Consider the following 72,089-nt stretch of genomic DNA (forward strand, 5'->3'; position numbering starts at 1 on the left):
CAATCACCTATAAGGCTTTGCCTGTAGAATAACCTTTAAACTAATTTAGGAATGACACTTTATGCACTGATAAAAAGAGGGTAACAAGAGAAAAGACAAAGTGCGCTCTGATGTATCAAAAATCTAGCTAATTAGAACCAAAATCGTATTGGTGTCTTTTTCAACATTGTATTCAGTCACAGACGGTGTCTACCAGCGAACACAGAGCTCAATTTTGAAGTGCTGCCTCACTTGAATATCACGTCATAGACACATGACCTGACACCCCTACCAGTCGCATTATACTGACATCGGGCTGATATGTCCAAGTTGTGTCCTGAAGGTTGAGCGCCAAGCAAGGAAGCTACTTGTACCATCTTTCACGTTTTTTGTATGTCGCGGTCAGGAAGTGAACCCACAACCTCCCGCGCTCAAAGCGGGCTCTCCCACTTACTAACCAGTTTGAGAGAGCAATTAAAGTTTGGTTATATTGTATATGTAAAACACAGCAGCTGGGAACTCTTAATTGCATCATACATGTTTTCAATCTTCCATGATTATTAATCTAAACTGAGAAAATTGAAATAATTGTTCTTTTTTTTTGTTTTAGGATTCTGACGATGCGTCTAACAGCAAACCAAAACAACAAAATGCAGGTAAAACATGTAAGTATTTGATAATAGGGAAAATAGAAATTACACTGTACATGTTATATAATATTTTCTGAAATCCATTAAAAATCAATGTTACTTTCAACGGATTCGTTGATATTTCAACTAAATAGATTACCATAATCTTAGATCTATACAGTAACTTGACAATTATGTGGATATTTGAAATTTGAATGCAGTACGCGACCCTTCCGATCAACTTGTTGTGAAGTAGATCTACTTAAAACCATTTAGCTAGAGGAACTCGAGTATATAACTAAATGCATCACTGTTTACGACAATGTCAGAATTATAAATCATTCTAATTTTTGTTCGCTTTCCTTCCATGTGATATATCTAATACCCGATATTTATCACTGTAGCCAGGTGCGTTAAAGGCATTTGTGTCAGTTTAACGTTAAACCCAAACATAAAATTGTTGCAGTAAATGCACAAATTAGGGTGTTGACACTAATGCAATTAAACATTTTGCACTTTTCCAAAATTTAGCGCCTAATTTAATGAATAGCAGCAAATCCGAAATAAACAGATAAATGCTTACTTGTTATATACAAGTATCATTCGACTTATCATATAGAAAGGATATGCAATTAAACCTACATAATTACATTTTGTTGTTGTTGTTGGTTTCGACGTCACACCAACACCATTATGGTCATATGCCGGCTTTTCAGCTTTTGATAGTGATGGAAGACCCCTCATGTACCGTACCCCTTGCATTATTTCTCATGCTGGCACCTGGGTAGGACCACCGAAAAAGTCAACGCCCAAAGTTAGGCTTGAATCGACGTATGAGAGGGGCAACTGAAGCCAGCTACCATAACCACTCGGTCGAGGAAGTCCCTTTTTAAAGTTTAGTGAAATAAAAAATTCTCATATTAAGCAAATATTGGTTCGAGTCTATCGTTCGAATTTATGCCTTTCAAATGATATCTATTGATCCTGACGCGCTATAATACATCAGTCACGTTGTCATTTTTACAGGACGTTGCCATTGGAAAACATGCATCGTGACACGTGACGTTAGATCGCTGGCTATGTTAAAGATATTGTCGTTTCGACATCTTTATCTTGAAGCGTATGCACAGTTTATTCACTGAAACAATGTTAAGGAAGAGAGAGATCTGTAAATATAAGATGCAAAACACAAAACGTTGTTAAAATTTGATAATGTCCATACGATTATGTAACAGAAATATATGGTCATGTTGAAATACCACTAATTATCAACATGATAAATGTTGTTGATATCGTGTACATTTAAGTGAGATTTTGGTTGCTATTAAAACAAAACACTTTAGTCTTTTAAAACAGAGCAGACACATAACCATCGCATTTTCCAACTCGGACATGATGTAATAAAAGTACCATCTTTGCTAGTTTAAATATTGCATGGAAAACTAGAAAGTTTTGTAAAGTAACATTCCTAACTCCGAACCTTGCCTAAAACAATTATTTTGCATGTATTTATGTATGTCTATTCTACATATTACGTCTAGAGGTCCAGAACGATTGTATAAGGTCAAAAAACTATGTACATAGCCAGTTCATGTGACATAACTTTCGTCATTTTTTCTGTCTGTATGTAGAGAGAGAGCGAGATAAACAAAAATGCGAAGAGTTCTAGAATAACGTTATTTAGAATATACTAGAAAAATCAATTGATCTCCGACAGATAAGTCAAGTGCAAAGCTCCGTGCAGAAGAGTTTAAGAAACAGCATGATAATACCCTAACACAGTACAATTTCGATAGCTTAAACGCTCAAATGCCGTGTGTTGGAACACTTGTGATCGATGGTGATATAGGGGGTACAGTCTTCAGAGTTGGGACACGTTGTATAATGACAGCATTCCATGTTATTCGCCCAGTTGTATATGGTAAGTATTGGTATTATTATAGATGAATATGTAACATTTTCAAAAATGTAGATGTGATCATCATTTGCTCGCAAACGTATTGAAACTTATGATGACTTTCTGACCAAACATTATTAGGTTTATCTGAATTTGCCAAGAACGTATAAAGAATCATCCAATCAGTATGCGATAATGTAAGAGAATATGTTACTTTATACTTGTACGGAGCCATCTTTGCCGAATGATTGAGGTCGCGGAATTCAAAGCACTCACCCGTTCCACTGCGGGTTTGAAGATTCGCTTTGGATGAAGAATTCAGTCTTGTGAGAAAGCCATCCAGTTGACTTACGGAAAGTAGATATTTCTACCAGACACATTGGTCTTTCTCCGCCATCAAAACACTTGAATGTCGCCCTTTGACCTATGTGTCGGTATGACGATACGTCCAAAAATGCCAGCATGTAGTCATTCTTTATTTCAGTAAGCGTTTAAGAAGTCGAAATGTAGGAAATTGCAATTTTCATATGACATACATAGACGTACACGTCTATATTGTATTCTTAATTTGAAATTTGAATTAATTTTATAGATGAACGTGCAGAGAGCAACTGGACTAAATTAGCTGGAAAATAATTGACATAGGCTTATTATTACAAATAGAAATTTACTAACTCTACGCGTACAAGTATAAATCGCTACCTTCTTAAATGTAAGGTCTGTTTGCTATATTCTGGATTTCATATCTCTACGAACTTAGTCGAACCAGCTACTATTCAGGTGTCTTTATTTTCAGATGAAGCTTCAGGTGGATTGAATTTCCAACATCTTGACAGGAAAGATATTTATGTTAATTTCAATGCAAGCATTGGGAGTTTGCCAAAAATTATATATAAATTGACTTGTGTATTTTACAGTATTGAATTAGATGTAGCTGTTTTAGACCTAAATAGCTTAAGTGGGTTACCTAGAAAAATGCTCCTTTATAAGGGTGATACGAAAATTAAAATAGAAACGGTGTCAGTGATAGGGTATGGTAATCCAAAACAACAACTGAAAAAACATTTTGACCCACCTTGTAAGGTAGTACCTCAACATGGTACCGAAATTCAAGCTGCTCTTGATTATTTTGAAATCCACAGGAGTCATTTCAAGAAAGCTATCTTCTTAAATCCTGACATTGTAGATGATGGTTACCAAGGGTACGATAACCCAAAGAACATAATATATCATGGATATTTGGAGCATGGTGCGTCTGGGGGCCCATTGTTAGTTAGTAATGATTCAAGAACTGTGCTAGTTGTTGGCGTTTTGACCCATGGAATTCCAGAATATTTTTATCATCTTCCGGATGAGGAGAAAAACAAATTTCCAAAGGATTACAGATTTCATTTAGCATGTAACATGAAATATATCTACGAAGCAATTAGGAATGAAAATGAAGACTTAGCAAAAGATCTGTTTGGGGGCCACTAAGTAAGAATTATATCTTGAAACACAGAATATTTTCTACTAAGATAGTATTGTAACGCTGGTTATACAGGGAGTATTTTCTTTTTATGAATTGCCCGAGTTCAGCATTGGAAAACAAACAAAACATGCCGCCAATAAGTTGAAACAGTCATATGAACTAAGTACCATCACAAAAAGATTAGATATATACTAACATAAATGTTTTGAAATAAAAACGTTCCAGTTGATGTCATAGAATCAGTTTCAATTTTTTTGTTTTGCTTCAATCATGGAAAAATATCTGATGCTTGGACCAAAAGGTTTTGATTTGCAATGTCATAGTTAAATGTTTAACTTTAGAAAATTCTTTAAAACTCAGTAGTGTCGTTATTGATTTTGTAACATTGCTGTAGGCCCATTTGCTCCAATATTTAATCAAGCACATGAATCATGATTTTGTCGGTTAAAAAAATGCCCAGTGTTGTTATATTTTCTGGTCCTTTGGTATCTTGGACAACACTCATTAAAACTTTAATAGAATACCGTATACGCCGGTGCTTGTGCACGTGCGGGGTGTTGCACCTTTCATTAACTCTCAAAAACAGACTCTTGGTTGTACCTCATGCTTCTAAAGGATCATGGTACAGATTATTATTGATAAAATTCGACATAGTAGAGAAAAGGTGTACATGTGAAACGGGCTAAACTTGGCCCCAATTGAGCGCTGGGAATTAAATTCAAAGCAGTGCAAAACAAGTTTTCAGATATTGCATCACATCCTTAACTAACCATAATAAACAAACTTTAGTCAAGTAGAGCTTTTTATGCCCCGAAATATATTCATGAATTAACCTCTTTATGCCCTTTTAGCTAAAATAGCAGGAACTGGTCGATCAAAACTAAATGCGTATGTTCGATGGACTTCTAGATAAAAAGATATTTGATTCTCATCCAGTCGATTCATTGGATTACCAATTACCATTCGATTTGCTTATCGTTATATAAGTCATTCGTAAACAGCTACGGCTATCTTCTATTGAATTTGCAAGGTTAGAGGAGCATTTTTAAGGAAAAACACTAAGGCGTAATTTTAATCTTTTATAGGTGTATATATATATATAAACATTTACATAAATGATTTTAGAGATGGTTTTAAATTTACGTTTTTAACCTTATGTATGTACATGTATATAAACATTTTTACATAATCGCTTTTAGAAATACTTTAGTTAGTTAATTCAAGTTTTCAAAACAACTTGTTTTCGGTGATATAAGAACTTTTTTGTGTCGATTCGCCGTAAAATCTAACTCACCCGCTTTTCATTCGAATCCGAAAAGACGTACATGATGATGTTACTGACCCTGAAATGACTTAATGGGATGGTGTTACAAACACTGATAAGACTAACGTGCTGATATTACCGACACTGGTGCGTGATGATGTTAATGACACTGATAAAACGTAAGTGATGATCTTACTTACATTGAAAATACGGACGGGGTGGTATTACTGATAGTGATACTAAGTACAGGATGATGTTATTGACATGATAATACGTATGTGAGGTTTGTTTCTGTTTAGTGTATCGTTGCACCGACACAATTATAAGTCATATGACAACTTTCCAAATTATTGGTGGAGGAAAACCCAAGGTGCCCCTCCTTGCACTATTTCATCACCGTCGGGAACCTTGATAGAACCACCGACCTTCCGTAAGCCAGCTGGATAGCTTCAGACACTGATACTACGTCCGTGATGTCACTGAAACTGACAATACCTACATAATGTTGCTACTGACAACATGTACGTTAAGGTATTACTGACGCTGGTCCCACGTATGTGATGATGTAACTGACACTGGTACTGTGTACATGATTTTACTGTAACTGATAATACCTACATGATGACATTACTGATGCTGATACTACGTCTGTAATGATGTTACTGACGCTGATGATACGTCCTTGATGATGTAACTGACAATAATACTACGTACGTGATGATGTTATTGCTTCTGATACTTCATTCGCAATGATGTTACTGAAACTGACACTACATCCATAATTATATTATGGACATTGATTCAACTAACTTGATGATTTTACTCTCACTGATAATACGTATGTGATGATGCTACTGACATTGATAGTACTTAGATGATGTTACTGACACTGATAATACGTACGTTATGATGTTACTGACATTGATAGAAGTCACTTGAGTATGTTACTGACACTGATAATTCGTGCGTGATGATGTTACTGTAACTGACAATACATGCATGATGATGTTACTAACATTGATAGTACTTCCTTGATGATGTTACTGACACTGATAATACGAGCGTGATTATGTGACTGACATTGATAATACTTGATGATGTTCCTGACACTGATAATGCGTAAGTGATAATGTTACTGACATTGATAGTACTTACTTGATGATGTTACAGACACAGATAATACGTATGTAATTATGTAACCGACATTGTTAGTACTTTCTTGATGATGTTACTGACATCGTAATGTCATAATACGTACATGATTAAGTTACTGACATTGATAGTACTTTCTTGATGATGTTACTGACACTGATAATACGTAAGTAATTATGTAACTGACATTGATAGTACTTTCTTGATGATGTTACTGACACTGATAATACGTAAGTGATTATGTAACTGACATTGATAATACCTTCTTGATGATGTTACTGACACTGATAATACGTATGTGATGATGTTACAGGCACTGATAATGCATACGTGGTTATATTAATGACATTGATAGTACTTACTTGATGATATGGCACTAACTAATAATACGTATGTGATGATGTTACCGGCACTGATAATACATGCGTGATGATGTTACTGACACTTTTGTTGCCAAAACATGTTGTTTTGCTACACTTTATAGTGAAGGGTAAAAGTCATTCGATGAATTAACGAATAACATACATATAATGCTTATGAATGAAATAGGATTTTGTTTTAAACGTTTTTTACACTGATATGTGCTAATTATCATGCCGTTTATAGCTCTATTTCTCTTTATTTGTAGATATACTTTGTAGATGCATGATGTACGATATCATATCACAACCACATATATATATACTGCAAAAAACAACAACAATAACAACAACAAAAATAAATCCCAAAACACAAGAAACAATGTTTAGATTCTCAGTCATTGCTTCATTATTTTCACCTTATCCACCCACTTCTTCTGTTTTACTGACCCCGAATAACTTTTTTATGGCCAGAGTCGTCCTGAACTGTTGCTTTCAACACTATAAAAAATAGTTCTGAAGTGAATATTGTTAAATAGTTAACAACAAGTTGAAACTTCCACTATTTTCTCCTTAACTTTAGGTCACTTCTTAACATTTTGAGGCACCATCTGTAACGAAACAAAGAATATAGAAATTTGACACAATAAAACGTTTTTGCCCTCCCACCTAACACGAGCATGCAGAGGTTTGCCCTTACATCGCCATTTTTTCCGCAATGTCTTGAAAGAACATCTGCTACTAAACCACTATGCCTAGTTTTACCAATCTTTTCCATTAAAGTTGTAGACCCGATTTCATAATAGTTTTACGGAAATGTCCCTTGTGTGACCTTCTACATAATTCCATCAAGCCATAATTGATTTGTTGAAAAACATAACCAACAATTGGCGGGGCTAGATTTCTCTAAACGGCTATATGGAAAATCTAAAAAATGATCACCTTTAAAACTGTATGACTGATTTTGAAATAATATCACACAAACACTTTTGTGTGACTTTTTCCGAAAATTTTTGCTATATCATAAAAGATGACCTCCAGAGGGCTGAGCACTTTCTTCTTATAATGGCGGCCGCCATGGTTAAATTTTCTTGCTTGTTTTTTTTTTCAAAATAATTTTACAAAAATTTTCTTTAGGTGCACCGCTACCCTTTTTTTCAAATTACTGGACTTTTTAAAAAATATGGCAGCCAGGAACCGGACAATGTCTTCTATTTATAGATATTTTTGTTTTATAGACACTTTGTACTCCACTTTTAAACAAGTGACCCGATTACAAAAGATTTTTTTCTTGAATTTCACTTTGGCGACCCCCTTTTATACTCCTTCAATCTATGCTGATTTTATCAAAACAGATTTTTTTTCGTTACCCTGTACCGGAAATGTTCAAACCAACTATTATTGACCCCTGTTTACAAAATACATGAGATTCCAATCATTAATTATTTTTCCCATGTCTGTTTTTACAGTCCAAATGCGTTCAGTTACGTTTTCAATGAAAGTTTTTTTTGGTGTTTTTATGCTCGATATGCCATGTTTGGTTCCATGGGTCACGAACTCGTATTATAAATGAGCATTTTTACGATCATGTTCTTTATAAAAAAACGGCCTTGGACAATTCTGTCATTTTAGAGATATTAATAAAAGCAATGCGAATGAAAGAAAAAAAAAGAAAATTACAAAATTTAATATTGAATACTTCGCAGATTATTGAGTAATTTCCATTAGGGTATTATATCAGTTGTGTTTAAAGCGAACACAGTTTCAACATTTCAAAAACATCAATGTTCTATATACCTGGCTAAAATTACTAAATTGCAGTTAATTCTTTAGTTAGTTTATACAAATGTATTTTAGGCCAATTTTGAAGCATATTCTACAACTATTAACCACTCTTGACACTTCATTCCTGATGGAATCCATTGCCATGAGGGCATGAGAGAAGGGAATCCAGTCTCCCCTTCTTTATGCTGAGCGCTAAGCAAGGGAGATATTGGTATCTGGTATGACGCGGCTGGGGAGCAAAACCACGACCTCCCGAACTCGAGGCGGACACTCCCATTCAACGCTATCGATGCGGTTAGTTTATACTTGCCGCAAACTTATCATCTAGTAAATGTAGTTTTACAGTGATGGTATTTTCAGCTTGAACTAAATATGAAACTAGAAACGTGTCTTTCTATGGCAAAAGATAAAGTTGTAATTTCTATATGTAATCCAAAGATGGTCAGTTTTATTGAATCAACCAATTATATTACGTTCAGATAGTGATATTTGTAAACAATGCATACAAAGGGGTAGTTAATAGAAATGATGTTTAAGACATTGCTGCTGCTTTTTGTACATTTAAGACTTCTCTGTAAATTCATGTCTTCATTGTTTTTAATGTATTGTGGAATAAATAGAAGACGTATAAGATATATTTGTTGTTGTTTACACAAACAGTTTTAAACGTACTAATGTGTCAACATATAAGTTCCCTACTGGTTAATAACTAGTTTTGGGGACTATATGATTGCGCTTTCCGTCCGTCCGTCATTCCGTTATTCTATCCATCCGTCGGTAATTTCATGTCCGGTCTAAACCTCTACCATCCTTGAAGGGGTTTTGATATTACTTAGCACAAATGTACCCCATAATAAAACGATGTATCATGCACATATTTCAGACACCTAGATAAAAGGTCAGGATCACAATTGGCAGTCAAATGTTAACATTGCATGAACAGGGTCTGTTTATTGTCATTCATTTCATTAAGGGGTATTATTATTACTTGGCACAAATGTTCTCCATGATGAGACGATGTATCATGCGCAAAGCCCTAGTAAGAAAAAAAGATCAGTTATGTGAAACTATTATTTGATTACAGAACTGATAACATTAACTCTTTTGATAATTTCAAATTTACATAGATAGTAAGGAGGTTTACTTACCATCAAGTAAAACGTTGCATTTTAAAGAACGACTTATAAGAGAATATACAGATATACAGGGATAAACATTACAGACATCCTTTGTAAGTCAAAAAACGCCAAAATACATGTAAAAATGTATGAGAGAAAGTTAAAGACGTTAATGAAAAAAAATATCCTAAGTCTGAAACAAATCGGAAAACTCACTAAACAAAAGAATATAGAGAGTCAAATAGTATATACTCAACCTTTAAATGCCACAATAGATGCAAAATCTGAAATTTCAATATAAATACATTTTGAGAATTTTTCTATGGAAACATTTTTTTTTAAATGCGTATATCTCCTAAAAACCTTTGCGATTTGATTTTTTTAAATATGCTTCCTGAAAATTTGAAACACTTTTTCTAGGAATTCTACCGTATGCTAGTTAAGGCTAATTCTACTTCTTAAAGAAAGGAAAATGGAAGTAAAACTTGACATAGGAAGTGTAAGGTTGGATTTTTGCAAAGCAATGCGAGATATAATGCAATAAACTATCATTTATTTGATAAAGTATGTTATATTTTAAATGCTGTATAGCAGAAGTCCGTGTTATTAGTCATTTTGGATTTATTTTAAAATGAGTATCAGTATAGCTAGAGAAATAGCATGCAGTCGTGGTACCAGACCAGAAAGTAAATACCACTGTACATGTTACTGAATTAAATGTAATATTTCACGCTGAGAATACCTTTCATGATTTTCTGAATTTGATAACTTATATTTCCATATAATTTCATTAAATTCGGTTCAGTAATAAGGAAGTTGATAAGTTTTAAACTTCAGCTTTACACTTCCCCCAAACCAATGTACATAACGGGCCTTATTTTGTATAATTTAGTCGCGTTCACGGTTCTGTCGTGATTCAAGTACTAAAACCAATATTTTGCGGGACATGACCATACAAATTGACAAGTCTAGATATGCTTAGCGCACATCACATTACCGACTGACAGAATGTCACTCTAGTCTATTTTCCGTAGAATTATGTATTGCTCGTCCGAGGTTAAAAGTTGAATTGTGATTTCATTTAGTAATTTTTTGTCATTCCAAAGAATTTTTGTTTAGGTTTACTTTTCGGCAAGCTATTAGCTGGTTTCGAGTTGTCAGGCTAATTTATCAAAGTTTGAATCTAGGTCATGTTGGGTTAGAAACTAGGTCACCCAGTCAAATCAAAGGATTAACTTGTGAACATTCTAGAGGCCACAGTTGACACTCAATCTTTATGAAACTTGGTCAGAATGTTTGTCTTGATGTCTAGGTCAAGTTTGAAATAGGGTCATGTGGAGTCACAAACTAGGTTCGCAGACCAGATCAAAGTATGGACAGAGAGTTGAGTGATGAAAGTGAGTGTGAGTTGTATAGAAAAAATGAACAGATATATTCGAGACCTAATATCATTGGTACATTTTTGCAGTTAGTTATTTTCTGAAGAAAATTTTAATGCTACCGTCATATGTCACACTTTCCTACCCCATTTTCAATATCTGTACAAAAATGCTATCGTTCCTACTGTGATACCTATAAGAATCTTTCACTGGTTGCGTGTAAAGATGGGAATATCCGTCACGAGGGTAACTGTTTTGGCGGTAACGAGGCTCCTGCCGAGTTACCGCTTAAACATTTACCCCAGTGCCGGATATTCCCATATTTACCCACTGCCAGTGATTGATTCTTTTTCTTGTATGCCTATTCTTCAATTTGTAGAAGATATAAAGAAAAAAAGATTTTTCTTTAAGGCGCTAGTTGTTATACATTTAGTTGCGTATGAATTTACGCATTCAGTCATAAATAATAACACGTGAGTCATCTTTACATCCCTGGGTGTAAGATGAATTTTTTTTCTAGCACCGGAAATGCACGGGAAAATCCTGCCCGGCATGCAAGTATAATGGTACCAAAGCCATGTCCTTGATAGTTCCTAGCTGTAAAATAAAATAATTGATTCTATTAATTTTTGCCAATGGCTGTTTCAAAACTGCCAGCCATGATTTGATTTTCTAAATTATCTAAAAGTTATTTCCCCCATCTCTTTTACCGACAAGCGAATCAAACTACTGTACTAAATCATTTACCTGAGGTGAAATATTTTTATCCAGTTGGATTGAAACCCGATTCAAATCAGTTGTTATGGAGTGGTACGAGGCCAGTAAACACATGTCGTTTGATTTTCAAAAGGAAATATTGAAATATTGTTGGTCAGATATGGATATCCTAAGACGTTGTTGTCAAATTTAGAGTTGACGTCCTCAAAGTTACTCAAGTTGATCCATTTAAGGAGAACATTACCATTGCCTCCAATTGCCAAACAGTCTTTAAAACAAACTTTCTCAAACAAAACACTATATCATTCCTAAACTTAGTTACAGTCCCGAACATGTTTAATATATGAAAACTTTACAATAGGTTAAATACTTGTCTCATGCTCTGGGTATTTGTATGCCTCATGCTAGAAATGGGGGTGAAAAGGTAACTAGACCTTACAGGGTAGATAGTTATTATGAAACAAGAGACAAGAAAGTCGTATTAGAGTTCGATGTGACTTCTGGTATGGTAATCCAAAAAAAAACAAAAAGTGGAAACTCCACAGGTCGCTCAACACAACAAAAACGAAAATGTTGCAGGCTCGGTTTGATTGAGCCTGTTCAAAACCATATTCAAATTCAAAGGTATGTCTATGAACTATCTAATAGGGAGTTATATTAAAACATTTTGAAATACAACAAAAAATAAATAATTAAATAAAAATAACAGAATTATATAGAAGAGCTTTGTTACACCTATGTATGTATTTGAGAGTCCGAGTTTGAAAAGGAATTAAAAGAAAACAATGAAATGAGGACTTTTATAGAACTGCGACCTCCACATTTCTCTATTTTGATATAATAACTCCTTTAGCACCTAGGGAGGCTTTTTGTTCGGGGGTCGAAAAGATTCATTTACACTTTACAAAGAAGCAACTGATGATGTCGAATATTATGACTGGACATCCCTTTATCCATGTATCAATAAGACAGGGCAAATTTCATTGGGTCACCCAAGCATTAACCCGGAAATTTTGCCGAGATTGATAACAAGCTCGTGTTGAATACTGTGGCAGTGATCATAAGAGTTTATCAAAGATTACCAAGAATCTTCTTGACGATACAAATGAGGTGATTTTACCATCACATTCATTTATCTCCACAGCATCTCGCACAAGATTTCAGTGACTTTTTTATTGGAAAGATCGAAAAATTCAGAAACGATATAGCATCGCAAACACAATCTGTATCTGCTTTAGATGACGTAGAAACTGAATACACAGCTGTCAATTATGCTGAGTTTACTCAAACCTCAGAAGACGAAGTGAAATCAATTATCAAAAAGTCAGCGAACAAATCATGTGAACTAGTTCCTATCCCAACATGGTTATTAAAAGAATGTCATGACGACGTAACACCAGTGATAACAAAAAATATGAATGCATCTCTAGATGCTGCGTATGTGCTCAAAGCGTTCAAACATTCATGAATAAGACCTCTTCTAAAAAAGCAAAGCCTAGTTTCTAATGTCCTAAAAACTATAGACCTGTGACAAACTTGCCGTTTCTGTCTAAAATCTTAGGAAAAGTGGTTGATGTTTGAATATAAAAACATCTGAGGAACAATGAACTCCATGAAGTTAATCAATCTGCTTATAAGAAATTCCACTCAACCGAAGCCGCCCTGTTAAAAGTCCAAAATGACATTCTTCAATCGTTGGATAAGAACAATGCGACTATTCTTGTGATGCTTGATCTCTCTGCAGCATTTGACACCATTGACCACGGGACATTGATTCATCGCCTTGAACGTCACTTTGGTATTACAGGCAAGCCACTCGCATGGATGATGTCATACCTTAGTGACCGCTACCAGACCGTATGCATAGATGGCGAGCTATCACAACCAGTGCTAATGAAGTACAGTGTACCCCAAGGGTCTGTCCTGGGGCCAAAGAACTATACATTGTATACAAAAGCAGTCGGAGCTATCTTTAGAAAGCACGGACTGAACAATCATTTCTATGCGGACGATTCGCAGTTATATCAATCCTTCAAATCAATAAACAAAATGTCTATTGAAGAGACCATTTATCGCGTTGTAAGTTGTTTACAGGATATAGTAAGTTGGATGAATACTAACATGTTGAAAGTCAGTGCTGAAAAAAAACAGAATTAACCATATTTTCATCTGAACACAAGACACAATCAGTTTCAAAAATATCTGTGAAAGTGGACGGCTCTGAAATCAAACAGTCAGGCTGTGTCAGGAACCTCGGTGCCTTCCTGGATTCGAACATGAGGATGGAGCAACATGTGAATAGTGTGTGTAGGAATTCCTATGCACAGTTGCGGCAAATCAGTCACATCAGACAATATATAACCACAAACGCAACCAAATCTCAAATCAACTCTCTTGTTACATCACGTTTGGATTATTGCAACTCCCTTCTATATAGAATTCCAAAACATTCAATGAACAAACTGCAATATGTCCAAAACACGGCAGCTAGAACATCCAGATACGACCTTATAACGCCTGTGTTGCGTGAACTCCATTGGCTTCCTGTGCAATGTAGGGTAGAATACAAAATTATAACACTTACATATAAGGCACTCAAAGATCAATCACCAGCTTATGTAGTGAACATGCTAGAAATATATACGCCATCCAGAAATCTGAGATCGCAGAATAATGCATTAAAACTAGCGGTGCCCAAATGTCGAACAATGCGATTTGGTGACAGGAGCTTTCAGACAGCAACTGAGAGGTTATGGAATGCCCTCCCACCTGGCATAAGAGAGACCTTGCAAAGTTTCAAAAAAGCGCTAAAGACGCATTATTTCATACAATTCTTTGGGAACTAATATCTCACTGATTACCTGATTTATAATTTAGGTACTTTGCCGGCCAATCAATTACTTGAATTAAGAACTCTAGTGTGACAGAATAATGTTGGCGGTTCAGGTGGGGATTGACCCAACCATCTGGGACGGTTTGCATGTTGTGATGCATTTCGCAGACATCATACCGGTTAATTCTGTCTGTTCAAAATGTAAGGTATCTTCTGTTCTATTCTGCTCTGGCCTGTGTCTTTGATAGGTCAGTCAATATTTTACGATATTGTATTTTTGTTTCATGTTTTGATCTGCCTACTTTCCAATTTAAAATGCTTTTGGTATCTTATTACCGTAATGTAATTTTAAGTACTTCTATAATAGTTCAATTGCTATTCTTTATTGAACATTATGTAAATGTTTTTATGTAAAGCACTTTTGAACGTATTTTTATATGACAAAAACTGCTTTATAAATGTGGTATATAATAATAATAATAATAATAATAATAAATATGAAGGGTTATTTGCTATTGCCGAAACGTATCAACAAACTAAATGTTTGTTAAAAGAACCAAGAACGAGGTTTTATTGGCACTTGGGTAACAGACGATGTTAAAAAGGCCATTGATAAGGAATGAATACACGTTACATTACATTTATGATGTGTGGCATTTCGAAAACATTTCTCTATTATGATCCTGTTGCTAAAGAAGGTGGTCTTTTCACTGAATATGTAAACACAATTTATTAAATCAAACAGGAAAAAGTGGTTGGCCAAAATGGTGTAAGATAGCAAAAACAAATAAACTTAATTACAATAATATAGAAAAAAAATACGAGAATGCGTGCTTTGGCTAAACTTATGCTCAATTCATTCTGGAGAAAATTTGTTCAGACAGTAAACAAAAATCAAGTAGAGTTCATTGTTGAATCAGCCCTGTACTTTGAAAAAGTAACAAGTGTTAAAGAAGTAACGGCTGTAAACTTTGTCTCTATTGAAATTGTAGTTCGTTGGAAATATAAGGATGACTTTGAAGATCCCACTGGGACAACCAACGTTGTCATAGCAGCATACATCTCAAGCTAGACTCAAATTGTACTCTTACTTATGAACGTTAGGATCCCACGCGTTGTATGCGGACACCGATTCTGTTGTATTTCTGTCAAAAACGGGGGACTAGATGCCCTCGTTAGATGATGATTCGGATGAAATACAACGAAATCATATCAAAACATGTGTGGCTAGTGGACCAAAAAGTTATGCGTATCAATTAGAAATCCACGATGAGGCTGGTAAATAAAATCACTGCAAAATAAAAGGTACGTTCTGAATTTTAAAAACCAAATGTTAATAAATTTTGAAACTATCAAGGACATAACTTTGGCCCACCTAAAAAATTGTAACAGTAACTGATACTCAAAAGATGTGCAGAGACCATGATCAAGCTAGGCTTTTAACAATGGTTCAAACGAAAAAGAAGATTGTGTTTGACAAGAGAGTAAGAAAATGGTATATGTCGTACCCGTATGGATATAGATAATGAATTGATATTGTAATGTATTTTAAAATAGAATGTTATCTGTACATAAATAAAAGATGAACAGAGAAGTATTGTCTGTTACATTTTCATTATTTCTAATATCTAAATAAATCTAAAATGGCGGTCAATCATACTAACGCGACGTAATTTCGTTGATATGAGTCCCATCCCGAAAATTGATTCATCCCAATCAAAGACGACGGCTATATACAGACAAAGAAAGAGACAAGTGATCTAGAGTGTCGCCCTCCACTACTGATAATCGAAATCTTGGAATTGTTGCAAAATGCAAAAGAAATTGTTTTATGAAAATAAAAATCCTAAAATTGAAGTCAGAAATTCAACATTTTTTTTTTCAAAATAGTTTTCGCAAAAACCTTTTCCGGATAAACTTTCACGAAAAAGAAAATGTTTTGCGAAAATATTTTGTTATCGTTTGCAGTACTTGGCACTAACGTGAATGTTCGACCTAATAGGGAAACTATCACTTATTTGAACAAAAATGTATTCTAGAGAAGTTTGTGATAGTTCACGAAAAATTATCAAAATTAATGTACGCGAAAACTATCTCAATTTCCATATAATTTGACCAGTTGTCTCAGACAGAAATATGCCATCATCAAAACAACTGTATTTACAATGTCAAAAAAAACCCAAAAAACAATTAAGTATAGGCATTTAACATCATCGCAACTCCTTTGGACTTTTTCATTTCTTCTGACATTATTACAAAAGTACAGATTTCGCCTTTACACGTTTTTGTACAAATTGGTCGAACATTTGTACATGTAATAATAAAAGGTTGGTTACAAAGAAACGAACTGATTTTACCTATGTTGACAAGACCGTTTAGCATTAAAAAATGAAATATTTAATAATTATAAAACTATAATATTATTTGGATTTTTGGATTACTTTTTTACACTGCTAACATGAAATTATTCGTATTAAGTTGTATTATCAGAAACGCGGTTGATTACATATCTTTGCTGAACTAAAATCTGAAATGCTTCTTTTCTTATTTGTTTTGTATCAAATAAATATATTTATTAAATAATTTTTAGCTCACCAGAGCACAAAGTGCTCAAGGTGAGCTATTGTGACCGTCATTGTCCGTCGTCCGTCGACGTGCGTCGTGCGCCGTCCGTCAACATTTGCCTTGTGAACACTCTAGAGACCACATTTTTGACCCAATCTTTATGAAACTTGGTCAGAATGTTAGTCATGATCATCTCTAGGTCAAGTTTGAAACTGGGTTATGTGGGGTCAAAAACTAGGTCAGTAGGTCAGATCAGAGGAAATGCTTGTGAACATTCTAGAGACCACATTTTTAACCCAATCTTTATTAAACTTGGTCAAAGTGTTTGCTTTGATGATCTCTAGGTTAAATTTGAAACTGGGTTATGTGGGGTCAAAAACTAGGTCAGTAGCTTTGATCAAAGGAAAAGCTTGTGAACACTCTAGAGACCACTTTTTAACCCAATCTTTATGAAACTTGGTCAGAATGTTTGTCTTGATGATCTCTAGGTCAAATTCGAAACTAGGTTATGTGGAGTCAAAAACTAGGTCAGATCAATGGGAAAGCTTGTGAACACTCTAGAGACCACATTTTTGACCCAATCGTTATGAAACATGGTTAGAATATTAGTCTTGATGATCTCTAGGTCAAGTTCGAAACTGGGTAATGTGGGATCAAAAACTAGGTCACCTGGTCAAATCCAAGGAAAAGCTTGTGAACACTTCAGAGGCCAAATTTGTGACTCAATGTTTATGAAACTGGGTCAGAATGTTTGTCCTTATCATTTCTAGGTCAAGTATGAATCTGGGTCATGTGGGGTAAAGAACTAGGTCACTAGGCCAGATCAAAGGAAATTCTTTTCAACACGCTAGAGACCATAATTTAAGTTTGAAACTCATGGGAATTAGTCAGAATGTTTGTTTTGATAATCTATAGGTCAAGTTCGAATCTGGATCATATAGTCAATGGACACATATCACAATGGTCTTGCTATAAAGACTGAAAGAGTGAGTAATTTGTTTGCAGATCAGAGTGAAAGTAAGCAAAACAGGTCAAAAACAAGTTGCTGTGAATATTGAGTAGCGACTGCTCTTTAAGAGGAAATTTGACGCACAGACTTACGTTGCTGGAAATGTTTTTTTTATCAAACCACAAAAAATTGTTGGTTTCAAGGTAAAACATGATATTTATTCATCACAAACAATGTCTCATGAAAATACAACGTACGTTGCAGTTTGTTCTGCAGTCATTGAATGTAAATTTTATACTGAACAAAAGAACCAACTACTGTAAAATCATTTAATTTCGTGGGCATGAAATTTCGTGGTTTGGGTCAAAATGGCAATTTCGTGGGGATATGAATTCGTGGATTTCAACTTTTAAACATAAAATGAATGGGAATTTTACTTGTTCGTTGGGATTAAATTTCGTGGATTGACTCAACCACGAAACCCACGAAAATTAGTCCCCCACGAATACTAATGATTTCACAGTACACGGAACAAAATAGCTAAGCCTCCATTTGACATGTTCGTCAGTATCTTATATGTTAGTAAAATTACTGTTTTACTTGACGTCCATTAAGGTTATTTTTATGATTTGCACATTTGCACATGTTACAAATACCCAGATACAATTTAGATACATCAATTGGCAGAACTAAACAAACCAGAATTCAGAGAGGAGTTAGGGTTACCTAAAAACATTTTGTTTGCATACTAGGGTATAACAGCAGGCCCATTCTTTTTCCTGAACTTTTATTTAGCATTATAACCGTTAGATTATTAATAAAGTATAAATTTATCCGTCGCATGTTGTTAAAACAAGCTAGATTATTCCAGACATTCACATCTTTACTGTCCATATTACCGAAACCTTCGTCATTGACACAACAAGTAATATCTGGATGATAAATGGCTCAACGTATATTCGCTGTATAAACCTACTTCGGAATGATTTCGTGTTCAACAATTGAAATTGTGTATTCAACGGTTTTACCCACGTGAAACTCGTTATGACAGTCATATTGAAAAGGTCCGTCAAAATATGAGTACTTTCCAAACCCGAGCTGATGCATATCATGTGCCAAGCACATTACAATGTTCTCTTTTGTAACAATAATTTCTATCACACTGTAATCTGTGAGCAAGACAATATGTATTTCACCTTTTTCTAGTCTGTTTTGATAGACATAGCTGCAGCAGGAAGAAGTATTTTTCACATGTTTTAAACGGATATGCAAAACTTTTGTGTCCTGACGTCTAGCATAGCAGTTAAAAAGTTTTTTTATTGCTTCTTGTTTCAAACGTTCATATTCTTCAATGTCAATTTTGTTTTTCACAATTACCTCAATTCGTTTCCGATGTTGTACGGCTGAATAGCTTTCAACTGACATAACAAGCGACTGAATACCAAAGTAAACAGCCATGTCATACACCTCTAGAGCTTTTTCTTTGGGCAGCAAGACACCAAATCGTAGGAAATTTAAAATATACTCTATCGCAGTCAATAAAGTATTGGCCATCTTTGTCTTTATTAATCACATGACGCTCACTAAAGATAGCTGCCAACATGCTGTCAGGGTCCTTCGTTAAGGTATTGAATAATGTTGCCAACAATTTCCTACCAATATTCAGCTCAACAACATCTGGAAACAGAATGTAATTTTAAATTTACAGGGAGTTCACGCAAAACAATTTATTCATGATGTAAATAATATGATATATATTGCATTGATATTTATTAGCGGTTACAATAGAGCTGAGAAGTCACCAAAAGTGGCTTCATAAAGAAAAAACAGGACCACAGAAAACTAACCAAATATGTCATGAAGTGAAGTTTATCGGACCTCCAACAACAACAACAACAACAAAAGAATGGAAATCGACGCCCAAATGACCACTGTAGATCTGAAGTCTAAGTATAAAAGGCTTGCTAAATTTGTACAAATGAAACACATGTAAGTACATTTGTACTAAGAATTATTCAAATAAAACAAAATGCGTAATGTAATTCAGCCAAGGTTATTATCAAGAACATATCCAAGATCAAAACGTCAAAATCACCACATATCTCCCGCTGCCATGTACCAAAATATAAAAGGCGGAACCACATGTCGTATAACACGACATAAACGAAAATGTTGCAGGCTCATATTTAGTATCAGTAATTGTAATTCAAGGTAAAATTATAATCATAAGTTACTGTATTGTTCATTGCTCTTTCTTTCAATGTTCTCAGTCTTTGCAGTTTGGATAATTTCCTTCAGCAATTAAAAGAGTGAATTTTCCACAAGTAGATGTTTTAAATAGAAATTAACAAGGAAGATTTATGGTTCATGTACATTTACTTCCAATCGAAATCCCCTTTCATTGTGCGATTTTTTTTCAAAAACAAATCTCTTAAATAGTTTTTGACTTATGCTCCTGACAAAAGATATTAGCAAATAAAATAAAAATTGATAATTCGAAATGTTACAAAGAAAGAGTTATAGTTTTTGTACACTTTACTTTCTTTTATTATGCTCTTTCTTTCGTTAAGTTTTATCAAATTCCCTTTGTTAACTGATTTTGAGTTAAATGCTCCGTGAAAAAGCGATCTGTGTAAATCAAATAAGGAGAGAATAAATAAGATAATAAGCAATGTAGAGTCATGGTTCCATTACACAGTTTTTTCTCTCAACGTCATGAAGCTTTGACAAAATCTCTGGAATTATGCCCCGGGCATAAGTATACCAGACGGACGAACGATCGCACTAAAGTACACACAGAGACAAATAAGAATCGCTATCTTCCTTTTGCAAGGGATAACAAAACATAGAACGTTATAAAAATAATAGTAGACTCGCTACAATTAAGGACGCTCGCTACAGTTTCGTATTTTTTTTTCTCAATAATAGATTTTGATGAAATGTTTTGTATTAAAAGATCATGTTATGACATATTGAAAAATGAAATAAAAATACTAGGTTACCAGCTTTGTTTCAATTTAATTTGCCCCTAGATATGATGCTATTTTTAACATTTTTCAAAATTTCTATAATCCTAAAATATATTTCAGTAAAGTACAATAATCAGCATAAATTTGATAAACCTACAGTTTACGAATACGGATGTACGGTATGGGTACGGTACGGAATTAGAATCAGCTGTGACTCAATGCAGAGTTGGAGCGCCGGTATAAATAACAGACTTCAGTATATGTCGGATTGAAGCAATTTGAACTAAGAGTACTTTAAATGTATATATTTTGTAACCGAGGTGATACTTACCCTAACCTTTCGTCAGTATATTATACATATTATACATTAATTGCATGCGAACATACAATAATTTGCGAAGTTTTACCGTACGCGACATTAGATAATCACTTCCGGGCATGCGCAGAAGACCGCTCAATAATTTGCGATTTTTTACCGTACGCGACATTACATAATCACTTCCGGGCATGCGCAGAAGACCGCTCCAACTCTGCAGTGAGCTACACCGATTAGAAACAAAACCTAATTGGCACGGTGTTGGGGTAAATATCGACCCTTCCGGAAAACTGCAGCGAGCGCCTTTAAGTCTGTAAAAGAAAGGCAATGCAATGTGCAGCATCCTTTACGCCCAGTAGAAATCAAAGCAGATATAATCAACTAGGAAATTAAACTGTTAATTTTAAGGAAGTAAAGTAGTTCACTCATTTCAGAAAAAAAAAAAACATATTGTTATACCTTTTTTTTGCGACATACTGTGACACGAAATGTTTAACACATCACGTAGTATAGCGTCCTTGAAAGAAATTTTGGTAGAAATTTTGGAGTTTGGTTAGGGTTAAACCCTAAACCCTAGGGCCTGGAGTCAAATTAACTTAATGCCTTTGGGTTTTACGTGTTGTCAATGATTTTATTGTTAATCCAATGTTTCTTTACGAAGTTTATGTACGACAATGTACTGAAAAATGTCAACGGGTATGTAGCATGATAGTGATACTGACAACAACGGTTTATATATTTAGTTTTGTTAGTGTTGCAGTTTGTGATGATTAATCCTATTAGTAAGTATTATCAGTAAATGGAGTTGATGATGAAACTGATGTTGCTATTAACAATTATTATCAGTTTTAAGCAAGCACACGATCACAATTATGATAAAAAAAGAAAGTATTCATTTAGCAAACTATTTTCAACATGAAAATATATGGATTGAATGCGTCTAAACGGGTATCAGTCAAATGGGGCTTTTGCAAATCGACCAAGAATCGTCTGCGCAGATTATGGACTTACAAGAAGTGTTAGTGTGGTTGATACTCGTTTAAACGTGCACAAATAGCATTTAGATATTTTTTAATTAATCATATGAGCAAAAACAAATTTCGCATTGTGTTTACGTGGCTGAGCCATTAGCGAGAATATTGTATCTTGTCTTCTCTCATTGAAATATGCTAAACGACAAGTCATTTACCTTTACGTGTAATCAAAACAGATATTAATTACTTGTTTATCACTATAAGTAATAAAACATCATCATAAAGGTTAAAGAGAACAAATGTTAAAATGCTTATTTTTTAGAATCCATTTATGATTTATAATTACGCAAAATAATACCTGTATCAAAAGGAAAACTGACTTAATAAACCACTTTAAACAATTATTTTAACAGTAACATGCGGAAGTTTTAATTTTAAGGAAGAAAAATAGTCTTTAAAACAACTCATTTTGCAGAAATGAGTACATATGATGACACACGCATTGGTATATACCATGTAAACTGCACGTAGGCATTTCATATATAGCAGAATGGAGATTTATCAGTGGACTGAACATTTTTTTCGGTAAGGTTCAGGAGTCCAATTTAATGGTTTCTTTATCATATCAGATATGGAGATCGGTGAAATTATAGAAGGTAAAATGGTAAAAACCCAGTGTTGTTTATGACTTTATCGTTGCTGTTGATGATGATCCATAAACATTAAGTACGTACTGGGTATCCGTAGTACTGCGAGGGGCATTAAGTATATTTTGTAAATTCAGTATATTGTGTCTCTAGTTTTCTAACATGCAAGATACCGAAGCTATTTAAATGTCAACCATACAATATAACCCCGCTGAGTAGATCCACACGTTTAAAGCATTGCTTTCGTTGCGCAAATACTGCAAAGTAAATTTTATACATGCGCACTTCTGGTTTGGCGTTTACTAGAGAGCCTTTTTTTTTAGCACTGAAATAGCAAGGGAAAATAGCAAAATAATATCGCAGGTCAAGAGAATTCAACTTGCGACCAGACACAAGTTACGTTTTTTTATTTGGGTTAGCTGGATGTCATTCATAACGTCATTTGGTTTGTTTCTTCTTGTAAAAACGTTCGGAAGATTTAACAACTTTATCTCTGTGAAAATTGCCTTAATAATGTTCCCTTTTGCAAGAGGAGATTCGTTTCACAAGGTTATAAGAGTTGAAACATTAATAAAAGTTTTAAACCCCATTGGTGTCTGTTTTCAAAACAGATTAACACATTGATCAAAGGATATTTCTAAAATATCGCATATTTACATTTTCATGTTTAAAAATAGGGAATTTAACACCAAAAATGCCGAATACGTTGTATGTCATTTTTCATTCATGAATTAAACAAGCCTTAAAGTCCATCTGATCATCAATTTCCTTTTTAATTTTGGATCATCTTAATATCATGCTTAAAATAGTATCACCTTTCATGTATTTGATATAACCGAACGTTGATATGATGTAAGGACAGTAAACTTGACCAACTTGTTTTTTAAAACTGGAGGGGGGAAACCTGCTTTAAATTTCCGCATTTGTAAATTGAAGAAATTACACAAACTTAAATGCAGTTTGTGATAATAAAGTGCAGCCCTAAGGTAATATAGCGTGACTTCTCATTACCATAGATTGCACTTAATGTGTTTCCTGCCCGCCCGCTTAGCTCAGTAGAGAGAGCGTTGGTCGAATGATCGCGGGGTCGCATGTTCGTTTCCCCGGGGCGGGGTGTATGTTTTCGTGCCCGTTTTGTTAAAAGACTTGTGTCTGAAATCTTTTGTCTCAACCCTCTGATAATTTCGTGGGGAATTTGGCAGTTACTGGGGGGAGGAACAGGTTTGTACTGGTACGAATCCAGGAATACAGGTTGGTTAACTGCCCGCCGTTCATGGCTGAAATACTGTTGAAAACGGCATTAAACCTCAAAAAAAAAAACCAAACAAACAAATGTGTTTCCACGCCCAAAAATGTCTTATACATGTTTTCGGCCTTTTCGCTGAACGATTAGGGATAGGCCCCTAATACCTCACTCTTTTCTGTTTAAGCATGCCCAGAATAAAACCCTCTTTTGCAACAAAGTAGGGGAATAGACACCCGAGAGAGTAAAGGCGGCCTTGTGGTAGCGAAACGGGACACTCTTACGATATCCCCTCATTCGATTTTGACTAATACTCTTACTTTCACTTCATTTGGTTTTCTTTTAACTTCATAATCTAACACGGCCAGTAACAAATATTTGAGTAGGAGTGACCAAACACGGAATACTTCTTTTAAAGTAACAAAGTTGTAATATTTTTATAGCTAAATGATCAGTATGAATTTAATTAAATTTTTTTGAAAAATAAAACTAAATTTCTCTCACATATTTTAATGGGTAAAAGATTCGTGTCAACATAAAATAAAGGGCCTATTCGTGTTTTGTATACTATCTATATCTTCTTAAAGATTTTTTCTTGTGAAATCTGTTCCTTTATCATTTTAATGTTCACACTTGTAGGCTAAGCCCCTTTACGAGACGTCTTTCCTGTTATGTTTAAATGCTTTGCCTTATTCTTGTTTTTAAACGCAGACTTAGAATCAGACAATGATCCCCACGCAACAAACTAGTGAAAATTTTTTACCCTTATATTTTTCCAATGATGGTTTTCTTTGAAGTTTGATTTTCTGCTACTTATTAGATTTGAAAAGGTTTGGTATACGACTAAATTTGTAGAATTTAAGTATACTAGTATGTTTTTTTTTTCCAAGGCAAAAATTTGTTTAATCGAAATAAAGCATCAGTTATTTGTTTTCTAATAAATAACTCATTTTCATTGAATGAACAAGTTCTGATAGGAAAACTAAGACCCGAACAATATAATAAACATTATTTTTTTTTAAATTAGTTTCAAACGTTATAGTAATGTCCTAATTAATCTTTTATTGTGGTTTTAAAAGAATAGAGTACCCCAAATGTTACTAATTATAACTTTTTCGTGTTTATTTATTCGAACCGGGAAAAGTGCCTAAGAGGTGTTGAAGTATTGATAGGGAAAGAAGCATATTATACGAAACCTATATTTATTTACTTGTTATGTGTATGCTGAAATATTATTCTTGTCTGAAATGCTTATACTTTAAAGCTTTAAAACTTTCTTATCTACACTTAATTCAGAACATGATAAAGTGGGGTACATGCGTGTTTGAACTTACGTCATATATCAAATTGTCAGCTTAAGAACATTGAAGTTTAACCATTAAATCTTTAGTTTGTTTGGCCCTCAACAGACGGTAGGTTTAGTTGTATAACACTAATTTTCTCAAAGATGTACAATTTTAAAATTGTACATCTTTCACATTCAGACAGTTTTCCATTCCCATATAAATCCAGAGATTACCAGTAACATAGTTGCACCAGGTACTGAAAAGAATGGTATAATACTAACCATTAAAATAGAAAATAATTTTATTTTATAAAATATATTTATGTCCATGAATTTGATTACGCTATGACCCCAAATTGAGCCACGCATAACAGTCTCTATATTGACCTGGGGCAAAAATTTCTTGCAGAAGGGGAATTTTTTCCCTTTAAACACTTTTCCTGACAGAGAATCAAATCAAAAACAGAAATATGAAATAAAAAAAACCATAGGAACACACCCTTGGTCATGAATTTTCTGCCTTGAAAGTCGGAAAATATTTGAAAAATCTACTTTTAAGGGCAGATAATTCGAGATCAACCCTGGGCACATATGGTTTTTGATATAATTTCTGTTTTAAACTTGATTCCCGGGACAGTACACAAAGTTTAAAAGGGAAAGGTCTGCCCGCAGGATTTGGTTTTTGCCCTATATTATAGGCAATGTGGCATTCCCCTTTTAAAGTAAAACCTAATCAGATTAAAAGGGACAAAAATGAGGAATGGACAAAACGTCAGAAAATGCTTTAAACGGTACGATGGCATATGTCACAATAAGAGCAAATATTTCAGCGAATAAAGGGAGGAAAACAAGGACGTAATGTCTGCGTAGTAAACAGAAGGCTATCTCAACCAATGGGTAGGATAATTTTACGGTGATTACTAGAGATATTTACAAACATGGGCAATAGGAGAAAGAACATTTTTTGTCTGGGGTTTGGTTTAAAGTAATTTGAATTTATATTTATGTTATGTTTATGTCGTTCAGAACATTTAACTTAGCGGAAAAATTTTACATGTTCTAAGCCTTGAGTTATCCACTCTTTATATGCTATAACTGGGGAAAAATTATTGAGTTTAATCAAAAATTTAAATACCTAAGACGGTTTATTACGTTAATTATAATAATTGTTATTATTAAAAACAGTTTTTTCTAATGATAATTCCCACATTTAGCTAAGGACATCCTGCACGAGCTGGGAGTCGAACATTTGCCTATTTAGATTCGACCATTTAAATATCTTTCATGTTTAAAGAACAACCTGCATGGGGACAAAAAAATATATTAAGGAGGTAATATACAAAATGTTTATCCTAGTATGCGTGGAAAAAAATTTGTCCTGCCTTACCTATAATGTTTTAAAATTTGTAATTGGAAAATTTTTTTTATTATGCCTCTCTGAAATATTTCTATCGAAACATTTTCTGACCCCTGTCATTCGGGTATTGTTTTACAGCGTTTAATGTTTTACTCTATTGCGTGTATCTATTTAAATATTAGGTGTAGACAATACTATAAAATACCTTTAACATTACATTGATAAGTGAGATTATTTTATTCTTAAACCTAAGTAAACATGGTAAAGGTCGATATAATTAAAAATATATAATGGATGTTAAACATGAGAAAAGTGATATTTAGTCGGTTTTATAACAATGAAAATGAGATGATTGTATTTTAATAGTGTAAGACAATTTTAATAGTGTAAGACATGAAAATACCATTAAAGAACTATAGTTGAAAGGAAATATAAAACGCCGAAGGATAATGTGAATGGTGAGAGGGGTTTATATACTATATTGAACAAATAATTTAAGATTAATTAATGAATAAATAAATAATAAAAATAAGATAAGTCAATCAATTGTCTTTACCGTTTCAATCTATTTATAATTCATACATCACCAAGGGAGTGTCCGCTGAAGTGTAAGGTTAAGATCGTTTTATCATGTCTTTTTTAATAAATGGGTTTACATATAAAGTAATCATTGGATAAATGCCAAGTCATAACTGGCCTGGACCAGTCTTATATCAATAATTTCTTGTATATTTCAGTTTCTAAATATCAATTTGTTTGCTTTAAGGTTGCAGTATTATTAGAGTATTTAGAGTATTAGGCAGTTAGCCTAACAAGTGTTGTCAGTACTAACCTGTTCTATGCAAATAACCTCCAACTTCCTCACATAAATTACAGGTGGAGTACACATAATTTCTTTAAAACTTAAATTTAAATTTATCTAATCGTCAAGGAGAACATGCCTCTCTAAGGGATTGAACTCACTACTCCGCGATCCGTAGATCTGGACTTTTTTATTGAGCTAACTGGAGGGAATTTTAAATACTAGGCAACCATAGAACAAGTGGCACATCATGTAGACATGTGTATAGATTGAGGACTAAAAAGTCTTAATAAGGCATATTTAAAAGCGTCAGATCATGTTTATAAGTTATCAAATTACGCAATTTTAAAAGTAATAGGCTTAAGCCTATTTCATATAATACTTATTCCATTTCGACAATGCCCGCGTTATGTAACACAAGTTATGACTGCATGCTGAACCTTTTTATATGATGGTCCTTTCAATTTCAGATGACAGTCCACGGCACGTTCGGCAGTTTGATATATAGTGTTGTATATATCGGATGTACACTATTATTTCTGTTGCCGGAGTTAGTTATTTGCTTAGAGTACTTGGAAGATGGAGAGAAACAAGTTTCAGATTTGGCATTAAATCTTAATGAACTTCCATATCGCAGATTTGAAGTGCTTAAACCATCGATGGACTGCAAATTTAGTAACTTGACCAGGTGCCATGTTAATCCGGACAAATTTTATGATTATCAGGAACGGTGCTTTAAATATTTGTGTCAACATAACGAGCAATACCGGTGCTTGAATGGCCCCAAGAATAGAACTATACATATATGTTTGCCTCTTGAGGAATGCCAGAAACGTAAGTTGAAAACTTTAGCTAAGTATCCGCGTTATATACTGGACATTAACAAATAATGAATTAATCAATTTAACTATGGAGTTATATAATTAGTGAAGATACAGCAATTTTACAACAGTGCCTTCTGTTGTATTGAAATCAAATAAATGGACTTAGAAAATAAATCTATAATCTGATATATTTAATATAATTAATTAGAACAAACTAAAGTATCGGGTACTTGATCTTTTATAATATATCCCGATTTGGTATGCTACTAATAATGTTACATACTTCTATTTAGTTAACAGCCACTAGAAGCGATTTCAGCAGTTTCAAGAGAGTAAATAATGCGATGAAATAACCAAAGCAGGTTGGGTTGACCAAGTACTAGTGTTATATACAGGCAGTGGGTTAGAGTTGAGGGGTGGTAAAATGACCAAATTGGGGAACAATAAGATGAATTTAGCTGGGACCTGTTTTCAATGGTTACTTGTTAAGACAGAACATCTCAGGTCATCCACTTTCCAATAATTCTGACACATCCTTATGGAGAAGTAAAGTTATCGGAAGGGCACAGATTAGAACTTGTAAAACCTGTATGTAATCAAGGAACACCTGGTAGGTCTACTGTAATGTTGTTATGAAGGGCGTTTAATTAAAAAATGGCAATTTTATCTACTAATGTCTTGTTTCTTATATTTTAAGGATCTCGAGATATAGCCACTTATGAAACAGCTGGGTCTGGGCATGTGAATGTATACAGAATTGACTGCCCAGCTGGTTACTTTCAGTCCAGTTTGAGGAATTGTTTTGACAAATGTGATAAGGACGAGTCCTTAGTAATAGTGATAAACGCTACAGGTCAGAAGCCTGCAATAGGATATTGTAACTCACAAAAAGGGTACTGTAACAGAAAAAATGTCTTCATGTTTGAGGTAGGTTCGACTGAAGACGAATGTATACACGCAAAATTGGATATGAAAATACAGTGCGACGCTGAAGAGGAATTATTGCCAAGTAAGCACACCATGTCAATTTATGTACAGTAAAAAAAAACTGTACAATATAAGTAAAGAATGACCATCATTGTTTCAATATCAAAATTAAAACTGAATAGTAAATCTTGAAGGGCAGTTTTTCGGTAATGATAATGAATTGATCATCTTATCATTGCATTGTCTTAATAAGATATTTTTGTTTAAGATTGCTCGTGTGTGTATAAATGCCAACGTGGTGAAAAGAGAGACTGGAGTGAAGCATTTATTTGTAGATCTACAGGAACAAGGTAGATACATTCGACGATAATTTTAGGGTGTATATTTACAAATTAGGTGAATTCAAAACTTTACATTTATCCTACCTCCATGCACAATAAGGGGTTAAATTGAGAGGTGTAATATGTTTTGCTTTATTATGTCATTCAATCTATCCTTATTGGGATTCTTTTTATTACCTAGCTTATGACGTTGTCAAGTCGTAAAAACTATAAACGTTTAGATATAATCGAAAACATTTTTACAACAAGGACACTAGAACAAAGCATTGAAGAAAATTGTTGAAAACGAAATAGAGCTATTGTAATGCCACTGTTTCCGTCGTCGAGTTTCCCACCAGTAATTCTCTAACGGATTTCAAATTTGGGTCATCTGGGACACTGAGTCTATTATAGAAAAACCTAGTTAACACTAAAGAGGGCACGACTTGTACCTTATCTTCATTACACTTTTTCAGAATGTTAGCTTCTATGAGATCTACATTAGATTTAAAACTGCTTTACTTGATGTCTTAAACTAGGTCACTAGGTTAAATAATAGAAATCCTTGTTAGCACTCTAGACAACACGCTTTCTACTTTATCATCAGAAAATTTTGGCAATATGTTTGTCTCAATGAAATCTATTAATGTTTTAAACTGGGTTATGTAAATTAAATTCAAGGTCAAGTTAGCAACACACTGGAAGCTTTGTCAGAATGTGAGTGGCTTGAAACTGGATTAACTAAGGTCAAGAACTAATTAACTAGGCCAAATCATAGTGAAATCTGCTAAAACTCAAAAGGCAACATTTTCTACCTAACCTTTATAAGACTTTGAAGAATAATTGTCTTTTTCAAATCTAGCAAAAAGACCTGTCGCTTGGGAAAAACTGTGTCAAAATGTCAGTTTATTGATTTTTTTGGTAATGATCTACCTGCTTTACATAACGCATGGTTAGAGTGACTCTTTGTTTAAATGAAATATAGGCCCCACAGGAATAGGTAAGAACTAGGTCAGGTAAGCGATACATGACCTTTAGGGCCCTCTTGTATTTTTGGTTACCTTATTTATGCTAAATAGGCAGTTGTTGTACCATGTGGTTGTTATTATTGTAGCTAATGCTAAATGAATGTTTTGCTGTGCTGTTTGCTTATAAAAAATAAATCAGTGAAGCAACTTAAATAAGGAACAGACCTTGTTTTGTGCAGTGCAGTCTGTAGAACAGTCACCACACCCAATGCAAATCGATCTGCCAAGTTATCCATTAACCAAAAGTATGAAGTTGGTGAATCTCAATCAGTACATTTTCTTCGTCATAACTTTAGACTAAAGACAGTAAGCTTATATTCTTTCATTCCTTCCCTAGATAAATGTAAACTAGTTTATCTATCGTTTATGAAGTGCATAAATAGGCGGACTAACGGTTTAGTCAGATTGAGGTAATAATGATCAGATTGGCCTATACATAGTTATCATAGGGATGTGAATCGGAGACGATTTTATTTAACATCCTTGATCAATGGTATCTTTATGAATTATGAAGTATTTAAGTATGAAGGTATGCCTATTCACACTTTCATTAAACTTATCTCCTAAAATAACAAACTGTAAATTGTGTTGGAGGTTAATGCAAAAATATATTGCGGACCGATGTCTGTCTGTATAATACGTGTTAAATTGTAGGGTAAAATTTCAGCTTCACTTTAATTCATGGAATATATATACATATTAATTCGTAGAATTGTTAGTAATATGGTTTTCCAGATGTGATATATTTATAGCCTACACCTAATTTATATATCCATTTGCACTGTCTTAACTTCCATCACATATTATTTTTAATGACCCAGTTTAGATTTACTTAATATATGCTGCTGTTGATATGATGATTTTAGATAATAATTATCAATAGTTGATCAAGATAGAATAATGGTATTGAAAAAAGTGTGTTGACCTCAAGTCGTTTGACGTTTAATAGCAATAGCTTAAGTTTTACATGTGGCTAGAAACTGATTTAATCAAAGTCGATTGATATTTAACTAGTGAAGTTCATAACGGTTACATGTACAAGCTGTGGGTTCTAACAAATAACGTGGAAATTTAGCTGACAATTTGCTTTCTGAAAGAGATTTCTCAAACTTTGATAACGTTAGGTGTTACTTGACAACTTAACTTTTGAAAACTTGGTCCGTTGAAAAAAGAAGGCCAATTATAATGTTTTAGCTTAATTGTATTGACGACATGACCTACAGAAGTGCAATGTTCAAACATAGTCAAATGAAATAAATTAAAACTTTTATAATATATTTCAAATATTTTTTCACAAACTGTGTTGTTCATGTTTATTTAAGCTGTAAAAATGTAATCGGTCATCTCTTTTGAAACAAGGACTACAGAGTTCCGCAACATTAAATAATACCTACATTTTGTATTTGTTCTTTTGTTTAAATAGCGTCAGAAACCACGTAAGTACTGAAGATGTTACTGAAGTGCCTACAACTGCCAGCCAACAAACTAGCTACCAGACTAGTCAAAAAGTAATCACTGGTATGCACATCCTTGACGATGAACTTTCCGTGAAAGATGACATGAAACAAAATACAGGTACAATGAAATTTTCTATGTAAATATTAAAACCTTTTTCAATTTCAAGATATCCAGTTTTCAATAGAACGTAATCGACCAAATTCTGACAGTACATAAAAACACATGAAGGTTTTACTGGTTACACATGTGGCAATCACAGTTTCGATATTCTCGTCGTACTCCGTCACCTGAAAACTGTTTTGATTCGCAAAAAGGATATCGATACGAAAAGTGCATGAAAAGAGTGGTGCAAAAAAATTCCACGATCCCAGTCAACGGAATGCTACACGTTTTCATTTTCTATGGAGTAAGCAAAGTCATTACGCAGTAAATCAATATCTTGGGCTTGTTTTCACATGACAAATATATGTCTCTGACCGCTTACCAAAGGACGTACACTTGCCATAAATTAAGGACCATAACTCTTGTGAAAATCATTGAACTATAGTATTTCAACAAAATAAAAAATAGGCCTGGTACTGATCGCTACTGTATTGTTTGCTGAAATTCCAGTTAGTTATATAGTAAAAGTTGCACAGACATAATTGAATATGACAAATCAATAGTCATTATACGGCTGAAAATCAAAGAACCGGGAGATACAACCGATAATATGCACAATTATGCTTGGCACTGATCAGTCCTGTAATGTTTAGTAGAAATTCACATAATAAGATCGAGAAGTAACACATCATAAAATTTGACGAATCAAGTACAATTACTCAGTTGAAAATTATGAAGACAATAGGCAGAACTAGGGTTGACAATAATCATTTTTGTGAAGTTTTATGTAATTGCATCGTGGTGGTATCGGTATAAATGCGCAGACAAGTTAAAATACGGTCATATCTTCAATGAAATCCACTGAACTAGAACATGTCGTCAATAAGCACAAACGCGGCTGCGCACTGATCCCTCCTGTAAGGTTTAGTGGATATTGAAGTGGACAAAACATAACATTTGACGAATCAAGGGCTTTAACTCTTAACTATTCAATGACAGTAAATCGCCGATCTGGAAAATGAAGATTATATACGCAACTGGGCCTTACAGCAATATCTGTGATGAAGTTAGGTGTAAATTCACCCCGTGATTGTGTCGACAAATTTTGTGACTGGCAAACTCACAGACAGACGGACAGCCCAATATTAATATGTTTCCCCCACTACATGATTAAGACATAAATTAATATTAAACAAATATTAGCCATGTGCATTATTTCCAAACAAATAAATTAATTGCGCGTCTTTATGCACTTATTTATGGACGCAGAACGCATGTTTCTTTAAAGAATTCAAAAAACGATATTTTAATGTTTGGTTCGTTTAAGATGAATGCTTTAAAATTTGGTAGTATAAACTATGAATGAGATAATATGTGTGGGGTGATAGACTACACTTAAACATGGATTTACTGGAGTGTTAAGTTGTAAACAGATAGAAGTCACGTTCACTATGGTTGTAAGTTTGTAAATTATTGCGTGATCTGATTTGTACCTTCATATCTATTTTAGCTGTCTGATACAAATACTGAAATAAGTTATTAAGATAAAGGCTTTATTTGTTTATACTCGCACTTTAAACATAATCCACACCGCTCGTACGTTTAAAACTCCATTAATAATAGATACAAGGCTTGCGTTTTGTTAACGCTAGTCAGCAGCCCGTTTATTATGCTCATGTTCAATATTACTGAGACAAACAGATCTGTGAAGTACATACACTGGACCAGGAATACCTTCGAGAATCTAAATGTATATATTGCAATGACTGGTTCTCAGCCTGCCAATGCTATTACCGCTCGATTGCTATGTTATTGTTCGCTATTTTTAAAACAAAATTTCAATCGAGATACCGACATGTCTGGAGATGCCCGTTATAAACGCTAGAAGCCAGATCACACAAAAGTTTTGTCCTAGATGATATAACTCAAGAAAGAAAAAGAACGAACAAGTTATCAGACGTGGTTACTTGTCCGTGAGCCAAATATTACTATGAAATTGGTACAATGAATCAAACGAATAAATTACAACTTTATGAATCAAACGAATAAATTACAGCTTTGTGCATTTCAGAACTATAGCAGGTAAATCTTTTTTATCACTAAGCAAGAATTAAAGTCTGTTTCTATTCCAGAAGTTCTAGTATAACATAACTCTGACTTGGCTCTAAAACGTTGTCTTTAGCTGTATGTTAAGCATGTCTAAGGTGTATTGTGCTATTTAAACGATTGTGTCGGTAGTATTGTATTCTAATACGGAGACTGTGTTTATTATATGGGATCATGTTTGTAAATATTGGTGTTGGCAGGCGCACTGTCTTCCAGTAATACAAATACGGTCCAGCCTTTATCATGTTTACTATGGTTATCTACAGGTGAGATGACAAAGGATATGGAACATACCTTAACAATTATGTTCTACAAATTCAAGTTATTCAATGTTACGGTTTGACATGTTTTATGCCGTGAAGAAGTAATGATTTATATCCGTGTAATTTTTATAATAGCGTACAAATTACAAATAAAAGGAGAGTTCTCAAATGAAGAGAATTTTTACAGTATTTAGAATCTTTTAGGACAGTCTAGATATGAAACTCACTTTAGCTTTACAATTCAAAATGATCGAATATGAAAACGTGGTTTCACAGTATACTTCCGGTTAAATGTAGTCTGTATGGACTGCTGCCAGTTTATATCTCTGATTAAGATAATATCATATCTATCATTACTTAATGTTGGTATTTTTTGTTTGGTTTGTGTTTGGTTTGTTGGTAGATTTTTTTTTAAAAAACTCCCAAAGAAGGTAACGGTTTCTTGATAACCATCATGCATGTAGAGTCTGTTCATCATTAATTTCAAATACATTCTTTTATTTTAAATCTGCAAAACTGTCATTCATTTCAAAATAATTTTAGTAAGGGTAGGGATTTTTGAAGCGGCTTAAGTTTGTTGAGCACAATACCTTCTTAAATACACACAAGCATCGTGCGTCACGTCAAAAAATCACGATAAGCAACATTATAATTTGATAAAAGTAACAAAACATGTTATTGTACACACTATCAAATAACAATTGAAATAAAATTATTCACGTTGGCAAGAGTAGATGATCCTTTATACGTTTCTATTCGCTTTTTATTCTTAATGGCTTAAGTTCAGACTAATTTAAATGTGTACATAAACCTCAAAATCTATAATCGTAATATTATTGAAAATTGTTTGTTTGTTGCAACGAACGGCTTTATTTTATAACCTTATTTCAAAATCTAATTCTTCTTAACTTTCCATTTCATTGTTACTCACTACCTATCCCAACGATACGCTCCTATTCATATACTGACTGTACACTGTACATGTACATGTAGATATAAGATTATTTGAATACAAGAGACTCCAATTTTATCTAATCATACATTGTGTAAGAACTTGTTTATATTGATTTATAGATTTATTGTATGCTCATATGTAGCACACATATCTTAAGTAAGGAAGTGATTTAATTTGCTTTGTAATGAATGCAACATATTATTTGTTCTCAGTACCTTCTTTGTAGTTTCTTTAGGAAATAGTTCAAGTTTTAGTAATTATATTGATATTATGAAATTTCAGATGATCTTCAAAGTAGCAAAACAATCGTGACAGTAGGTGCCGAGCTAATTGGTGTAATTGCAGGTAAATACATTGTGAACTAACTGGATTCTTACCGGGTCCAATTTGGTAGACAAAATATACTTAAACTTCAATTCTCAAAAGGCGAAGTCGAGGACAAAATTGAACATAGTTTTAATGAGTTTTAAATGTGGTGCCCTGACGTGATTTTTTACTTGTGACACGGTTTGATGTTGATGTACTCATTATTAAAATTTGATATATTGCCTAAAACTTTAAGTGAGGTTGTGATGCATTTGTTAAAATATGTATGAGCTTAAGTCGGCGTTAAAATCTAGAAATGAAAGATAAATGCTGTACATGTAAGAAGATGCAAAATATATCATCATGTCGTAAGCCGATTATCAGGTTTTGGTGATGGCTATGGCCATGAAATACCTTAAGCAAAAACATAAAAGGGGCCGGGTGTGTGTGATAATGTTATGATAATCGTTCGGGTATGCAAACGATTTTCGATATTTGAGGAGATAAATAACTTCTTTTTGTTTGCACCAGATAAGATGCCCGCTCATACTGCTTTAGCTGTTTTACATATAAATTGAAATTCATTTAGTATAAAAATACACTTCTGATTAGAGACAGTGTTGGAAAGACTTCATTTTTTTTGAAAAATATAGCTCGATCGGTGTATAAATTGCTTAGCTTAGAGTTTATAGAATTCCAAACCTATAAGGTTTTAAATTGTATATCTATGTAATATGTAAAATACTTTATAATAGCTAATAAATTATCTTTTTTTTTATTGCAGGCATGTGTGCATTTGCAAGTATTGTCGTTGGCTTAGTTATGTACTACAAGTACAGGCATCAAGGACGAGGTATGACATTTAATGGAATCATTCTAATTCAAGAATACTCCCCTTTGCTGCGGGAGGTAGAATCATTCTATGGTATCGTTTTCTCTGAATAAGCATTAGTTAAATTAAATGTGTTTCATATTTAAATTCGTATACATCTTGTTATAATATGTATCTAAATAATAATTTTGTTTCTTGGAATTGTTTTATTGCAAGCGAAATTTATGCTTTGTTTTTACTTGTATGAACACAAAAATATGAGGGTCGTTATTGATGATTTACAATTTGCAGTAGTATAAGCTTGAGTGCTATTTAAAGGAATTAATAAAACATCTGCGGAAAGATATTTTGGGAGCACAGAACACAAGCATGAGCAAAATATAACAGACTCTCTTTTACTGAGTCTATTATGTGAAGGACTGAAATGTGCATCAAGCCTCCCCACTCTCCTACAAAGCACAAGATTAAGCGGAGTTCTGTCATAGTAAAAATGAATATATGTCTGCTTCAAAGGACATTAAACTAACGGTTGTGAAATTCATAACTATGATAAATTAAGTTCATGTGGGACTTTTTTTTCCGATCACCAACTGCATGTCTTTTTTTCCAAATTGCTGTCGTCTCGTTTAACATTTAACTTGATATTTTCTAGCAGCTGTTAGTTTTGATTTCATCTAAACAGTCAATTTATTACAAAAGACACGTTGCTTTATTATATAATGTTGTAAAGTAAGTATTGAAACATAGAAAACAAAGTCTATTTTGACCAAACGAATAAGTACATGTATCATTTTGTAAAAGTAAATCATTAATGATCGGCCTTCAAAAGTTACTGAGTATGTAACTTTCGAAAACGAGGTGACCTTGACTTATGGACTAATAATCCCAAAAGCGGAAGATAGGGTCGTCTACTGACAACATGCAATTATTCAATAATATTTAAAGGTTAAAGGTTAAAACAACAGATGTCATTTCCTTTGACATCTACCTTAAACCTACCGTTAAAAAGTTTGACGGCGCGGCTGTATGCACTTCCATTCGGAAACCTTTTTCAGGTTTCAGTTCACCTGGTGTTGACCTTCACATAACAATCCTTGAACATTCCTGATGATTCATAGTCCAAAGGTAATCATCCTGTAAGAGATGAAGGCCGTAGGTTTCAGCGATTCCTCATCAAATACAAAGTTAGAGATAACTGTTGTCATTATCTTGATTAAACAACTTCCAGATAAAATCATGGTCGATCCATTGATAATCAGTTTCCCTATGAGTTATGGCGGGTTTATATGCAGGATACCTGCCTCGTAATCAGTTTTTGTCTTAACATAACTACGAACTTTCCACTTGATCTACTGTTCGTCAAAATAAATGCACCCATTATTTGACTAATGGCAATTGTTTGTGAAATTATATGATTTTAGGCCGGAAGGTTTTATAGATTGACCGGAAATTTTGTCCAGCCTCTTGTCAACTTTGAGATTTGATCTTTGTCTTGTATAACAGTAAATGATAAAGGTCAACTACACGTCTACCGGTTATTGATTTTGGTAACTAATTACCTTATCCAAAAAAATAGAAAGTGTGGAAACTCCAAGCATTATTTCATGCCCTATGATTTATCCGCTTTTAAATTCAGACCATGTATACTTGTAGTTATAACCTGGCCTTGGACTCAAGCGTTTTTTTTCCTGTTTACATAAAATGTTTGTTTTTTTTTCAAAATCAGCATGTCGTTAGTATCACTGATACTGTGTAAGTACTTAGCCTTTTAATCTCTGATAGTATAGACTTGCCGACCAGAACCTAGTGAAAACACATCGACAGATTAGAACTCAGACTTTGTATGCATTTGTATTACGTAATCTATGAAATAAAACTTCTTATCTCTGAAAGTCTATGTCTTAAAGGACCAACAGTAAATCACTTTAAATCGTTTTAATGGGAAGTCAACTCCCGGTGATAGTTTAATATTTCGTTTTCATGTACAGGCACAACAACAAGACACGTTAGACGATCCAAAGTTGATATAGAAGAATCGTCAATTTAAATGCAAAAAACAATCGATACTCAGTTTTGAACTCATTGAAAACCCTTTTGCTGAAAAGCTTCAAGCTGTTTTCGGAGGTAATAACTAACGTGCATATCCCTGAGCAATGGAACATATCCAAGTAAGTGCCGTATTCTTACGTGAACTGTAATGCGTATGACTAACCAAGTAGGATATATGCACTATAAGGGTATTCTCCCTTGTCAGTATACTCCTGTATGTATGTCAGAATTTTACTTGTTGTGAAAATCTACAATTTACCTATTTATTTGTGTTTTTATACTCCCAATATAAAATCGATTGATACGGTTACTTTCTGAATGTGTCAAATTACAAGTATGTTATTTCATAATCAATTATGACATAAATCAATAGACTAACACATTTACATCCAAACTGAATAAATGCATACTGAGAGTTTGAGGTGAATAGTGTCGTAGTAGGTCCATAAGGCATATTTGTTCATTCTGGAACCCAATTTTAAATCAAATACACACTAAAAGAAATCACTAAAGGTGGTGTCTTTGTTTACATCTGTCTTGATTAAACTGGCTAACTACCTGCAAAAATTGTACAGTCAAAATAATGCATGTGTATTTACTCTTTATAATTGATCAAGCATTTTTCTTGATAGAATGTACTTTTTTAGTTTCTATTGTTCTGACAATTCGTTCATTAGTGAGTATGTAGTGTATTTTGTCCAGATATTACTGATTACTTGTGTTTAACTGGATTATTGACATTTATCATCACTTAAGAGCAAGAATGTATTTGCTCATGCTTACATTTTTCAAGATTCACTTCAGTGAAGGCTCCGACAGATCAAATATGACTAATCTTCAATTATTTGTACTTGAAGTGTCTGGATGAGGGTGGAATAAGCTCAGACGACCAAACAGCAGTTAAGGCGATTTTTGAGAAATAACACGATAGAAAGACATCAACAGGAGGAGGAGAAACAGTCTTTAAAAGACCCGGGCCCAGAATTATTATTTTTATTACATGTTTGACGTCATGGGAGTGTAAAAGAATTATATTATTTTGGTATGTGACCGGTGTAATAACATTTGAACGCTGCTGTCGTTCTAAGTGCAGAAGACGTCGGTCTAATAGACTTGGTCTAAGTATGATAGATAATGAAAGAAGATTTTTCGATGGTTTGGCAGACAAAGGCCAACATGTGCTAAAATATTACATATGTGTCTTTTCACATGTGGAAATTTAAAATAATATTAAGTTACTTCAGGATCTTGCCATTGTTGTGGTAATTGTGTTATTTATTACGGAACTGACGTTACCCTACAAGCTTGCCTTTATGTTATTATGTTGTTGATTTTATCTGTTCATTATAGTATCAACTTATTTATATGAAATTGTTCTGTTAATGGATAATACTTGCATGTATATCATATAGAATCTCATTCCAAGATATTATGGAAAAATGAAACCATATGTATTAAAAGTTCATTATCATTACAAATGTGGTTCCTTGAAACTGGAGGTGCAATTAACGTTGAAGTTACAAAATTACTTGATAATCTAAAACATAATTATTTTAAAAACATTGTAATTGCCGTTTATTTGGTACTCAGACTTCAAACAACCGCAGATAAACGAAATAAAACACGTTGTATTTTTAGAGAGATTGCAGGTGTTTTTGTCCTACTCCTTTTGTTTATTTGTTCCTTAAAGCGACTGGAATTAAAAGTCAGATGTCTTGGCTAAGGTCATCGTTACCTAATTTTTTGATAAACATTTACTTATAATACCATCTATTATACCAAACTTAGGTCCTGTCGTTGCCGTTAGGTCTAAAGTGATGGTCTAGATACCTTCTTGTAAGTACTGTACGAATTTTGTAGGCCAGCGATTTAATTCCCCAAGGACGAAAACGATAGACGCCAGTAAGGTAAAAAGGGAAAATATTTTTTTGTTTCTAGTCTTGGTTTGTCAACAAGTAATGCGAAATAAGTGAGGGCCCCGTGTTCTATGACTTCTGCATACACGCTACCCAATGCATTTTAGGACCGCTATCCTTCGGTACTTGCTACTTTGCTTTGAAATCGGAGACAAATATCTAGAACCTATCGAAGGTGTTTTGTTCATGGAACATTAGGAAGGCAAATAACATGTTTTCGAGTTTTATGTCATTCAAATCATGCAAAGATGTTTTTTCAGATTCAATCTTTAGGATTTAGATATTGACCTTAGGAAACTGTTTTCAATTTCGTTTTTACAATGTTTCAGTCTGTGCAACTGGATATCATATTCAGCTGAATACTAGTTGAGGTTCTGTACTGTTTTACAATGTAATCATGATATCTTTATGCATTCCTTTCTAACAAATGAATGTTGTTGCCGATATCAGCTATAATTATAAAATTGTGTAATTGACAACTTGTGTACTTAGAGACAAAGTTTGGCCTAACATTAATGGTCTGTTACATTTTGTAGAACTGTTTTATGCGAAGGTATATTAAACGATGAAAAACGTCTTGATTTCATTACTAGTATACCGTACAATTTGAATAAGGGAAGGACAAAAAATGGTCACTTACGCAAATGATCTCCTAATGCAACATTATAGTTCTTTAACAACGAAAATGGGAACTGAAAAAGTGGTCTCTGAATACATATGGTCTCTTAGTAGGGGCTTCATTTTATTTCATTGACGTTTCCGCCCCACGGCCTTCATCAAAGTGATAAAAAGTATCTTATATTTATTTAATGCTATTTTCATGCTTTATTGCATTTTTACTTATATTTCAAAGTGTATAGTTAATATAGTCTGCACTGGTAATGTCATATCGTTATTTTCATTTGCTTTAAAGACATACTATTTGTCGGAAATAAGTTAAGTATTGCTCCGTGATAAAGAAATTATTTTTTTACTGGATGAATTATGTAAAAGATTTCGACCCAGTGTTTACAATTTGTAACCGGACTCAAAGCGACTTTTTCGTCATACGTTGTACGCATATGCATTTTGAAGCTAAAACAGGTACATTTATATTAAAACACAGATGCCATAGACCGCATATGATTACTGGAAAGAACCATAACTTATTTTTCACCTTTCATCTTTAGTAATACAAACACATTATCATTCGATAAATAACCTTTATTTGAAAGATCATTTTGAAGGACAATTTAAATAAATTATTTTCGTATATTAGGTAAAAAATTACAATATTATGGATACTTTTGAAACATAAATTACTGGTGACCGACATTTAATTGGGTCTTAATTATTACATTGCCTGTAATTATTGTTTACTTTACCAGTTCTTGACACACTGGTATTGTATCTTATTATCATGCTCTTTATCAAATCTTAACACATAAACGGAGTCCGTTATTACAATATCCTAACACAGTAACATGGTCCGTTATCATGTTTCCCACCTGTAGTGGGGGAGATATGCAGATTAAGTTCTGTGCGTCTGTCCGAGCTCACGAAAGAACATTTATTGAACACTGAGAACAATAGAAAACAGCAAATTCTATTCATTCCGTAGTGCTTATTGGGGACTTTTTGTCGCTTGTTGGGTACTTTATATCAAAAGAAATACCCAATAAAAGTCCATCCATAGGAACGTCCTTCTGTCTGTCTGCACTTCTGTCCGTCAGTCTATTTGTCTTTTTTCTTCAGGCCACCTCTTCGACACCACTGAATTAATTAGCGCCAAACTTCAAAAATATTATCATTGTCTATAGCCTAATGACACATATCGTCGGCATTTTCTGGTTTGCTGATTTTCATCTGAGTTATGTCTCTTGAGTCGTTGTTGTTATGATTTTTTGGCCACTTTTCTTATATTGCTTAGCGGATTTCCACCAAATCTTACAGGAGTTATCAGTGTCAAGCCTGGTTATCATCAACATGTTACAGTTCAGTGTTTTTATCGAAGTAATGGGCCTTTATATGTGGTATTTTACCTAGTCCAGGCATATAATAGTCCGATACAGACAGGAGGATTTACACCAAACTTATAATAATTAAATTTATCAATGCCAACTCCAGTAAACATATCAGAGTCGTGTTCCTGTTCGGAGTTTTTCAGCAGATTTATTGACCTTGATTTATTTAATTGCTATATGATTTAGCACCTTCGCAAATTTCCAACAAATTTAACAATTATGGTTAAATAATTTTCCCTTGAGTCATGGCCTTTAATATGTGGCGTTTAACAATTACTGCATAGTATGTGATGGGAGATATACGTTTTTCATTATCATTCTCTTTTCAATTTCTTAACACAGTAACTTGTCTGTTACTATCATTCTCTTTACAAATTTCTTAACCAATTAGCATTGTCTGTTAATATCATTCTCTTTAATTCTTGTCACATCAACATTGTCCGTGATTATTTCTGTATCTCTAAAGTTTCTTAACACATCAACATTGTCCGTGATTATATCAGTATCTTTAAAGTATATTAACATTGTCAATAATTATGATTCTCTTTAAAATGACTTAACAAAGTGACATTGTTTGTTAAAATCACGCTTTTTGCAATTTCATTACACATTGACAATGTTCATTATTATCTTTCTCTTTACTCGACACCAATTTCTTAAAACACAAAAAAAGAATGTTAATTATTTATGAAAGTCGTGTTCTATCAAGATAGCGTTATTTTGCCATCTTTGGAAACGGACATCTATTTTACATCTTAAAACTAGGCAAGTCAATTTCTTAAATCGCGAAGTATGGGTTCCAAATCATATGTACGAAGTCCCACTTGCCTATAGTTCGTGGTGAATCCATAACAGATGACTGTAGAAACGCTCTATAAATTCACTAAAATGACTTATAGTTGATACTGAATACTCATCAATCAAAAACTGACATATAAACTAACTTGTTATACAATTTTGTCATATTGATTTAAGTGTTGCAGAATGATTTATGACTTAAGGTATTAGATCACTAATAGTTATGTTTACAAAATGGCCTTTGCTTGGTATATTCTGAAAGGTAACCGTGTTTTGCACTATTTTGCAATTTTTAAACAACTTTTACCGTGCCGTTTTTTTATAAATTTTGTATAACTTATGGTATCTCCTCAAGCTCAAGTAGAGACAAATTTCAAAGTGATAGCCACTATCCAAAACGTTTGCAGAGAACTCATTTTACCATTAATTTTATTAAAAGAAACATCAAACAATTGGTAATCAATTATAAAACACAAAATAAAAGTGTCAATATCATTTTTTTCTATGGTACTTCAAGTAAAAAGATTTAATGAGACAAAATGCATACTTAAACATTGAAAAAATCAGGCCGAATGCTGTGTTTCTGTTTTGAATTTTGCTTACTCCATTTAAAGATAACCTTAGGGCAGACGTAAAACCTACCTGAATTTCTTCAACAATATATAATCTAAGAGTGAAAGCAAAATAGAGAACTTTCACCACGTGTAACTCAAGATTTTTAAAGATGTGTAACTCTACCACTTCCGTTTAAGTAGTAAATTCACTCTGAACACCAAGAAATCGCTTATAAGATTAATCTTTTTCCATTTCTGTACAAGAAATCAATAATAAGTCTTAAAGGAAGTAAAAACTTACTAGAAAAAAAGGTAAATAAGGAAAACAAATTTGGTCCCAGTAGGGCTTGAACCTACGACCCCCCCCCCCCCCCCCCCCCCCACCCTCCACCTCCAAAGAATTGCAGTAAAAGTATGTTAAGTATGTTTATGGTAGGAATTGAATACTCTTCAAAAAGGAGGTTCTCTATTAGTGATCTAATACCTTAACAAAAATCAGATAAAACATTTATTACAAATCATTGAACATATATACATTGTTTGTAAATTGTTCAAATATATGTTAAACATCTCCCGTATTAGTAGACTTTAAACTTTAAAAGAAAAAGATAAATTATAGATAATTAAACAGAAGGTGAAAGAAAATACATATGCATATTTTCATATTATAGATATCTCAGATTAATATGGGTAGATCATGTTCAATCGGATTCTTACTACGAAATTCACTGTGCTTAGCCACGGTAAATCACACAGTCCAGCTAAAATAACGTCCAATCCGTATCACACAAAAATCAAGGATTTGGAATAGTTGAATGTGACCATCAAGTCGAATTGCAATGCCAGTCTCTTCATGACTGACTGTTTCACAAGTTGTTACATAATGCATTGAAGTAGAACGGTTCGGTATACCAATCCATTCGCTAGTATTTTCATTACAGTTATTATGTCAGACACACCTGGAGGTAATGCTCAGCTAAACGTGGTATGCTTAAGAAAATATACAGTGTGAATACCAATTAACTACTGAATAATTTCGTGTTCAACAATCAACATTTTATATTCAAACCTATCTACCGATGCATCGAGCAGAAACAATTATATGAAACCGGCCCGTCAAAGTATGTGTACTTCCTAAACCCTAGCTGATACATATCATGAGCTAAACACATGATCAGATCTTGAAAAGCCCTCATATCAATGTTTGGTGACAAACAGATGTGTATTTCACCTTTCTCAAGTTTGTTTTCATACTTATAGTCGTAACATTTTCCTGGACATCGATTTTTTGGACGGATATGCAACACTTAAGTGTCTTGAGGTCTTGCATTGCATGTATAAAGCTTTTTGATTGCTTCTTGTTTGGTACGTTCATATTCCTCACTGTCTATGTTGCTTTTTACTTCCTCAATTCGTTTCCAATGTTGTACAGCAGAATAGCTTTCAAGAGAGGTACAAACGTGTGAATACTAAAGTAAACAGCCATGTTATACATCTTCAGAGCGTTTTCTTTAGGTGGCAAAACCCCAAATCTTAGATAATTCAAAATATATTCAAATAGATGTCCATCGCAGTCGATGAAATATCGGCCATCTTTATTAATTACGTAACGCCAACTAAACATGGCCGCCAACATGCTGTTTGGGTCCTTCGTTAAGGTGCTGAGTAAGGTTGTCATCACTGTCCCACCAACATTCAGTTCAACGACATCTGGAAACTGAAGAATCATTTAAATAATTACGCAGTGTCTTTATAATAAATAGAAAAGTATAAATGACTGTTGCCTGTAAAGCATTGTGACCCTTTCATTTGATACTATTTTAGTTTCGATTATAACCCCGTGGTGTTTGATTTCAGGAGTTGCGTGTCTTTGTGTCATCGCGTGCCTGTGCAAACGTAAGGCAAATAAAGAGTACTGACAAGACGTTTTAACTATCATCGACAAGAAGGATATGGTTACCTGGTCCTGGACCAGTTGTCAATGAATAGTTTGCGTGTTGGCTCAAAGTGCTCATTTCTTCGTTTTAAATACATTGTTTCAACGTGACTTGTTTTTAAATATGAAACGTAGATGCTTTATTAGCCAAATGTGGCTGATCGGTGTCAAATTGTGCCGAACATCTCTTTTTACAGGTACTTTTCTACATTCGGAACGAAAATAGAAATCCAGTTTTCAACCAAACGTTACGCATTTTTCGCCCTTAATTCAAACGATTGTTTAGGTTGGCTTCTAGTCTTATTAATTTGGCTTATCAGGATGACTTATTTCATGATATGCTATTTCATAGTTATCATCCCTCTAAGCCTTACCCTTATCCGCATTTTACTGTTTGGAAAACGAAGACGTTAAAAAATCCACAAAAAGTCATAAAGTACTTGTAAAACTTACATGCTCCAATAAATTAAACATTAATATTCATGTAGAAACTTCAAATGTGTTGAATATAACTCATAATTTAAAAGAAAAAAGACTTAAATCTTCGGAAATATGTGTAAACAGATGCGAGGAGAAATCTACCCTGACATCGGTTTCAACAGGGGACTGCCGACGACACTAAATTGCAGAAACAAAAAACAAAACATACATTAAAAAAATGCCATCGAGGCAATGTTAGGCGTAAATGTCAGACATAAATTAATTTTCAGAGATGTAACCGTTACAAATACATCATACATGTACCAGAAAACGTTCCCAACGGATTTTATTGGGTATTTCCTAACGTGATGGGAAAGCGACAGCCAAAGTTATCACGCGCTCCAAAAACGTCCTATTATCTGGACTAGTTGGCTGCATACCTAATGCATGTAGCAAAAACGCTAAATATAATAGTCTTACACTTATTTACACAATAAAACAATTTACTTCCTCGTTCGTTTTCAAAATAGAGATAATGCATACAAGCAGATATGTTATTTTTTTACTTGAACCCAATTACCATTTCAATATATATATATATATATATATATATATATATATATATATATATATATATATATATATATATATATTAACTTACTGCTACAGAATCCATTTACATTTGTAAAATCCGAAACACAATCTGACAATGAAATAAATGTTACAAAACGTGTAGCGATAAGCTCAAAGTTGTTTATAAACAAACGGTTGGTTTTACTTCACTTCATGAGCGACAAGAAAAACTTAAGAATAATCGAATGACCCGGCGTACGGCAGTCACGTGCAAGTGAAATTAACACAGTTCGTTATGATTTTCTATTGTGACCTATTCTAAATAGATTAGGGGTGTTTTCTTGTGGTATGTTACTTCATTTACCGGTATTAACCACAAATTTCCAAATGCTTATCCCAAAATAGACCACAAAAATAAATTATTTACCTCTTAGCCTATCGCGCATAACGGCGTGCGACGGAATGACCCGGGCAGCAGTGCCGAGACGCCTAGCGAGAATGCCTAGCCGGACAGCGTACGCCCAAACTGTGAAACGCATTGGCCCAATTCATCTTAGTTCGCTTGTATACAGCTAGATATTTTCTTTCATGACGATAAAAAATAGGTAACATATAGCTGATTCAGAAGAGCCTCGGGTGTATAAGCTTGGTATAATTCTTTCAAACAATTCCTCAGTAACATGTTTGTGTTACTGACGACGGTATTCCTTTTAACTGTGCATTTAAACGGAATCTTTATTAGTAATTTAGAACCTATATTACACATTTATAGAATGGTTTTCCAGACAGTAGTCAAAGTCAGAAAGAAAGTTTTGCCTTTTGACCGGCAAGCCATACAGTAGGTGTTTTACATCAGAAAATAATTTTCACATTTTGTTTCATTGTCTTCCCAGTAAAAATGTGTTGAATACAGATCGGTCATGTAGCATAAACTATTGACTTCGAATGGTTTTGAAATGTTACTGATACTGTTTCTTACTTCTGGATATTAGTAACATTTTCAAAAAGTTACCTTTTAAAACAAAATGCCATTTGTAAAGAAATAAAACAAACAATTATAAAAATTGTTGAAAACGATCTTAGACCTAAATATGTGAAATTTCAATTGCAAATGCATAAAAAAGAAGATATGGAACAGTGTTTTTTGAAAATGGTGAGTTGTTAATGGCGTTGAACTTAGCCCCTTTAAACAATCCTTTTATAAAATTCAAGGCATATATCAGTGAATTGACAACCGTTTTGTAGAAAAACAGAATTATATTAAAGTTTATATGCTGTACAAAACTCTTTCTTTCTATGATTTGGCGATGTTCAAATTTCTTATAACATATATCTCTAAACAATAAATAAATTTGAATCACAAACCACAATTATTGTCATTTTCGGCAAAAATTCTTACAGCAGAGGATATTTAAGCACAATACTCCATATGTAAATAGCAGGGTAGTATGTTTTCCTTCTCACCAGGGGCCGTATTCATAAAGCATCTTAAGTATAAGTTTTGACTTAAGTTTAAGATTTTACTTAAGTTTGTGGTGATTTCAACTTAAGTATAAGTAAAAACTTAAGTTCTAGTCATAAAACAGCTAAAACTTAAGATACGTAAGAAATGACTTAAGTCAGAAAATAAAATAGCATGGTGAGTACGATTAAACTGTGTTGTTTTCAGATAGAAGCACTTTGAACATAATTGTGCATGTTGTATCTGTCTGAAATTAATGTTGTTTTTTTAATGTTTCCGTCCACAATAAAAAAAAAAGAATTACTTATAAAGTTGTTTTATGAATAATAAATATACTTAAGTAAAATAAATTTCTAACCTAAGTAATACTTAAGTAAATAATCAATTTCTTATACTTATACTTAAGATGCTTTATGAATACGGCCCCAGGTCTATAGTTAGGTAGTGAGTCAATAGTCCGTAAAATTCTAGCGGCTCTGGATGTTTCTTTGACAAAAGGTATACATCAGACAGGTGCTATATTGTGTGGAATATAATAAAACACTTCAAAGGTGCTCGCGATAGTTTTTTCGGACGGGTCGATATTTACCCCAACACCGTGTCAATTTGGTTGTGTTTCTAATCGATGTTGCTCATTGAAAAGTTGGAGTCGTCTTCTGCGCATGCCCGGAAGTGATTATCTAATGTAGCATACTGCAAAAATGCGCAAATTATTGCATGTTCGCATGCAATTAGTGTATAATATGTATGATATACTGACTAGTGGTTCAGGTTAGTATCGCCCTGGTTACAAAATATATTCATTTAAAGTACTTTTAGTTCAAATTGCTTCAGTCCGGCATATACTGGAGTCTGTAATTTATACCGGCGCTCCAACTCTGCATTGAGTCACAAATGTTTCTAATCCCGTACCGTACATCCGTATTCGTAAACTATAGGTTTTGTTCGGAGAAAGGCTGAAACGATCGTTGCCTGACATCAAACTACTTCAGAAACACGTTAAAATCCGCTTATTAAGAAATCTGCCGTTGATAATTTGATATATCTCGTACCAACTTTCGTTGTAAAAGTGCCCGTTACATCACACCTCGTTGTAATTCGATTTAAGCGAAATCTAATATGGTGACCAATCAATTTTCATTTTGTTTTAGATTAGGTAGACATAACCAAAGGCATGTGCAGAGTTTGATTAAATACTGTTATGTGAAACTCGATAAAATAGCAGAAGTGCCAACTTAAAATTAACAAAAATATGCAAAAATAGCCCTTGGGCCTGCTGAACAAGTATTCTTTCCTTTACAAAACCATTTTCTTTTGATTTCTCTGAGCATGTGTATTGTTTGCTGTTATAAAAATGCTAAGATATCAAATTTATGCTGGTTATTGTACTTGAAACAAAGCTGGTGACCTAGTATTTTTATTTCATTTTTCAATACATCATAACATGATCTTTTAATACAGAACATTTCATCAAAATCTATTATTGAGAAAAAAATAACGAAACTGTAGCGAGCGTCCTTAATGGGATCCTCGTGCAAATATCAAAACCATCTAGATTGGATCACTTATGGGCCGTATTACGAAATATTACCCTGTGTTTTGGGGATTAAACTATGGTTAAGATGATTCTTCATGATCCCGGGTTAATAATTTTGGATTATATATCAAGCGAAGGAAGTGTGATATTATGTAGTCGGGTAGTATTATTTTTATAACAATGTGTTGAGTTAGTTCTTCTATCGTCCGGTTATATTAGGTGGAAATAGTTAGGGATGTTTGTAATGGGCATACTTCCACTTTCTCTAGATGTAATATTTAATTTAAAATGCCCCCTCATCCGTCCCTCGCCTACCACTTCAAGGAAGAGGGAATATATTGTTTTGCTCATGTCAGTGAGCCAATTGGCTTCCAATGGACAACTGTAGAACTGAAATCGGTTTCCGATCAGGCATCGTATTATAATTATATATAGTAAGAAGATGCTGCATTTCTTTGTAGGTGCGGTGGCAGGGATTGCGACAGAAAATAATATTATTTTTGATAACAACTGTGTGGAATGCCTGGACTTGAATTCGCGAAACATTGTTAAAGTTCAATGTTACAGCTAGCATTTTTGTGTTTTACATTACATGCTTTTACATACCTTTTATTTACACTGTCTTGTGACTTTGGAACATGGTGGGGGTAAGAGTGTGTGTGTGTGTGTTCGGGTTTAACGTCTTTCTCAACAATTTTTCAGTCATATAAACGACGGGGGGGAAGGGGGAGGGGTGGGGGTAAGAGTGAGATTAGGTGCACCATAAACCGGTTTAAACTCCCAAGTGGTGGTTTTGCCACTAACTGTTCCAAGGCGGTACCCCACTGTATTCCTGTATTTGTGTGTTTTGTCCTTGTGTATTTATTTTGTGTGTGTATGTGTGTAGTGTGCGAGTGTTGTTCGTATGTGCCTTTGGGGAAGCTGGGTTTTTCCTTGTTTTTTAAGACCCGGAATAAAGAAAGCTTATTATGTTGTAGCCACTTCTCTTATATAATATAGTTGATTTCAATCAAACCTTAAACAGGAGTGATCAGTTTTATTATGCATAGCATTTGTATGTTCTGGTTCAATGATTTTATAGGAGTTATGGCGCTTTACTTTTCACATTGTATGATATTTTGGCAACTTTTCTTACACTAGTGGGCAGATTTCTGACAAACCTTAAAAAAGTTATTAATGTCAGTCCTAGTACATATCATCGGACATTTCAGGTTCAGTGATTTAGAGAGTTATGGCCCTTAATTTGTCATATTTTACAGTGTTTACACTACTTGCTGCATACTACGAGGCTGAATTTCGCCAAACCTCACGAGTTATTAGTGTGAGTCGTAGCTGTGCATATTATCATCTAGTTCTGCTGAAATGAATTTCTGTGGCGTCCTGAACCTTGATTAGTCCAATTATTTGCTCTGCGCTATTTCTCCTGTTACACTTGTTAAAATTCCACCAAACTTTACATGACTTACCACTGCCAAGTCTTATTGTGTACATTGTTGGAATGTTATAGCTCAGTGATTTTCCTTTGAGTTTTGGCCCTTAATTTGCGGCAACATCTGCGCGGTAAGTGGTGGTATACATACCTTTATTTTTGTAAAAAAAAATCTAGATATTCTTACACTTCTATTAACGTATATTTTCAATTTAAAACCATTTATACGTGTTAATAATAGTCGGTTTTCAAAGCTTGTAAGAGTTTATGCTATTTGTCTTAGCATCGCTAACTCAAAATAAGTCTTGTCGTTGTTGTTAATATATTTTCTGGACCTTTGAGATCATGAAGTACATTCACTTCTACTTAAATGAATCTAATTTAAGCCAGTGCTGGGGAGGGGGTGGGGGTGGGTGGAGGGGCGTGGGTGGTTTTGCAAATATCATTAACACAGTAAATCCGACTTTTGTTATTATCTTGCTGGGTGCGTTCTATATAAATTTTCCGACAGATCTTTTCACTGATTTTATTTTCTTATCTGACATTTTATCAAACTATTGTTCCAATATTAAACTGCAAATGTAAAAATGGAATGTTTATGGTAATTTAGATGTTAAATGCACGTTGTAGAACTGATGTTTTTTTACAGTTAACATCAAATTATATGTACACACACAATGTCTACTTAAAGTTCTTGTTTAAATGGGGCAAACATTATTTTCATTTTTAGATTGCTCTTGCGTTTATAAGTGCCAGCCTGGTGAGGAGAGGAATTGGAGTGGAGCTTTTACATGTAGATCTACTAGTGAAAGGTAAGATTAGAGTGATATCTATTCAAAATACATGAGCTATGTCTTATTACGTAAGCATTACTGTAACAGTTCCCACTCATCGATAATGTGGGTACTTCATTTATCGTACATTTAGTAGAGACAGTACCTACATTTTACAAAAATAAATATGCATTTATAAAGTTTTGAAATGCATGTATTTGTGTATATTCTCTGTATATTTCTCAAAAATAAACATATCTATAAAATTGTAACCCAAAGTGTCTAGTTAAGAACATTTTATACTTTTATTTGAAAGAAAGTTTTGTGATTAAAGAAATGGATTGGAACATCAAAGTGCAAAATGTACTTGATATTTTTTCTGTATAGGTGTATTTCATTTTATTTTAAACCGTGATCTACACCGCTAAACAATGCTCCAATATACTGTTCGCTAAAATGATAGAACAATGGAACAGTCCGATAAAATATATTCTATATTTTCCCGTTTAACAGCTTCCAAATTTGTCAAAATTTCAACAGTGATTTTTTACCAGTTCTGGTAGGATTTAAGTCGTAAGGAAATTACAGTTAGAAAGAAAAAAAAACATCCCTGATACGCACAATGGCATTAGCATTCGTTTTCCAATCAGTATTATGTCTAAGATCGACTGCTATTTATATATTGATAGGTAAAAGTCCGTTATCGGTGCACGTATTACCAAAATCAATTTTAGCGAAAATCTTAGTACGGTCTCTACTAGAAGCTCCCGATTAAGCAAAATTTACTGACAAAAGTTAAACGAATTGAACCTAGAAAGGGTAATAACGATCTGCTAAACACAGATGAACGTTACTTTAGCAAACATTCGGGCGTATTAGATAATCATTTCTTGCATACCAGACGGGGATTTCCGGTATTTTTATCGGTGCTAGAAAAAGCCATCTTACACCCCGGTGGGGTGACTTTGGTGCTGTAAATGACGTATTACGAACTACATGTACGTAGAAGATTTATGTAGCAATTTAAATTTTATTTCATAATACGGAATAAAAATCCATTACCTTGACAGGTCCTCCTTGTTCCTGATAGTACATTTCTCTTTATCTTATCAAAAATTAATAACGTTACGCTGCAACTGATAAAACAAAACCAGAACTAAGCTTTGTTATGGGCAGCGGTTACCGCCAAAATAAGTAAATATACAATCCATTCATGAACAAGTCAGTCAGTGCAATACATTTCAATGTCGTGTAGTTTAAAACTCCATCCCGTCCAATTTATTTACATTCAACGCATTGTAGTTTGAAACCATTTAATACAAAACTTTATTCCATCCATTTAAACATGATGCGATGCATTGAAAAACTTGTTGCGATGCACCGTAATATGAAATCATCCAACAAAACATGATACCATGCAGCTCAATGTGAACCCGTTTAACACAACATGAGTTCGTGCAGTGTAAGATGAAATGATTTATTACAACTTGACGCTGTTTAATGCATATTGACACCGCTTTGTGTAATTAAGAGCGGTGTATAAAAACTTGATGCCATTTAGTCCAATGTGAAGATGTTTAACGCAACATGAGTTCGTGCAGTGTAAAGTGAAACGATTCATTAAAGTTTGACGCCGTCTAATACATACTGAAACCATGCTGTGTGATTTGGAGCGGCGTATCAAACTTTGATGCCATGCAGCCAAATGTGAAACCGTTTAATGAAACACCAGTACATGCATTATAAAAGGTTGATAAGACTATCAGTTCATAGGTTTGATCTTTCATAAATATTGATTTTGGATCAGTTTTACATTACGTGCCTTCTGTTGCCTTTACGTGTGTTGGGGTTTCACCTGGCAGGTATAACTTTTATTTACACTGTCTTGTGACTTTGGAACATGGGGCTAAGAGTGAGGTAAGGTGCACCATAAACCGGTTTAAACTCCCCAGTGGTGGTTTTGCCACTGACCGTTCCAATCTTTCTTCTCAGTTAAAGCTTTGTCAGACGTATGCTTCGTGAAACAGACTCAGTAAAAGAAAAAATAATGAGAAAATTGAGTTAATTTTTCATCCTATGAAATTTATGTTTACATGTTTATGCTTTTAGACAGTATGTCAAACTTACATGTACTTCACAATTTTTTTTTTTTTTTTTTCGGGGTCGGGGAGGGGGAGGGGGTGAGTTGTTTGATTGGTTTTTGGTTTAACGCCGTTTTTCAACAGTATTTCAGTTATGTAATGGCAGGCAGTTAACCTAACCGGTGTTCTTGGATTCTTTACCAGTACACACCTGTTCTCAGCAGGTAACTGCCAACCTCCCTACATGAATCTGATTACGAATGATGTCAGACACATGTCTTGTATCAAATCGTCACGGAGAGCATAGCCAAGCCCGGGCATCGGACTCGCGTCCCCAAGATCCGTACATCTGCGCTCACCCTAATTGAGCTAAGCGAGCAGGTTAGAGTGGGACAGTTTCCTTGATTTCATATGTAGTCTAGTATTAACTTTATATCTACAAGTAGATCTATCTGCTACGATCGCTCGGATCACAAATCCTCTAACAGGTCGTATGAAATCCAGGAAACTGACTTTCCAACTTAAACGAAATATTGTTTAAAAACGGAAAAAGATCTTCCGGCCCCCATCCAACCAAAAAACATGTTAGAATATTAACACAAAGTTGGTTTTAGGACAACTTTCAAGATGGTTTTTTTGTAAAACTGATCCAGAATCTATATTTATAACAGGTCAAACTCGTGTTTCGTTAAACGGTTTCACAATTGGCTGCATGGCATCAAAGTTTGATACGCCGCTCCAAATCACACAACATGGTTTCAGTACGCATTAGACGGCGCCAAACTTTAATGAATCGTTTCACTTTACACTGCACGAACTCATGTTGCGTTAAACGTCTTCACATTGGACTGCATGGCATCAAGTTTTAATACACCGCTCTTAAGTACACAAAGTGGTGTCAATATACATTAAACAGCGTCAAGTTGTAATAAATCATTTCATCTTAGACTGCACGTACTCATGTTGTGTTAAACGGGTTCACTTTGAGCTGCATGGTTTCATGTTTTGGTGGATGATTTCATATTACGGTACATCGCAACAAGCTTTTCAATGCATCGTTCCATGTTTAAATAGATGGAATGAAGTTTTGTATTAAATGGTTTCAAAATACAATGCGTTGAATGTAATATATTGGACGGGATGGAGTTTGAGACTAGACGGCATTGAAATGCACTGTACTGACTGACTTGTTTATGAATGGATTGTACATTTACTGATTTTGGCGGTAACCGCCGCCCATACTTTGTCATTTGTCTTTGAAATGTCATGACGCCTTTCCTGTTTACGGACGTCGGTTTCCCGCGCTTTGTTTAAATACGCTACTTTAAGAAATAGTTAAAAAAAGAAAGTCGTTCGAATGCTTTTATTTTTACAATAATATCTTGAATATGGTATGCAAGAAAAAGATTCAGTCACTAGCTGTAGATACGGACGGGAATAGCTGGCTCTCAGAAAACTGTTTACTCGGAAACTCGGCGGAGCCTCGTTACTGCCTAAACAGTTACCCTCGAGCAAGTTATTCCCATCTGCATCTACAACTAGTGAAAAACTCTTATAACTTTTTAAAGGTGACTGAAAGTTATAGTTACTGTTTTGAGTAACTCCAGAAGGCATGCTGATACAACACATTTTTAAAAACTTACTTACTGAAATACCGAATCATAAATTAAGTTGGAACGTTTTGCCAAGGTATCAAAAATGGCTAAACTTTCAAATGGAAAATACCTCAACAAAAACGTATTTTAGCGATAAATTCAAAACTAAATGAGATATCCTGAAACCTAAAACATACTATTATCACCCACGGAGTTCTGTAGAGTGATGTGTAATATCAACAGCGTTTTTTGTGTATTAAAAGAGAAAGTTAAGATAAAGCTTGTACACATTTTTGGAAAAATATTTTTGAAATTGTAAAATGATTACATTCCTTACGGCTACAAAATAAACCCGCCCGCTTAGCTCAATAGGGAGAGCATTGGTCTACGGATCGCGGGGCCGTGCGTTTGATCCTCGGGCGGGGCGTATGTTCTCCGTGACGATTTGATAAAACATATTGTGTCTGAAATCATTCGTCCTCCACCTCTGATTCATGTGTGGAAGTTGACATTTACTTGCGGAGAACAGGTTTGTACTGATACAGAATCCAGGAACACTGGTTAGGTTAACTGCCCGCCGTTACATGACTGAAATACTGTTGGAAAACTGCGTTAAATCCAAAACAAACAAAGCTACAAAATAATATTAATCACTTAATGCTTAATCGGATAATAATGTCTCACCTGTATGATACTGTTTGACCAAAGCTTACAGCTAAGTGAGTCCCTTATTGCATTGTATAGAGATCAGGTGTCTGACTTAAAGTTATTGTATGTCCATATATGTGTAAAGACAAAGGGTTATATCCTTTTAGCCAAACAAACAAGCTCACTGAATTGAAACAAATAGAATGTTACCAAGCGTTTTATACAGTGTTACGTCAGAATTTTTCATGGTGATCGTTTGACTTCTAAATTCAACATTAATAATAAATTTATGATCGCAGATTAGTGAACACTTAAAAGGTTACCAGTTTTGCGTGTTGACAATTATTGTGGAGTTTTAGCTGATGTTTCGCTTTATGAAATCAGATCTGTTTGGCTCTGTAAACCATGGTTTCGACTAAACAGCGCTTCGTGTTATTAGATATCATTCACTTATATTTTTATCAGGAAAACAAGGTTACTGACAGGGAAAATTGTATTTAGGACGAACACATGAACTTAAGAAGTGCAATAAGATTAGTCCACCCGTCAACAAATCAATAACTTGAGAGCGTTTAGATATGTCTTAAATGTTTGACTCAATCTGTGTAGTTCATTTAATACTGTGCATCTGTGAGAACACTGCTCGGTATGTTTTTGAAAAAAAAGACAGTCCATAAAAAACATGATATTTTTTATTGAATACACTAGTCTTGTGGCAATAATAATTTACTTTGGTTATTCTCATCTTCGTCTGACTACCAAAAACTGTCTTGCCCCGCAAAAGGCCTTTTGTTCATATCGTTACGAAGAGTACGAATATGTTTTGGCCTGAACGACAGAACAAAAATTCGATTAAACTGGATGATAGGATTCGTGAGTTTCAACATCATGCGTTCGTCTGGTTAATGGCAGAGTTACCAACACTAATATGAAATAAAATAAGCAGATACTTAGAAACTGATGATAAACAGATATTACCCGTGTTTATTGTGCTTGAGAAAAACACATTTAGTTATGTGTCTTTATTCAATATTTTAGAGACGTTGAGAAAATCCGCGAATCTATATAATGATTTCGAAATTTAGATATTTTTGGTTGTATGACATATTAATCTTATCTAGAAGGCTTTCCAGAATAAAAAAGGAAATTCCATTTGTCCTTTTTTTGGGGTGATATTGAAAAATGATTATACAGATATATAACACATACAGTAGAGCCATAGATAGGGTAACATCGCCCCACGTCCCTTTTAGCAAAATCAAAATGAATTTTCAATTTTTCAAATACAGTAGAGCCATAGATAGGGTAACATCCCCCCACGTCCCTTTTCACAAAATCACTTTTCATTATTCAAATACAATAGAGCCATAGATAGGGTAACATCCCCCCACATCTCTTTTAACAAAATCGATTTTCAATTTTTCAAATACAGTAGAGCCATAGATAGGGTAACATCCCCCCACGTCCCTTTTCATAAAATCACTTTTCATTATTCAAATACAGTAGAGCCATAGATAGGGTAACATCCCCCCACAAAATCACGTTTCATGTTTCTTTAAATATTAAACTACCTCGTGCTAGGCATAACAAACTAACAACTCGGGTTTTTAATGTCACATACATTTTATTTGTAAAAAGGGGAACATTCCCCCACATCCTTTTCACCAAAAATCACTTTTCAGTTTTCTTTTAATAGTATACAATGTTAGGATATGCATATAAAATTAATAAAACGAGTTTCAAATAACATAAACAGTAGAGCCATAGATAGGGTAACATCCCCCCACTTCCCATTTAACAAAATCACTTTTCATTTTTCACATACCATAGAGCCATAGATAGGGTAACATCCCCCTACGTCCCTTTTAACAAAATCACTTTTCATTTTTCACATACAGCAGAGCTATAGATAGGGTGATCTCTAGGTGACCCGCTTTCAAAGTTGTCTTAATGGTTCTGTTTCATTGAACATATAGGTCACTGTGGTTTAAAATAGGCTTTCAGCTCTCAGCCTTTAATAATTTTCTCCTCTTAAGTTGAAATAGCTATAGCTTTGATATTTGGCAGTCAGTAGGCTGGGCCCATTATACATAAAGTCGGGGTCACCAAAGTGTTATACTTAGGTTGTTTTTAAGGTTAAAGTTTTTCTGTCATATCTTTGTTACTATTGTGAATATCTTACTGTAAGTTCACATAAACATTGTCCAGCATACAAACAAAGTATGTGTAGATCAAGAGGCTGGATCCATTATACCCAAGGTCAAGTTCACCAAGTTGTAATACTTGAAATTATTTGCATGTTAAATTTTTTCGAAAGCTTTGTTTATAGACATATCTAAGCTTGGTACTTTAAAAGATAATGACTTGAAATTAAAAAATATTCCTTTATAATCATCATCTGCATGTGTGGTTACAATTCCCATTACTCAAATTGTATAATTGACAAATTATACCCCTTTCATTACTTTTTTTTGGAAGTCTTCACTTTCTGGATATAACTTTGGTACAATATAAGATAATGATTTGATATACATGTACTATATATATATATATATATATATATATATATACATACACGTTAAGACATAATTCATTTCACTGTCAAATTGCCGATTATTGGAGAGCGCTGTCTTACAAACAGCTCTTGTGTGTTTGTGATGCTCAGTGCTCAAAAAGTATATTGCCTAGAGTAATGAATCCTTTGTATAAAATGTTCGTTGAGGCTATACCCATTTAAGACTGAAAACATTGCAATTGTTATCCCTTATTTGTGACAAATGTACCAGTGGTGGCACACCCTGTGCCCTACAGACACATTCTAGTTTACAGATAATTTTTGAAAAACTTGTATTCTTCTTCTTGTCTGTTGTGTTTTTCATTGTTTCTTTATATTCTGTCATCCAAACAAACAGAAAAAGCAGGTAAAAGTAGTAAAGGCAATGGCAAATTGATCATAGGCTGTGACCTTATTTGTACACAAGGCAAAAACATTGGCACCTGGATCATAGGCTATTGAATTCTATGTGGTAGAGTGATCAGAATTTTTAACCAGGTTTTCAACGAAAACCTGAGTTATTAGATTGGGGTATGTCGTTGGTCGGGCTGGCGGGTGGGGGGGGCGGATGGCGGCGTCAAACTGGTGTTTCCGGTCAATAACTTTTGTTTCGGTAAAGATATTTGAATAAAACTTGGTATGTATTTAGCTTATATCAAGACAAAGGCTGGGATTGATTTTGGGGTTTCTGGGGTCAAGGTCAAGGTCACTGTTACTTAAAATATAAAAAGGGTTTCCGGTCAATAACTTAACTTAGGAATGAGCTATCATGATGAAACTTGGTGTATAGAAAACTTATATAAAGTTGTAGCTTGGGATTGATTTTGGGGTTTCTGGGATCAAGGTCAAGGTCATTGTTACTAAAAATAGGGTAAGGGTTAGGGTTAGGGTTTTGCTTTAAAGTGGTGCACTGTGATTCATTATACTTTTTATACGCCCGAAGGGACGTATTATGTTATGACGCTGGTGTCCGTCTGTCTGTTTGTTAGCAATTTTGTGTCCGCTCTGTAACTCTTGAACCCCTTGAAGGATTTCAAGGAAACTTGACACAAATGTCCACCACACCCAGACGACATGCAGAGCGCATGTTCCGGATGTCTCGTTTCAAGGTCAAGGTCACACTTAGGAGTCAAAGGTCATATCAGTTTGTTTCGTGTCCGCTCTGTAACTCTTGAACTGCTGGAAGGATTTCAAAGAAACTTGGCAGAAATGTTCACCACATTGCAACGATGTGCAGAGCGCATGTTCCTGATGACTAGCTTCAAGGTCAAGGTCACACTTAAGGGTCAAAGGTCATATATGACTTTGCTTTGTGTATATTGCTCTGCATTGCAGTGCTCTTGTTTTTATTTGGCAGATCTCTTTTTTTTTTGTACTTACAATAATTTTTTTTTGAATTACTTCCCTTTTATGTTACTATAAATAGCTTATTTTGAAACTTTTTTATTATTGGCCATAGGGAAAAACCGAGACCACTTTTCTGTGGTACAACATGGATGGTACCTCCAATTTTAAGGTGTATTTTTACATACCTGTACCTGATAAGGATTTTTTTGTAGACTTCGAATTTTTTTTTTGTCGACTTAGATTTGTTTTTTGAATTTTTCCTTTTGTTGTTCCAGTCCTTTGGGGCTTCAACAGTCAAATTCTTAAAATTTTGCTCCCATCCTATGATGTAAGCCTTCGGGCGTATATTGCCCTGCTTGGCAGCGCTCTTGTTTATTCTTAGGAAAAGTGTTGAAAACCTGGTTTCGTGGCATTGCGGCGTTTCTTGTATTTGATTTTATTGAAATGCAGGTCTTTTTTTTTTAGCTCACCCGAATACGAAGTTCTCAAAGGTGAGCTTTTGTGATCGCCTTGTGTCCGTCGTCAGTCATCCATCGTCAACAATTTGACTGTTAACACTCTAGAGGTCACAATTTTGGCCCAAACTTAATGAAACTTGGTCAGAATGTTACCGTCAATAAAATCTTGGACGAGTTGGATATTGGGTCATCTGGGGTTAAAAACTAGGTCACTACGTCAGATCAAAGGAAAAGCTTGTTAACACTAGAGGTCACAATTTTGACCCAATCTTAATGAAACTTGGTCAGAATGTTACCCTCAATAAAATTGGACGGGTTTAATATTGGGTCAACCGGGGTCAAAAACTAGGTCACCAGGTCAAATCAAAGGAAAAGCTTGTTAACACTGTAGAGGCCAGATTTATGACTGTATGTTCATGAAACTTGGTCAGGATGTTAATCTTGATGATCTATAGGTCAAGAACAAATCTTGGTCAGATAGGGTCAAAAACTAGGTCACTAGGTCAAATCAAATGAAAAGCTTGTTAACACTCTAAGAGGCCACATTTATGACTGTATCTTCATGAAACTTAGTCAGAATGTTAATCTTAATGATCTCAAGGTCCAGTTCGAATCTGGGTTATATAGAATCAAAAACTAGGTCCCCAGGTCAAATCAAAGGAAAAGCTAGTTTACACTGTAGAAGCCACATTTATGACCGTATCTTAAAGAAACTTGGTCTGTTTGTTAATCTTGATTATCTATAGGTCAAGTTCAAATCTGGGTCAGGTGGGGTCAAAAACTAGGTCACTATGTCAAATCAAAGGAAAAGCTAGTTAACACTCTAGAAGCCACATTTATGACTGTATCTTCATGAAACTTAGTCAGAATGTTAATCTTGATGATCTGTAGGTCAAGTTCGAATCTGGGTCATGTAGGGTCAAAAACTAGGTCAAATCAAAGAAAAGCTATCTAACACTTTAGAGGCCACATTTATGACCATATCTTAATGAAACTTGGTCAGAATGTTAATCTTGATGATCTTTAGGTCAATAGGTCAGGTGAGCGATACAGCGCCTTCATGACCCTTTTGTTTTTTGTTTCAGGAAAGCCAGATGTTATTGGATTAAGTCAGAAATTAATAGCTGGAGAAGAATTTGCTAAAAGTCGAAATGAACTGCTTTCACAGGTTACAGTTGATGGCTTTTCAGAGCTTATGAAATCAGTTGGTGCATTGATTTATAAAGATGATGTTATTGGAACAGTCTTCAGAGCAGGAGATTGCTACGTTTTCACAGCAAGACATGTGGTTCGAAAAATAATTGGTAGGTACTTAAAAGCAAGTTAAACTAACGTAGTCATATGAGTATAGGTCAGAGGCAGTGACAAAATATCTACAGATTTCTGGAAAAATGCTTATACCTGTGTATTGGTCGCATAAAAAAAGGAATCTCAAAAAACATGTAAATTTGTAAGGAAATGCAATTTTCCTGGCATCGGTCAACTATTGTTGTGGCACCTGTAATCTTAACAAAGATGTGAGGATGGCATGAAAAACCCAAATTTTACCCAGATCTACCCAAATCTTGATAGGAATGATCAAATCTTCGTAGATTATGAATTTTTATAACATATTTCAACACAAATATATCATTTTGATGGATTATAACGATAATCAACCAGAAAAATCTACCCAAATTTACCCAATTAAGAAATTCATAGATCTCCAAATGGGGAAATTTGTAAATATCACAGTCAATTATTTTTACGTACAGCACCCATGTAAGAATACTTGACCATGATATTTACAAATATTGAGCGATTTCATTGCAACGCTGATTTTTCGGGTTATCATTATTATAAATTTGATTTGGTACAAACTTGCACAGAATGTTTATCTTGATGATCTTTAGGCCATGTTCAAACTGGGTCTTGCAGGGTCAAAAACTAGGTCACCAGGTCAAATCAAAGGAAAAGCTTGCTAACACTCAAGAGGCCAGATTTATGACCCTATCTTCATGAAACTTGGTCTGAATGTTTATCTCGATTATTTCTAGGCCAAGTTCAAATCTGGGTCATATAGGATCAAAACTAGGTCACCAGGACAAATCAAAGGAAAAGCTTGTTAACACTCTTGAGGCCACATTTATAACCCTATCTTCATGACACTTGGTCAGAATGTTTATCTCGATGATTTCTAGGCCAAGCTTTAAACTGGGTCATGTGGGGTCAAAAACTAGGTCACCAGCTCAAATTAAAGGAAAAGCTTGTTGAAACTGTAGAGGCCACATGTATGTCCCTATCCTCATGAAACTTGGTCAGAATGTTCATCTTGATGATTCCATTGTCAACTTGTTAAGGTGAGCGATATAGGGTCATCATGACCTTCTTGTTTTAAAGTTACTGATATAGATTTTGGTACTGTTGCAGAGTTTAAATACACAGATATACTTCTTTATTATGTTAATTTTGTTTTTGTGAATCAAAAGGATCTATCAGTTGTTTATCAGTTTGTAATCCATATTTTTTTGAGGACAAAATCATCTACATATGCTCATAAGGGAGAAGTCAGACCTATGGCTTGTGTAGTAGTAAGTTCAATGACTGGGCAAGGCATAAATTCTTTGTGATGATTTTATAAAAGACATTGTGTCTAAAGTTATTCATCCTTCACCTCTGATTCATATGGAAGTTACTTGTGGAAGACAGGTTAGTACTGGAACAAAATCCAGGGACACTTGTTAGGTTAACTACCTGCTGTTACATCACAGAAATACTGTTAAAAAATGGTGCTTAATCAAAAACAAACAAAACAAAGTACTGCACAGAATGACAGATCAAGTTTTGCATTTTCATCCCAAGTAAATTAAAATTATCGTTGGAGAGACATTGATTTTGTCATCTTCATACATCTGGTATAGAAATGTATGCAGACATCTTGTAGGTAGCACTCAGAGCTATGATAGTAGAGCTGAGGGGTTCGATACCTTGGCATGGACCATGCCTTCTCTGATAATTTGCACTCTAGTAAATATTTGTTTCTGATTTCAGATGTAAATCTCAATGGTCAGTATGATTTCTCACGTCTGGAGACTGAAGATGTCTCGGTAAACTTCAATGCATCAGTTGCAAAACCAGCTTGCTTTGCTTACAGAGTATGTCTTGAATTTTATAGTAATGATCCTTATTTGGACTTTGCTGTTCTCAGAATAACAAACCCAGTGCAGCTACCTAAGAAGATGTTCCTAGATAAGTACAATTTTGAAAGATTACAGGCAATAATGCTGTCAGGCATTGGATATGGACACCCTGAACAAGACAGTAAATGCAAAAAACATTTAGATCCTAATTGTCAAATAATTTTTGCAATAGATGATAGAATCACAGAGTGTAGAGCATGGCTTGAGCAGAATATCATTTATTACCAAAATCATGTTCGTCAAAATGGTGCAAATCCTGCACTTGTTGATAACAGCTACATAGATATTGATACCCTACACAACATTTTCTTGGATATTACCATGGAGCATGGGGGCTCTGGGTCTCCGTTTCTTGATAACAATGGAAGGGTTGTAGGCATCCTAACTCACGGCCATCCTGAATTTTGTTTCAAATTGCCAAAGTTGATTCAACTTAATTTCCCAAAAGGAAAAAGATTTGAATCAGTGTTAAGACTAGATTATATCTATAATCACATTTTTGAAAGAGATCCAGAGCTTGCAGGTAAACTTTTTGGATAGATTATTGCCCAGATTTGTTGCAGTCCTAGGACTTAAATAAAAGGTGACATAATGCTCTGACTTTGCATCTAGAATTGTATATTTTTATGCCCCCCTTCAAAGAAGGAAGGGTATATTGTTTTGCAGATGTCAGTCGGTCTGTATGTAGACCAATCCGTTTCAGGATGATCACTCAAGAATGCTTGGGCCTAGGATCATGAAAGTTGGTAGGGAGGTTGGTCATAACCAGCAGATGACCCGTATTGATTTTGAGATCAGTAGGTCAAAGGTCATGGTCACAGTGACCCAGAACAGTAAAACGGTTTCCGGATGGTAACTCAAGAACGCTTGGGCCTAGGATCATTAAAGTTGATAGGGAGGTTGGTCATGCCAGCAGATGACCCATATTGATTTTGAGGTCAGTAGGTCAAAGGTCAAGCTCACAATGACCGGGTACAGTTAAACGGTTTCCGGATGATAACTGAAGAAAGCTTGGGCCTAGGATCATGAAAGTTGATAGGGAGGCTGGTCATGACCAGCAGATGACCCCTATTGATTTTGAGGTCAAAGGTCAAGGTCACAGTGACCCGGAATAATTATACGGTTTCCGGACGATAACTTGAGAACGCTTGGGCCTAGAATCACGAATCTAGATAGGTCGGTTGATCATGATCAGCAGATGACCCCTATTGATTTTGAGATCAGTAGTCCAAAGGTCAAAGTCAAAGTGACCCGGAACAGTTAAACGGTTTCAGAATGATAACTCTAGGATCATGAAAGTTGATAGGGTGGTTGGACATGAACAGCAGATGACCACTACTGATTTTGAGGTCAGTGGGCCAAAAGTCAAGATCACATTGACTCGGAACAGTTAAACCATTTCCGGATGATAACAGAACGCTTGGGCCTAGGATCACGAAACTTATTAGGGAGGTTGATCATGACCAGCAGATGACCCTATTGATTTTGAGGTCAATAGGTCAAAGGTCAAGGTCACATTAACCAAGAACAGTAGAACTTTGAATAAATAATTTCTGTTCCTTGTGCTATTACTGAATGCATCAAGGGGCATTTCGTGTTCTATGAGCTCTTGTTAGCATGAAATTTCTGATCTGTACTTCTGATTGGTATAGGCAGATGATCTGGCATCCACAGTTGGTGTCTTTTACACCCTGGATGTCACAATTTTAGCCTAGTTTTAAAAATGAAACTTGGTCAGAATGTTTTTCGACCAGTTCAAAACTTGGTCATCTGAAGTAAAAAACTAGATAACTATGTTAAGTCGTAGAAAATCTTTTAGACATTCTAGAGGCCATATTTTCTATCTGGTCTGTATGAAACTCGGAACGTTTGTCATGATGAAATCTGGGCAAGTTTCATTATGGGTTATCTAGAGTCAAAACCTAGGTCACTACAGAAAAACTCTAGAGAACAACATTGCTAACCCTGCAGAGACCTAACTTTCCACATGAACACTATATGAAACATGTTCAGAATGTGTCTTTTTGAACTCTAGGCTATTTTGATAAGCAGGTCATCTGGATTTGCAAACTAGGTAAAAGGTATGTCACTAGGTCCAGTCTTAGAAAAATCTTTTTCACTCTAGTGGCCATACATTCTACCAGATCTGTATGAAACCTGCGTTATTAAATCAAAGACATTGTCTTAAATGGGTTGTCTGGGATAAAAACAGTAGGTCATTAGATCAGATCATAAAAAAACTTTGTTAACAGTCTCAGTCATATTTTCTGCTTGATCTAAATGAAACATGGACAAAATATTTGTCTTTCTGAATATAGGGCAAGTTATCTGGCAATCTTCATGGAACTTTTCTTTTCCATGTAGTTACCGGTAGGTACTAAACACAGTCGAGGCCTCCGTGGCTGAGTGGTTACGGTCGTTGACTGAATCACTTGCCCCCCATGATGTAGGTTCAAGCCTCACTCTGGGCATTGAGTTCTTCATGTGAGGAAGCCATCCAGCTGGCTTACAGAAGATCGGTGCCCGCTCATGATGAAATAATGCATGGAGGGGCACCTGGGGGTCTTCCTCCACCATCAAAGCTGGAAAATCGCCATATGACCTATAATTTTGTTGATGCAATGTTAACCCAACAAAAACAAACTAAACACAATTGTTACCTTCTGTGATACAATTTGTCACGACATATATTCAAGGTCAAACAGTCTAAGGTTAGGTAAGCGATTGAGCCATCTTCTGGAGCTTCACATACATATACTTGGTTAAAACTTATTTCATTCATTTTCTTATGGTAGCATGAATACAGTATACCATAAGTAAGAATTGGACAGGAAGCTTTATTGCCCTCTCCATGTAATGTATACTTGTCAATGAGAATCATTTATAAGAGATAAATGTTTGGACCTGCACAGACTTCTTTGCTAAGTAAATGGCCTAGGGACCTTGGTTTTAATGATTTGAAAATTTTGACAAGTTGCTTTATGTGTTATAAATTGTAAGCTATGTAGCTGAAGTGTCTTAAATAAGATGTTTGGCAGAATAAATTGTTGTACATTAAAATGTGATTGAAGCTGGGTCTGACCCACTACCTCTGATCGTTTAATAGATCAGTAAATTTTGACATTAAATTCATTAAATTTTCTTCACCAATTCATTTTCATGCCATTTGTCAGAACCTATATAAAAAGGTATACATATTCTGGATTGGCTGTTTTAGGTTTTAGCTATTCTGTTATTAATAATTTACTAGTTTTATCAAATTTAATTTCAAACAAGTTTTAAATAAGTTTTAAATATTGATTTAAATGAAAAATAGACCACAAAAATTGTTAAACATTATGTCATTCACAAACTTTAAATATAGTATGATGGCAAAGAAATCAGTAATTTTTATGTGAAGATAATTTGCTGATCTCTAGTGTTTTAAAAATCTTTAATAGTAGAGTAAGGATTAAAAAAATCTTATGTATTAGTTGTTGCTGATATAATTTGTTATTGATTTATGGTTCATGAATGATTACGAAATAATGATGGTGCATGTACATATGTATATAATCAGAGGGACATGTAATATAATCAATCGAAGGGGCATGACTGTATATAATCATCTCAAGGGACATGTATATAATCAATTAAACAGGTATGCCTCAAGATATATGTCACAATATCAAATTTGTTTTTAAAGCTGGTATATATATAAATTTAAAAAAAAACCATAAATTAATGTAATTTAAGTTCATTCAGTCAAACTTTGTTTGCATGAACTCTAACTAATGATAATTCTGACAACACTCTTGATTCCATCTCATCTGGTTCCTGCAAAATCCCTATAAAGTGTATATTGTTTGACCCCAGAAAATTCGAACACCGATAATTCAAACTCTTGAACTAGATCAGTATAGTGTATTTCACACATTTTCCCTCAAACAGACAAGAACTGTTTGCATCAGTTGACTTGTGTCATAAAAATAACTTTTATTAATTACATTAATTGACAGGCGTTTATAGGTGCATATTTTATTGCAAACATATTGCACACAAATATACTTCGTAAAAAATAAATAAGTTGTTATTTTTAGCTCACCTGTCACATAGTGACAAGGTGAGCTTTTGTGATCACCCTTCGTCCGTCGTGTGTCCGTGCGTGCGTGCGTCCGTCAACAATTTCTTGTCTGCACAATAGTGGTTTCATTTATGATTTTATTTTAACCAAAGTTGCACACAACTTGTATCACCATAAGATCACGGTTCCTTTCTTGAACTGGCCAGATCCCATTATGGGTTCCAGAGTTATGGCCCCTGAAAGGGCCAAAATTAGCTATTTTGACCTTGTCTGCACAATAGCAGCTTTATTTATGATTTGATTTTTACCAAACTGGCACACAACTTGTATCACCATAAGATCTTAGTTCCTTTCTTGAACTGGCCAGATTCCATTATGGGTTCCAGAGTTATGGCCCCTGAAAGGGCCAAAATTAGCTATTTTGACCTTGTCTGCACAATAGCAGCTTCATTTATGATTTTATTTTAACCAAACTGGCACACAACTTGTATCACCATAAGATCTCGATTCCTTTCTTGAACTGGCGAGATTCCATTATGGGTTGCAGAGTGATGGCCCCTGAAAGGGCCAGAATTAGCTATTTTGACCTTGTCTGCACAATAGCAGCTTCATTTATGATTTGAATTTAATCAAACTTGCACAAAACTTGTGTCACCATAAGATCTCGATTCCTTTCTTGAACCGGCCAGATCCCATAATGGGTTCCAGAGTTATGGCCCCTAAAAGGGCCGAAATTAGCTATTATGACCTTGTCTGCACAATAGCAGCTTCATTTATGATTTGATTTTAACCAAACTATCACACAACTTGTATCACCACAAGATCTTGGTTCCTTTCTTCAACTGGCCAGATTCCATCATGGATTCCAGAGTTATGGCCCCTTGAAGGTCCAAAATTGGCTATTTTGGCTTTTGCAGCCATATAGAGACTTCATTTATGGTTTTATTTGATACAAACTTCATACCTTCAACAACAAGAAATCTTGGATTCCATGACAAATCAGATCCAATCATAGGTTCCAAAGTTATTTTATATCTGATTACCTCCCCTGATTGTAATCAAAATGGATTTATGAAATTTCAAATAAGTCCTGTAAGTACTTACTGATATAATTTATATCAGTAAATACTTACAGGACTTATTTGAAATTTCATTATTGTTATTAGTTGGACTGAGACAATCAGGGTAGATAACTATGGACTGATTTTATGTCAAATTACCTCCCTTTATTTCAAATTAAAATTGTTATATCTCCATAACTAATGAAGATACTGATCTGAAATTTCATTTATGTCAACAGATTTATTTGGCAGATCCTTCTTTTGTCCACTTACAGTATTTATTTTTTTTTAATTACTTCCCTTTTACGTTACTATAAAAAGCTTATTTTTAGTAACTTTTTTTATTATTGGCCGTAGGGAAAACACGAGACCAGTTTTCTGTGGTACAACATGGATGGTACCTCCAATGATTTTTAACATATCTATACCTTGTAAGATTTTTTTTTCTTTTTGGTTAAATTTCTTCCCTTTGTTGTTCCTGTCCTTTGGATTTTTTCTGAGGACCTTCTTGTCCTCAAGTGCAATGATAACAGGTGAGCGATATAGGGCCATCATGGCCCTCTTGTTTTAATAAACACATGTACCACTATGGTTGCCAGAAAGTTTTAAAGATTGTAGGTCTCGTTACAGCATAATAACATTTAGATGTAAAGACTAGTCTGAGTAAAATTATGCAAAGTATTTTGTTTGTATTGATCAATGATACATGCTGTATACAAATATTCTTTGTAAGAAATGAAGAAGTTGTTATCTTTATATAAATATTATACTTGAAACACATGTACCATTTACAATTTTGATTTGAGGAACCAGGTGCACATTTTTGTGTAATGAGCCAAAACCTCAATGACTCATACTACCGATAACTCTTCCATACTTCATGTTTTTATTTCGATGTAAATGAGATGTTAAACCAAAATTTGTAGTCCTGTTTGGCGCCATATAACCTATACTGTGTTGGTGCGCCGTAAAACCCAAATAAAAAGAAAACTACCGATAACTCGGAACAAATTTTGTTTTTCCCCAGCGAGTATTTGTGAAAAAAGTTTGACTGTAATTCATATGTATTTTTTTATTGTTATTTTTTACAGATAAATTTCTCATATTTTTTATCAAGTCGTATTGTACACAGTGGGACTGTCACAATAGATAGCTTCCCTACCTATTTTACAGACTTCGGGAGAGCATTATAGATAAAATGTGAAAATATCTCAATGAATCTTTGTGCGTTTTACTCTTTATTTAGATAATCATTTACCATTCTTAACAAATTTTATTAAACTAAGAAAAGATAGATCTTGAGGCCTGTCCCTTTAATGTAGTGTAGATCTGCTGAAGACTGTTATTGCTGTGTTTTTGTGTATTGTTTTTATATTGACTTTAAATTTTTACTGTGTTTTAATTTGTATGTTTTATATAGACTTTTGATTATTTAAACATGTTTCTACTAAAAATAGTTTTTGAGGAATTCTGTTATAACATTCTCATTTCTTTAATGCATTTTGAAAAGTGGATTTTGGTTAAAATCAAAATTAACTAGTTACATGCATAAATATGGAAAAATCGAATAAAATTGGGTTTGAGAAAATATTTAAATTCAGTTGATATTTTATATAGAACAAGATTAGCAGAATGTTCAAGATTCATTTAATATACTGGGCAGTGTAAATAAGGGGAAAGTAGGAATAGAACAACTTCTAGTATATGTGAACAAAACTCATTTTGAAGCAGTATTTCAAATAAGTTGAAAAGTTACTATGTTTCATTATCCTCATACATTGACGCTTTAGTCGAGATATTGAACAAAGCGAAGGCTTCACGTTCAAATCACAGGCTTCTCCATTGGTCTTTATCCCAAAGCAAGACCCTTCTCTCTTTTTGAAGCAGTTGTTGTAGCTGTAAATCAGAACCAGCAGATTGCTGGATAGTTGGGGTAAACATACTGGTAATTGGTTTTATTAAATCTTATAGTATTGCACAAAATCTCCACAAAGCTTTCATTAGTTGTTTCATATTGTGTTTGTAAATAAAGTTTACCTTTATCTCTTCCATGAAGATGACAGAGATTATTGTACCTCCCGACAACAAAGTTGTAAGAGGGGAGGGTATACTGGTTTCAGGTTGTCTGTCTGTCTGTCCGTCTGGCCGTCTGTCCGTAGACGCAATCTTGTGCGCACCATCTCTCATTATCCCCTTGACAGAATTTAATGAAACTTCACACAAGTGATCAGTACCAACAGTAGTTGTGCATGGGGCATGTTAGGTTCTTTCAGAAAAAAAATTTGCAGAGTTATGGGACTTTGTTTTTTTGTTACTATACTATATACATAGACACAATCTTGTGCGCACCATCTCTCCTCATCCCCTTGACACAATTTAATGAAACTTCACACAAGTGATCAGTAACAACAGTAGTTGTGCATGGGGCATGTTAGGTTCTTTCAGAAAAAAAATTTGCAGAGTTATGGGACTTTGTTTTTTTGTTACTTTACTATATACATAGACACAATCTTGTGCGCACCATCTCTCCTCATCTCCTTGACATAATTTAATGAAACTTCACACAAGTGATCAGTAACAACAGTAGTTGTGCATGGGGCATGTTAGGTTCTTTCAGAAAAAAAATTTGCAGAGTTATGGGACTTTGTTTTTTTGTTACTATACTATATACATAGACACAATCTTGTGCGCACCATCTCTCCTCATCCCCTTGACACAATTTAATGAAACTTCACACAAGTGATCAGTACCAGCCCCAGTTGTGCATGGGGCATGTTAGGTTCTTTCAGCGACAAAATTTGCAGAGTTATGGGACTTTGTTTCTTGTTAACATACTATGTAC

General features: G+C 34.3%; 3 protein-coding genes across 5 annotated transcripts in view; all 3 read left to right on the forward strand.

Moving 5' to 3' along the window:
• The first annotated feature begins 553 nt into the window (after nucleotides 1–553).
• LOC128558159 (uncharacterized) lies at nucleotides 554–9,169 on the forward strand. Its single transcript, XM_053547023.1, has 3 exons — nucleotides 554–644; nucleotides 2,326–2,529; nucleotides 3,302–9,169. Exons 2-3 carry the CDS (start codon nucleotides 2,418–2,420, stop codon nucleotides 3,979–3,981), a joined length of 792 nt encoding a protein of 263 aa, XP_053402998.1. The 5' UTR covers nucleotides 554–644; nucleotides 2,326–2,417; the 3' UTR covers nucleotides 3,982–9,169.
• Nucleotides 9,170–27,103: 17,934 nt separating this feature from the next.
• LOC123538816 (uncharacterized) lies at nucleotides 27,104–38,883 on the forward strand. 3 transcript variants are annotated; one of them, XM_045323209.2, is made up of 8 exons: nucleotides 27,104–27,346; nucleotides 28,161–28,524; nucleotides 29,212–29,523; nucleotides 29,710–29,791; nucleotides 32,213–32,364; nucleotides 35,956–36,018; nucleotides 36,764–36,832; nucleotides 38,800–38,883. In XM_045323209.2, exons 1-8 carry the CDS (start codon nucleotides 27,344–27,346, stop codon nucleotides 38,856–38,858), a joined length of 1,104 nt encoding a protein of 367 aa, XP_045179144.2. In that variant the 5' UTR covers nucleotides 27,104–27,343; the 3' UTR covers nucleotides 38,859–38,883. The 3 variants fall into 3 exon arrangements, with proteins under 3 accessions (XP_045179144.2, XP_053403001.1, XP_053403002.1); XM_053547026.1 differs by lacking the exon at nucleotides 38,800–38,883 and having other exon boundaries at nucleotides 36,764–37,379; XM_053547027.1 differs by lacking the exons at nucleotides 27,104–27,346; nucleotides 38,800–38,883 and adding an exon at nucleotides 27,611–27,764 and having other exon boundaries at nucleotides 36,764–37,383.
• Nucleotides 38,884–61,989: 23,106 nt separating this feature from the next.
• LOC128558181 (uncharacterized) overlaps nucleotides 61,990–72,089 on the forward strand; it is a 14,856-nt gene continuing 4,756 nt past the window's right edge. Inside the window, exons 1-2 of the mRNA XM_053547028.1 lie at nucleotides 61,990–62,248; nucleotides 63,975–72,089. The exon at nucleotides 63,975–72,089 is cut by the window's right edge and continues 4,756 nt beyond it. Coding sequence (XP_053403003.1) covers nucleotides 62,005–62,248; nucleotides 63,975–64,663 — 933 coding nt within the window. The 5' untranslated portion in view covers nucleotides 61,990–62,004 and the 3' untranslated portion in view covers nucleotides 64,664–72,089. The remainder of the gene's footprint in view (nucleotides 62,249–63,974) is intronic.

This window comes from Mercenaria mercenaria, chromosome 1 (assembly GCF_021730395.1).
Source record: "Mercenaria mercenaria strain notata chromosome 1, MADL_Memer_1, whole genome shotgun sequence".
In the NCBI taxonomy this organism is placed as follows: domain Eukaryota; kingdom Metazoa; phylum Mollusca; class Bivalvia; order Venerida; family Veneridae; genus Mercenaria; species Mercenaria mercenaria.

What these genes read in the sequence shown, in the direction of transcription:
- LOC128558159 (XM_053547023.1), top strand. Translation starts at nt 2,418, where the DNA reads ATGCCGTGTGTTGGAACACTTGTGATCGATGGTGATATAGGGGGTACA. An exon ending in TATTCGCCCAGTTGTATATG is followed by an intron (nt 2,530 to 3,301) that starts GTAAGTATTGGT and finishes CTTTATTTTCAG; the next exon opens with ATGAAGCTTCAGGTGGATTG.
- LOC123538816 (XM_053547026.1), top strand. An exon ending in TCTTGAGGAATGCCAGAAAC is followed by an intron (nt 28,525 to 29,211) that starts GTAAGTTGAAAA and finishes TTATATTTTAAG; the next exon opens with GATCTCGAGATATAGCCACT. An exon ending in TGACATGAAACAAAATACAG is followed by an intron (nt 32,365 to 35,955) that starts GTACAATGAAAT and finishes ATGAAATTTCAG; the next exon opens with ATGATCTTCAAAGTAGCAAA.